This window comes from Solea solea, chromosome 10 (assembly GCF_958295425.1).
Source record: "Solea solea chromosome 10, fSolSol10.1, whole genome shotgun sequence".
In the NCBI taxonomy this organism is placed as follows: domain Eukaryota; kingdom Metazoa; phylum Chordata; class Actinopteri; order Pleuronectiformes; family Soleidae; genus Solea; species Solea solea.
Genome location: NC_081143.1, coordinates 28151200 through 28219496, shown reverse-complemented (window position 1 = coordinate 28219496; position 68297 = coordinate 28151200). Strand labels below are relative to the sequence as shown.

The 68297-nt window shown below is 43.0% G+C and overlaps 8 protein-coding genes across 8 annotated transcripts in view; 4 read left to right on the top strand and 4 right to left on the bottom strand.

Annotated features, from left to right (window-relative positions):
* The window catches only part of acaa1 (acetyl-CoA acyltransferase 1), a 5144-nt gene extending 4825 nt beyond the window's left edge, over positions 1–319 (bottom strand). Inside the window, exon 1 of the mRNA XM_058640804.1 lies at positions 1–319. This exon is cut by the window's left edge and continues 257 nt beyond it. The gene's annotated coding sequence lies outside the window, so the exon portion shown is untranslated.
* Positions 320–821: 502 nt separating this feature from the next.
* LOC131467076 (BTB/POZ domain-containing protein 3-like) lies at positions 822–5225 on the bottom strand. The gene is made up of 5 exons (XM_058640797.1): positions 5082–5225; positions 4022–4226; positions 3503–3593; positions 3069–3187; positions 822–2996 (listed from the first exon to the last, which is right to left on the bottom strand). Exons 2-5 carry the CDS (start codon positions 4189–4191, stop codon positions 1964–1966), a joined length of 1413 nt encoding a protein of 470 aa, XP_058496780.1. The 5' UTR covers positions 4192–4226; positions 5082–5225; the 3' UTR covers positions 822–1963.
* Positions 5226–5650: 425 nt separating this feature from the next.
* On the bottom strand, positions 5651–18625 carry strn (striatin, calmodulin binding protein). The gene is made up of 18 exons (XM_058640760.1): positions 18240–18625; positions 15259–15362; positions 15085–15158; positions 14219–14303; positions 12455–12619; positions 12225–12372; positions 11467–11617; positions 11284–11388; positions 11024–11167; positions 10810–10946; positions 10563–10738; positions 10436–10483; positions 9871–9992; positions 9611–9778; positions 9166–9306; positions 8930–9031; positions 8127–8213; positions 5651–8045 (listed from the first exon to the last, which is right to left on the bottom strand). The coding sequence occupies exons 1-18, from the start codon at positions 18444–18446 to the stop codon at positions 7876–7878; spliced, it is 2334 nt and encodes a 777-aa protein (XP_058496743.1). The 5' UTR covers positions 18447–18625; the 3' UTR covers positions 5651–7875.
* Positions 18626–19270: 645 nt separating this feature from the next.
* On the top strand, positions 19271–21214 carry map1lc3c (microtubule-associated protein 1 light chain 3 gamma). The gene is made up of 4 exons (XM_058640851.1): positions 19271–19458; positions 19534–19589; positions 20379–20485; positions 20911–21214. Exons 1-4 carry the CDS (start codon positions 19398–19400, stop codon positions 21071–21073), a joined length of 387 nt encoding a protein of 128 aa, XP_058496834.1. The 5' UTR covers positions 19271–19397; the 3' UTR covers positions 21074–21214.
* Positions 21215–27866: 6652 nt separating this feature from the next.
* Positions 27867–31656, top strand: irf2bp2b (interferon regulatory factor 2 binding protein 2b). Its single transcript, XM_058640781.1, has 2 exons — positions 27867–29898; positions 30572–31656. Exons 1-2 carry the CDS (start codon positions 28962–28964, stop codon positions 31324–31326), a joined length of 1692 nt encoding a protein of 563 aa, XP_058496764.1. The 5' UTR covers positions 27867–28961; the 3' UTR covers positions 31327–31656.
* A 13669-nt stretch (positions 31657–45325) lies between these two features.
* On the top strand, positions 45326–49460 carry tomm20b (translocase of outer mitochondrial membrane 20b). The gene is made up of 5 exons (XM_058640848.1): positions 45326–45561; positions 46328–46374; positions 46663–46744; positions 46851–46993; positions 49031–49460. Exons 1-5 carry the CDS (start codon positions 45438–45440, stop codon positions 49073–49075), a joined length of 441 nt encoding a protein of 146 aa, XP_058496831.1. The 5' UTR covers positions 45326–45437; the 3' UTR covers positions 49076–49460.
* Positions 49461–49759: 299 nt separating this feature from the next.
* rbm34 (RNA binding motif protein 34) lies at positions 49760–53363 on the bottom strand. Its single transcript, XM_058640799.1, has 11 exons — positions 53202–53363; positions 52321–52486; positions 52115–52227; positions 51806–52031; positions 51512–51571; positions 51376–51419; positions 51202–51285; positions 51053–51116; positions 50923–50965; positions 50700–50818; positions 49760–50387 (listed from the first exon to the last, which is right to left on the bottom strand). Exons 1-11 carry the CDS (start codon positions 53234–53236, stop codon positions 49938–49940), a joined length of 1404 nt encoding a protein of 467 aa, XP_058496782.1. The 5' UTR covers positions 53237–53363; the 3' UTR covers positions 49760–49937.
* Positions 53364–53528: 165 nt separating this feature from the next.
* On the top strand, positions 53529–59594 carry tbce (tubulin folding cofactor E). The gene is made up of 17 exons (XM_058640791.1): positions 53529–53646; positions 53738–53874; positions 55023–55107; positions 55239–55394; positions 55471–55556; positions 55657–55756; positions 55849–55951; positions 56163–56239; positions 56324–56416; positions 56505–56569; positions 56809–56873; positions 57651–57803; positions 57878–58016; positions 58207–58275; positions 58355–58414; positions 58508–58599; positions 59336–59594. The coding sequence occupies exons 2-17, from the start codon at positions 53760–53762 to the stop codon at positions 59429–59431; spliced, it is 1554 nt and encodes a 517-aa protein (XP_058496774.1). The 5' UTR covers positions 53529–53646; positions 53738–53759; the 3' UTR covers positions 59432–59594.
* Positions 59595–68297: the final 8703 nt, after the last annotated feature.

Below are 68297 nucleotides of genomic sequence, written 5' to 3'. Positions count from 1 at the left end.
GGACGACGGCGAGCGAAGAGGGACAATGAGAGCAGAGAGCAGAGGCTCCACCTCTGTTTTACTGCTGCTGTGACAGATTAACGGTCTCGAACCAAACTCCACCTAGAATCGTGATGATTTTAACTTGTTTTCACCGTCACAGTGAATTATTGACCGTTATCGGCACTAAACCCGTTGCGCAGCAGAAACTAACCGTCAGTGACCAATTCGGCTATAGTTGTTCTCCTCAATATAAACAAACAGGCGGGGAAAAAAACCCTAAATTAACGGGTCGTTTGTGACAACTATTTACTTCCGGTTTTCTGGAAAAGCGAGAACTTAATTTGTCACGTGATATTTAACGGTTTAAAAACACATGTATTCAAACCGAAGTGACGCAGAATTACAAGGAATTCATTAAACTCGTCTCAGTCCATTCGTAACCATGGAAACCAGTGCAACTTGTCTCTCCTGAGATTTGAAGGAAATTGCAATGAGGCTCCGTGCAGCTACTGCAGACCTGTGGGGCAACAGCGCCCACTGCTGGTGCACTCCTGCAGTCTGTCAACATTATACAAAATAATAGATACACACATATTATGGAGGACCGAAAGGTCCAAAATTAAATAAATACACCATTCAATAATTAAATAAAATTAAATAATTATTTAATGACATATTTAATTGTGTATTTAATTAATTAATGACACATTTAATTACACAATTATTAACAATAATTGTGTATTTATTTATTTAATTTTGGCCCTTTTGGTCCTCCATACATATATACACACAGTAAAATATAATTCTGCAATGATTTGTCTTTTAAACAAAGTTCAGACTGATTTTATAAATTCATTTAATTCATGTGTTCATAAGGCCACTGATTGACTCACTGCACATTCAACAGAAAATCAAAGAAAAAACAAAACAGTAACAGAACCATATTTACACAAACATTAGACATTAGACATTAAACAAAAAAAAAATTAGAAGGGAAACAGACGACTTTCTTTCAAAATAAAAGCACAGGAAGTGCTGGAGCAGTGTTAGTGAATTAGTGTTTATCCAAATAAAACATTTAACTAACGAAATTCGAGAGAAAGTGACTAAATCATCAGTTACCATGGCGATTAGAAAAGCCAGGATTTAAGCTGAAATTATCTGGATAACCAGGAACGTACTGTCCCTTTAAATCATGACGCCACAGGAAGTGGAGCAGAAAAAAACTCCATGCTGTGGCTGCTTCATTACTCATTATGCATTGGGAGTGTCTGTAAGGCAGAATGATCTGATCAACCACCAGGGGGCGATCATCCAGGTGAAGGAAGAAAACGCTGAGGTCGACGATAATTATTCTAAAATAACGCGCCGTCTTTCCAGGTCAAAATACTTCACGTTATTATTGCAATAATTGTAAAAATGTGCTTTAATCGTAAAGCACGACTTCGGTTTGTTAGCTGATGAAATAATTATTTACATAAACAAAAAATTAAATTTTTTCGTAAACGCTTCTTAAATCAGACTGTTATGATTAACGATGTCCTGGAGCGCCCCCTTGTGGCACTTCAAAATAAATCAGGTGGATTGTTTGTTAGCGTGCGAGACGTGAAATATTTGTCATTGTGAGTGATTATTATTGCTAAAAAAATCTCTTCATCCACGTTGCGACAGCACCACCGACTGGACTGGAGAGTGTTGTGCTTCATGGAGTTCGTACAGTCAGAATGTCGCAGTGATCGTGAACGTCTGCGTAGCTACGGTCGCTGAAGTGTATGAACGTTTGAACATTTACGTCATGTGATCTAACTTCTGCGATCTTGGACGTTGAAAATCCGGCCTAAGATTCTCTCTGCGAGATCTTGCGAGAATCTCCTCAACTGCAGCGAGTGTTGGTGATAACTCGGGAGCCCCGCCCCCTTCAGCAGTGTCCTGAAACTGGTCTTCATGTGGCAGTGAAGCTGGACTCTCGGTGGCGCTGTTGTCACGCGTAGAAGATGAGTTCTGGGATCTGACCTCCCTGCACGCCGGTGCCGTTGGTGCTGTCTGACGAGCACTGGAACTGGAAGGTCACTTTCCCACACTGCACCTCGGTCATGCCCTCCTGACCAAAGTAGCTCAGCTCGTTTCCGTCCAGCACCACGCTGGCGGTGTAGAATGTGTCCGGCTCGATCTGCACCGGGTGATCAAACCACACGGCGAAGGTGCTGCTGGAGCCGTCCGAGAAGTACTTGATGATCCGCTGCGCCATCGGCACACCCTGACGCTTCAGCTCGATTTTGGCGTTGTACTCGGCCGAGCCGCAGCTGGAGCCGTACAACCGGAAGCCGGCGATGAAAACGCGCTTGTCCACGGCGAACTGGATGCTGTCGCAGCGACCTCGGTATCGCCACTGGTTGCTCCTGTAGGCACAGGACTGGAATCGGTGGCAGCGCTGAGGTGCCAGGCCTTTGCGGGGTTTGGTGCAGAATAAGAGTTCAGGCTTGTTGGCGGCAGTGAACCACAGGAAGATGTCGTTTGTCTCGTTGAGTGTTAGCACGCCGGACTGCGCCGCACCGTTGGCGAAGTCCTCGAGCACCATGGTGGGGATGCGGATCAGGTAGATGGCCTTCCCCAGCACCAGCCGCTTGTTTTCGATGGTCGGGGGCAGCTCCTGACGCTGGCACTCGGCCTCCGCCCAGTTCAGCGCCGCCTCAAACACCACCATCTCTTTGGCGTTGAGCGTCTCCCGGCGCAGGATGCTCTCCAGCGTCTGGATGTCGATGTCGCAGAAGCCTTCGGAGCGCAGCGCGAGCTCAGCCTGAGCGTCGATCACCTCCCAGCAGCGCTGCGTCAGGTCGGGTTCCTCGAACAGGCAGCTCTGAGACAGCAGCACGCACGCGTTCTTAGCGCTCAGACTCGTCTCCAGGAAGTTGACGCAAGCTCGAGCCAGGTGAGGCACGATGTACTTTTTGGCGGCGTACAGCGTGGCGAGCACCGTGTCGGCACACAGGTCGATCTCGTCGCAGTAAATGTACCTGTGGAGGAAAAACAACGACGCGTCAGAGGTGAGTTTGGTGTAACGTGACGTAAATCAGAGGTCGACGTACTTCATCATGGCGAGGAAGGAGGGCGGCTCCACGTCAGGGATCCGGATCTCGTCCTGATCCTCAGCCAGTTCTCCGTAGAACATGGCGTGGAAGACGGAGCTTCCGACCGCCAGGACATACTGACAGAGACAAGATGGACGTCATGAGAGACGAGATTTAACGTCACAGACGAAACAAACTGTGCTGCGTTCACAAGCAACGTGATGCGAATGTTTTAGTGCGATGAGGTCACAAACAACGCCAGAAAAAGACAAGAAGAAGAAGAGTCAGTTGTTTGAAGTGCGTTACTTGTCCTGCAGGTGGCAGCGTAAACAGACGTAGGTGTAAGGTCGTCACAGTGATGGAGGAGCTGCAAACAGCCTCTTGTCTCCGCCCGCCCCTGCTCTGCTGCTGTATACAAACAAACGCTCCATAATGACATCATCACAGTTTACCTTGTGTCCTGGAAGTCGCTGCGTTCCGCCCGGTGGTCCGACCACGAAGTGCACGTCTGCCATCATCTCATTGTTGAACATGACAGAGTTTCTATGACGACAACGACGACACAGAGACAAACAACGTTACGTGTTTGACAGAACTGAAGGCGGTGAGTTTGTTTGTTAGCATGGTAGCATCTTCTGTCAGCCTGTTAGCCCTTTGTTTGTTAGCATGGTAGCATCTTCTGTCAGCCCTTTGTTTATTAGCATGGTAGCATCTTCTGTCAGCCAGTTAGCTTTATTGTTAGCATGGTAACTTTAGTTTGTTAGCATTCTTAATGTTTGTTGGCAGTAATGTTTTTATTGTGATTTATTGATTCAGCTGCTGATTGTTGACTTGACTAGCTAACATAAAATGCTACCATGCTAACAGCTCTATATGAACTTCATCAAGGTAGCATGAACGCAGCATCAGTAAAATGATGATTTGAGGCTTCACAGACCCTGCCAGCTGTTGTTTGACCTCTGACCTCTCACCTCTCTCTGATGCTCGGGTACAGACCCTGCCAGTTACAGCAGCTCTGTGCGCCGATGCTGTTGTTGTTGTTGGTCACGTTCTGCTGCTCTTCCTGCTGGACAGAAGTGGAACTGCAGCCGGAGGAAGGAGGAGTCGGCGGCTTGCTAACGGCGAACAGCTGAGCGGCCATTTTGTGATGACGTCAGACCGAGGAGAGCGACATGGCTGTGAGCGAGAGAGAGACAGAAACAGAGAGAGAGAGACAGAAACAGAGAGAGAGAGAGAGAGACAGAGAGAGAGAGACTGTGAGAGTTTTCCAGTTATAGTTGGAAGTGTGAAGTCGATATTTCTGCATTAACTCGTACGAACGAGAGGGAAATCGGAGCCACCTCAACCCTGACAACACGATCTAAGATGGCTGCCAATGTTTCTGCAAAAAAATACTGAAATAACGAACTCTAGTTCCAAATATATTCAGTCGGAATTTTGACATGAACTCTTACAAACACCGATGTTTTCACTATATATGATAAGAACTATCGTCCCAAAATAAAAAAAAAATTTAAATAGCAGCGCTCAATATGATCTGTACGTGCAGGTGCGTGTGTTGCAACATAACAGAAGGAGCTAATTAGCATTAGCCACTGTCAGATTTGTCATCTTGCCATGACAGACGAACATTGTTTTTGTATCGTTTGAAAAAGATTAAATGGAAATCACACTAAATATTTCAGAAGAAACAGAACACGAAATGACCACATGACGTCATATACGATGTCACATGTCGGCTAACGTGACTCCAGTTCCGACTTCCTGAGTAAATGGAACAGGATGTGACAGGGTTAGCTCTCGTTGGCTAACAGCTAACGGCACACAATTCTTGGCACCGAGGAAGCGCACCGACATGACGTCACCACTCCGCGAGGCGCAAGACACACGGAAACAATGGAAATATGACGCAAACGCCGAGACACCCGCTGCTAACTGTAGCATGTCATTCTAGCTAGCTTCTCAACTAAAGTGAGCGGTTTCAGAGCGGAAGTGTCCGCCATCTTTGTTGCGCTTGCGGTTAAAACTCACTCGTTTGACGTGAAGATGAATTTGAATCCGTTTCTTCTCATTACAGTCACGTGTTTTTATTGACGTTCTTCAACAAACCTCCAACAATTCGCTCTGTTTACTCCACTTTACTCTTTCTTCTTCTTCTACTGCTGCTTCTGCCGCTGGTGATCATTAAAGGCGTAGCACCGCCTCCTGGAGGACACAGTGGAGAACTACAGCTTTTATTCTTCTGACATTTGTGTTTAATGTTCATGTAACTTTTCCACGTTAAATTATATTTTACGGTATTTACACTTTCATTTAAAAATGATACATTTTTTTAGTTTTAGTTTAGTAAACAGTTTTAGTTTAGTAAACATACCTTCAGTAAGTATTCTGGGTGTTTTTAGGGTTTTAAATTAAAAAAATATAATTTAATGTCTGTTTGCTGCAGTTTGCTCAGAATCTTGAGGGATTTAAAAATAAAAAGATGTTAAGTGTAAATAAGGAAAAGACAGAAATACTTCTGAAAATATAATACAAGTACACGTTCAAAAATAATAACAATAATTAGAAACCTGAATTAATGTCTCTCAAAGGACTCACCATGATATACAACATATTCCTTTATTGTTATTGATAAATCTCCCATTTTCAAACTAAAAAGATAAAAATAAAAAAAAGATTCTTTATGTACAAATCAGCTTCTAAATTCTCTGAAACATTTCACTGTACAATAATAACAACAATAATAATCGTAATAATTTACAGTCAAACCTTGGCCTTCGGCGTCTGAAAACAAATATAAATATTAGTGAAACGCCGTCATGTCTGCACGCTGGTTTCCATGGTAACGGCTTTATGTTGTTCTAAATGAAGCAGTTTTGTCGAGTAGCGTCGGTCAAGATTAATTTAGTGTTCAATTAAAGTTTATTATTTTATAAAGAAAAGGTTTGAGCCAACGTTTTTTCACAGAAAAAATCGAAATGCGAAATCCGTAAACATGGACGCGTTTGTACAAAAAAACGTCGCCTCATCACCCTTTAATCCTTTTTTGTCAAATGAGTCCACGCAACACCCCAAAATGAGGGTTTTTACGACGTAACTTTAGTTGTACAGAGTTCAGAATCATTTCATTTTCTCTTACAATGAATTTGAATAAAACTCGTAATTTCCAACGTTTTAACTGGAGTGCCCACTGAAGGTGTTATTCCAAGCTGTCAAATTTCAAAATGGCTGCTGTACTGTCCCCTTCTGGTGTCTGTGCACAAATATAAATACATATATATATATATATATATATACATACACATAGATATATATATATACATACACATAGATATATATATAAAAAAATCAACTACACGATCAAAGCTAGATCTAGTGATGTGATTAGCCACTTTAGGGAAACTGGAACTCTCATAATTCGGGTTTGACGTCAGATTTTTTTCCCCTTTGTCTTTGTGTTACGTTAATGCTATCATGAGTTAGCTGCCATGGCCTAGCATAAACATTAGCATACCTCGTATCTCATTGTACACGAGTTTACGAGCTGAAGGCAGCAACAAAATCACAAACTTTCACGTCGCAGTTTTACACTTACACTCTCTTTACACCACATTAATAAATACCTGCATTAAAATCTAAAAACTGTACAAACTTTTTTTTCTTTACATTTTCGTGAGTGAACTTTTCCCCGATAGGAAACAGCTGCGCGAGATGATCGAACAGTAAAAACAAACAAAGAAAAATCGGATAAAGCAGAAAAGAGCGTTAACGTCTCACAACAGCAGCAGAAATGTTGCGTTTCAAGAAAAACTTACAAAATATCGTCACCAAACAAGTCTTTAAAAAGAAGTCATTAAAATACAACGCTAAATACGATGTGTTGGTGCAGGTGCGTGCCTGCAGGTGGCACGTGTTGCGACACAACAGAAGGAGCTAATTAGCATTAGCATCTGTCAGGTTTTGTCGGTCAAAAGTTTAGGCTTCAATTTGTTGTTTTTAAAAAGAAAATAATATCGCACTATATATTTAAGAAGAAATAACATAGATATCGGTTTGTTCAATTATCACGTGATGTCATATATGGTGTCACATGTCGGCTAACACTTTCACTTATATTTCAAACTGTGTTTGACATCAAATAATTATCGCAGAACGTTAACGCATGTTTTACGCATCAGAATTATTTTTTCTGATGTAAACACCAATCAAAGCTCAGTGGGCGTGGTCTCGCCTTCACCCACCTTAAGCCCCGCCCACATGTTTTCACTTCAGGAATAAACTCCGTCCACAAATGAAAACATGTCCCATGACGTGTCCGATGAAACACAACCCTGTAGTTTTCAAAATAAAAGTCTCAGTTTCTGTCTGTCCACACTAAAACACTACCCTGTAGTTTTCAAAATAAAAGCCGTGTTTCTGTCTGTCCAAACTAAAACACAACCCTGAATTTTTCAAAATAAAAGTCTCAGCTTTGCTTTGTCCAAACTAAAACACAACTCTGCAGTTTTCAAAATAAAAGTCTCAGTTTTGGTTTTCGACCAGCAGCCTTTTGGTAACCATGTTGTTACCATAGCAACCGTGATTAGTTTTGAAAAGGTCAATGTGGACAGAGCTGATTTCTAAATAAATGTCCTCATATGACCCTCAGGTCCTGACCTTTGACCTCCTGTAAAAGAATTTAAAGGCACATTTCAAAGCAATGTTTCTGCGTTAGTGATCGGGGTGTGTTCCTTTTTTTTGCTTGTCATTCGTTTTCAGGACCCAGACAATCCGGAGTCCAAGAGGTGGGCTGGGCCACTGTCACAAACTCCGCCTCCTTCTGTGGTCATACAAAGACCTTGGCGAGAGCGTCGGCCCCGGCGCTGCCGATGTAGCAGCGGCTCGGGTGGAACGCCACGTCGTGGATGGACTCGTCAAACTTCTTCCTGTGAGCGGTGAATTCCTGGATGCACGTTTTCGTCTCCATGTTCCAGAGACGGACAGAGCAGTCATGACCTGAGGACGGGGGCGGAGACAGCGATGAGAAGGCGTACATGAATGGGTGTGTCAGGGGGTGGTCTGTGGCCGAACACTTACTTCCTGACATGAGGTACAGTCCGTTTGGATCCACAGCAAGACTCGTCACAGCGTCCAGGTGAGCGACCATCGAGTGGATCCGTTTACCTGCACACAGTCAACAGTGAGGCTTTTATTTTGAAAGGTTGTTAGCTCATCAAACGTCAAATAATTATCCCAGAAGTTAACGGATGTTTTAAACATCTGACATTAAAAAAACGATCAAAGCTCAGTGGGCTCGGCCTCTCCTTCACTCACCGTAAGCCCCGCCCACATTTTCATTTCATTTCTTTGTCCACAAGAGAAAACAAGTCACATGACCTGACATGAAAAATCGCAATTTCTGTCTGTCTGCGATAAAACACAACCCTGCCCTGCAGTTTTCGAAATAAAAGTCTCAGTTTGTATCTGTCCACACTAAAACGTAACCCCATACTTTTCAAAATAAAAGTCTCAGTTTCTGTCTGTCCACACTAAAACGCAACCCTGTACTTTTTAAAATAAAAGTCTCAGTTTCTCTCTGTCCACACTAAAACGCAACCCGTACTTTTCAAAATAAAAGTCTCAGATTATGTCTGTCCACACTAAACTGAACCCTGTAGTTTTCAAAATAAAAGTCTCAGTTTTGGTTGACGACATCATTGCACCAAAGCTGAGCCGAAATAAGACGCTCATGTGTGCAAAGAATTTTCTGCGTAACTCTGCACACAACGTGCATTGCTAACTAATTAGCTACGTCATCACGCAGTGAATTGTGGGATACGCTGGTCCTAGAATGAACATGGGACATGTAGGCCACGCCTGCAAACAGTGACCTTAGCGACCTGTGTTGTTGTCGTAGAACTGGATGTGCCGATTCTCCTGAGCCGCGATGGTGATCGGCAGTGTGGGATGACTCAGCACTTTGTTGATCTTGCAGGGGGCATCTGTGTGGGCGGGGACAAGAGAGAGAGACACGTCGTCATGGCAACAAAGTAGCACACACATTCTTGAGATCTGGTAAACTGGATTTTTATCAGCAGCAGATTGATTGACAGACACTTATTGATTATTGATTTACCCGGCGGTCCGGCTGAGTCCAGCCTGAGGACGAGCTGCTGTGTCTCCATGTTGAAAAGACCGATGTCTCCGGTGGTGAAGGACGTCACCATGTGGACGGGTTCACTGCTCACCAGGTCCACAGAGGTGGGGACGCCAAGATCTGACGCCGAGGACAGAGACAAGATTATCACTTATTGATTTATCTGAATGTCCTCTGACTTTGTCTCCTGTGTCCTCTGACTTTGTCTCCTTTGTCCTTGCCTCCTCTGTCCTCTGACTTTATCTCCTGTGTCCTCTGACTTTGTCTCCTGTGTCCTCTGTCCTAGTCTCCTGTGTCCTCTGTCCTAGTCTCCTGTGTCCTCTGACTTTGTCTAGTTTTTTTATCACTTTTCATTCTTGACGTTAAAAACACAAACATCAGGTTTAAGTGAACACTTGTCTCCTCAGGATGTTTCCTTCCTCACCTCCTCGCTCGTTAAAAACAGCGAGACACGGCGACGTGTCGGCGGCGTTCCACAGTCGCACCGTTCCGTCCGCGGAGCAGGAAAGGAGGCGGTGATGAGCCGAGCTGTAGACCACGCCCCACACCGAGTCCGTGTGACCGCACAGCGCCCCCCGCAGGACGGAGGACTCTGCAACAACAGACACAGAAACACAGACTCTGTGTAAACGTTCAGACTCTTCTTCTCTGAAGTGTTCCATGTGACGTCAGACTGGAGCGTACCATATGAGTCGTAGGGGTCGATGTTGGGGTTGGGGGTGTTCCAGCTCTGAACGGTGCCGTCTGCTCCACCGCTGAAACACTGCTCACCGCTGGAGCTCATGGTGACGCAGAGCACAGCCCCGCTGCTCACGACACAAACACACTTTTAATTTAAGAACACGATCACGTCTTTGTCTCACTGTGAGACGTTAGTGAACCGCTCACTCTCCCACACCAAAGTCACTGATTTTAACATCACACACAAACAGGAGTTGTTCAAGTATAAATGTCTGATTTTCTTGTCTTCGGCGTTTGAAATCCTAGATTTGGATTTATTTCAGTGACACAGAGTGACTTCACGAGGCAGCAGAGGACCAGCAGCTCCTGTGTCCACACCAGATAAAATCACTGATTTTCTCTCTGGACTTTGGTGTGGGAGCGTGAGCGGTTCACAAACGTCTGTCTGTCTGTCTGTCTGTCTCACAGTGAGACAAAGACGTGATCATGTGATGTAGATTTTATGACACAAGTCTTCAGTTAACATCTGATTTTCCTGGTGTCTCCACAGACGGACGTGACTTCTCACCTGTGAGCTCTGAACGTGTAGATGGGCTCGACGTCTAGCGCAGCACACCTGCAGGGTCAAAGGTCACAGTCAGACATGTGACATTTCACTTTCTACACGAACACGTGAACGCGTCAGAGTCTCTCACTTCTTGGTCGGCGCCGTCTTCTGGAGGTTCCACAGTTTGAGGGTGTGGTCCTCGGAGGCCGTGACCAGGACCGGCTCCACGGGGTGGAAGACCAGACTCCGCACCGCGTCAAAGTGACTCCGCAGCGTGAATCTGGGGTTCCAGGTTTTCCTCAGGACGTCTTGGTTGCTGGCAATCTGAGGAAGGAGAAGGACGCGTGACGAAGGTGCGAGGAGGAGACACACGGACGCACGGACGCGTGACTCACGTCGTAGGCGGGGCTGTCGGCCTCGTTGGCGACCGTCAGTCCGGCCAGTTCTCCCAGTCCCAGCTCGTTGGACACAGCGTCGTCCACTCGGCCGATGATGAAGGATTTTCCAGGTGACGGCAGGAACGTCATTGTCTCTGCGAAGACAAGATCAGCCGAGTTAACGCCCACGCTGTCCTCTGACATCTGAGGAGGCGGAGGAGGAGGAGCTTACCTTCATCTGGGCGTCCCACTTCCTGCTCGCCAAGTCTGGGTACGCTGGGCCTAGTGGGCGGAGTCACGGGAGGCTGCAGGGAGGGGAGGTCCTCACCCTCACGCAGGTTAGCAAGCATGTCCTGAAGCTTCGAGCGGTTTGGTCCTGAGGAGGAGGAGGAGGAGGAGGAGGAGGAGGAGGAGGGGGAAAAAACATTAAAATATGAGAGAGGAACAGAGACTGAGGCAGGAGGAGGAAGCAGAGGAGGAGACAGATCTTACTCTTCACTCCCTTCTTGCCCTTGCGCTCCTTCCTGTACTCCTCCTTGAGCTGAGCGATCAGTCCCTGGTCCACGTCCCAGGACAGTTCAGGCTGCTGCTCCTTCTCTACAGACCAGCAGGGGGAGGTAGAGTCAACACCACCAGTTAAAACATGTGAACACAGGAAAGTCTTACCGCACTCACCGCTGTCCTCTCCACTCCTGGACTCAGCTGATCCGTCCACGTCCTCCGTCATGGTTAAGAAGTCAAAGACCTTTAGGGCCTCCTCTGTGTCGGGGTCATCGCTGAGGTCAGAGGTCGTGGAAGACGGCGTGGTTGACTGTTTCTTCTTCATCTGTTTTAAAAAATGACAAGATCAAACGTCTTTCACTGCGTCTCCTTTGTCTTTCACTGTGTCTCCTATGTCTTTCACTGCGTCTGTGTCTCCTACGTCTTTCACTGCATCTGCGTCACCTACATCTTTCACTGCGTCTCCTTTGTCTTTCACTGTCTCCTACGTCTTTCACTGCATCTCCTTCGTCTTTCACTGCGTCTCCTATGTCAACATTTGTCTATCACTGTGTCGCCTACGTCTTTTACTGTGTCCCCTACGTCAATAGACGTCTTTAGTTGAGGGTTAAGGTTAAATTTAGGACAAACGTCTTTCACTGCGTCTACTTTGTCTTTCACTGTGTCTCCTACGTCTTTCACTGCATCTGCGTCTCCTACGTCTTTCACTGCGTCTGCGTCTCCTTTGTCTTTCACTGTCTCCTACGTCTTTCACTGCGTCTCCTTTGTCTTTCACTGTCTCCTACGTCTTTCACTGCGTCTCCTTTGTCTATCACTGTGTCTCCTACGTCTTTCACTGCGTCTCCTACGTCAACAGAAGTCTTTAAATTGAGGGTAAAGGTTAAATTTAAGGGATTGGGGGACGGATTATGTCTGTGTGTGTGTTGTCGTACTGTGGACAGGTCCAGGACGGTTTTATCCCCCCCCTCACTGTCCTCATCCTCCTCGTCGTCCTCGTCTTCGTCGCTGAACTCTGTGGTTTCGTTCTCGATGAACTTAAACGCCTCCATCACGGTGGCAGAATCAGACATGTCGGGTTTACTGACAGGAAACAGGAAGTCAACAGGTAAGTAGAAGAAGAATGATCCTTCTGTCGTCATGTCAACAGAAGGTCACATGGTACCTGACCACGCCGCTATCCTTCAGGGACGACGGTTCAGTGCCGTTGACCATGGGTTCTGGTCCGGTCTCTGCTGGGTTCTGGTCTGTGGTCAGACCGAGCAGTGCTCTCACCCGCTGAGACTTCACATCCAGGATGGTGTCAGTGTAGCCCACTTCCTGCAGGTACCTAAGGGCGGAGACACACAGAGGAGGCGGGTCAGGGCGGAGCTTCTCTGAAGGTAAAGTTTTAGGCGTCTGAGAGAGTTCTGATATACGTGATATATGTGATATAAAGCTGCAAACAGGTCGTTTCTCTGGACTCATCAAAGGTTTGAGAGTGAAAATACACTGTAAATATACTGTAAATATAATGTAAATACACTGTAAATATACTCATAAATACATTGTAAATATACTCAAAAATATGTCAATATACTCACAAATATACTGTAAATATACTCATAATACACTGTAAAGATACTGTAAATATACTCACAAATACATTGTAAATATACTCATAAATTTAATGTAAATATACTCATAATACACTGTAAATATACTGTAAATATACTGTAAATATAATGTAAATATACTCACAAATACATTGTAAAAATACTCACAAATACATTGTAAATATACTCACAAATACATTGTAAAAATACTCACAAATACATTGTAAATATACTCACAAATATAATGTCAATATACTCACAAATATACTGAAAATATACTCACAAATATAATGTAAATATACTCATAATACATTGTAAATATACTCACAAATAAACTGTAAATATACTCACAAATACATTGTAAAAATACTCACAAATACATTGTAAATATACTCCATATACATTGTAAAAATACTCACAAATACATTGTGAATATACTCACAAATATAATGTCAATATACTCACAAATATACTGAAAATATACTCACAAATATAATGTAAATATACTCATAATACACTGTAAATATACTCACAAATAAACTGTAAATATAATGTAAATATACTCACAAATACATTGTAAAAATACTCACAAATACATTGTAAATATACTCACAAATATAATGTCAATATACTCACAAATATACTGTAAATATACTCACAAATAAACTGTAAATATAATGTAAATATACTCACAAATACACTGTAAAAATACTCACAAATATAATGTCAATATACTCACAAATATACTGTAAATATACTCATAATACACTGTAAATATAATGTAAATATACTCACAAATATAATGTAAATATACTGTACAACCCTGAACGTAGCGTTTCTAACGAGCTTTGATTTATCCTCCGAGAAACTAGTGAGTTTTCTGAAACACCATCGGATGTTTGTTAGAGAGAGAGAGAGAGAGAGAGAATCTGTACCAGGCTCTGTGATCGCAAGAAGCCTCAATGTCTCCACACAATCCACCATTCACTCTCGCACTCTCGCTCTCTCACACACTCACACACACACACACACACACACACACACACACACAGCATCATTATTTGTTTATAACGAGTTCTACGCTGTTGCCGTGGTGACGATGTTCTCTCTGCTCACAGCACCCTCTGCTGGACAACTTGTTCATTACTGTCTCTAACATCTGCTGCGTTTCCAGACTCAACTGTTTTTAACGTTAACATTTCAATTTTTCACGTATGACTCAACTGTCGAGTGACACCGTGTGGTCAAAGTGAATAAAACCACAACTCATTTTTAACATTTTAATAGTTACTGTGTGTGTGTGTGTGTGTGTGCGTGTGTGTGTGTGTACTCACTGTCTGAGCAGTTGTCGTCCTTGTGTCCAGCTGAGTTGTTGGCTGCTGTTTGAAGGACTGAGAGCTTCACTGTCATTCCCTTCATCTGAAACACACACACACACATACACACACGCGCACACGCACAGGTTAGAGACTTAGGCCCGTTCTCAGTAAGTAAACAGAGGTACGACTGGAGTACGGGAGTATGATTTTTCAATTGGAACAGCAGCTACTTCCTTGTTCTACTGTTTGAATGGTGGGTGGCGCCAAGTGCTTAAGCCTCATTAGCGCCACCTACAGTGTTGATAAATGAACATATAAAATACTTTTTAGAGATTTAGAGATTACAATGACGTCATATTGTCCTGTGTCGGACAGTTTTACCTTTAACTACCGTCAATGAAAAGTGACTAAAATCAGTGTGAACACACGACACATCACAAGGAAACGTGGGCGGGGTCTAATTTGTCAAACGTCTTCTCTGTTTTTTGGTGTAACGTTACAGCGCCACCTACAGACAGGTGGGAGACGTTCCGTCAACACACACAGTCAGGTGGGAGACGTTCCGTCCACACACACAGACAGGTGAGAGACGTTCCGTCCACACACACAGACAGGTGGGAGACGTTCCGTCCACACACACAGACAGGTGGGAGACGTTCCGTCCACACACACAGACAGGTGGGAGACGTTCCGTCCACACACACAGACTGGTGGGAGACGTTCCGTCCACACACACAGACAGGTGGGAGACGTTCCGTCCACACACACAGACAGGTGGGAGACGTTCCGTCCACACACACAGACAGGTGGGAGACGTTCCGTCCACACACACAGACAGGTGGGAGACGTTCCGTCCACACACACAGACAGGTGTGTCTCACCTGAGTCATAACTCGGTGCTTTGATCTCCCCCTGGTTCAGTTCTGTTCCATACTTCACTTTATGGTGTTTGGCCCTGAGGATGAAGACCCCCACACACACCCACACACACACAGTAAGTATATTCACATATATAACATGTGTGTGTGTGTGCGTGCGTGTGTGTGTGAACTCACCGCTCCTGTTTGAGTGCGTACTCCAGCATCTTGATGCGTCTCACCAGGTCTTTCTTCAGGTTCTCCTGACCTCGTCTCTCCCCCTGCAGGAAGGCGATCTGAGCCTGGAGGGAACACACACACACACACACACAGACGTTACTTTATCTCACTGTTAAACAGACTTTTCCAACAGGAAACTGAAGCTTGTAAACCACTCACTCTCCCACACCAAACCTCATAGAGAAAATCCGTGATTTTATCTGGCAGGCACACAGGAGCTGCTGGTCCTCTGCTGCCTCGCGTGGTCACTTTGTGTCACTGAGTTAAGTCTAAATTAAATATTTTAAAAGCCGAATTTTGCAAAACAACACATTTGAGGTTAGTGATGGAGGCAGCAGTGGATCAACAACTCCTGTGTGTGTGTGATGTTAAAATCACGGATTTTCTCTATGAGGTTTGGTGTGGGAGCGTAACATTCTTAATATATCGCTGTCTGTGAACGTATGTGTCTGAGCAGCAGGGGGCGCTCACAGACAGCACAGTCGGCTTAATCATCACATCAAAGTTGTTTTTGTCCACACATTAACTGACAGGTATGAGAACTATGGTCTGTCCAAGCATCAGCAGGCATCAGGACGCCAAAATGACCCAAAGCCTCCTGGGAACTGGGACAGGACTGGCGAGGGACGAGGGTCATGTGACCTCCGGTCCACACGTCCCCTCTGTCCCTACAGGATCACCAGGAGAACCCTTTGGCGCCATGAGAACAGACGTCATGTGACCAACCTGGTCAGACACGAGGTCAAAGGTCAAATACTGTGAGAGGACACGAGTGAGGGGTGTGTCTGTATGTGTGTGTGTGTGTGTGAGAGGGTGTGCGTTTGTCTGTGTATGCATGTGTGCGTAAGAGTGTGTCACTGTGTGTGTGTCTGTGTGAGAGAGTGTGTGTGTGTGTGTGTGTGTGTGTGTGTGTGTGTGTGTGTCTGAGCTGTCAGGGCTGCCGGCCTGTGTGAGGTCAAAGGTCATATGAAGCACACAGATGTGTGTTTTTACTCAGGTTCGTTGGTGTTTTGTGTTTTTTTTGATCATGTGACCTCATCTGTTATCAGTGGCGACGCCCGGGAGTCACCATGTTTTTTTTGGCAAACAGCTCACCAAAACAAAGTGGGCGTGGCTACAGGTGGCATTCGCCTCCACGAGCCAACACCTGTCTGAAAAACCAGCAGGTGTGCATACCTGTGTTTGTACGGCGGTGACACGCCGTCATGTTTCTGTAAATCACGCAGCAGGAGGTGCTCATTTGTTTTCCATGACTTCATAGCTCCTCCTCTGTTTGGGCGGAGTCATCATGGTTTTCTCCGCGACACAAACAAGTGACTTGTAAAGCAGTTGTTTTGGGTGGAAGTGAATCATTAGTTCAGATTTGTTAAAACAATGGTTCTTTGACGACGCTCTGACCAATCAGTGACCGGCGGTCTGATGATGTCACAGTTTAGTATAACAACAGCAGGTACACTTTGAAACACATGAACTATCCCTTTAACAAACGTGGTGTTTTCAAGGTGTTGTAGGTGTGGAGGAATGTGTCTCACACACACACACACACACACACGTTCACTTTATGAGTGACAGAAAACAATGTACGTGTCAATCATTTACTGTTGTCATAGAAACGGCGTCCTGCACTGTGTCTCTTACAGCAGACACTTTTCTGTTTTCATTGGTGCAGGATGAGTCACTGGTGTCTGTGTGTGTGTGTGTGTGTGTGTGTGTGTGTGTGTGTAAAAATGCTTTCTTTCAAATTGTGAATTTGAGTTAAAACATCAAGATTAATGCACTTGATTTTAAGGGTTTGAGAAAAAAATAAAACACATGACTGATGACACACACACACACACACACTGTACCAGTGATGTCATCATTATGTCACTGTGTTACAGTCCTCACACTCCTGTTAGCATATTTATAGCCAAGCTTCAAAAAGGAAAAGAAGCAAACATCCACCTCACACACACACACACACACACAGGAAATGCTGATGATTCCCGTCACAATATAATTATTCCTGAACAAAATAATTGCGATTCTTGATATTATCGTAAAAATAAACAAAATATAAAGTTGAGCCTTTTTTTCATAATCCACGTTCATTTAGTGAAACAGACAAAAGAAACGTTACAAATGTTAATGTCGCACAAATATTTGACTAACATTCTGGTAAAAACGCACCTCTTGTAATTTGGGGCGGAGCTTTGACCTGAGTTCTAACAGGAGGGGGCGGGGTTGCGTTACATATCCAACTTTTACATGATGTGAAAATGTCAGGTAAGGCTCCCTCTAGTGGTCATTCAAAATAAATCACGAAGACTGGATGTTAGGTTTGTCGTGATAAAGAAAGTTGATCGATATCGACGATTTTTATATCGGGCTAGCGAAATAACAGACATGCTAACCTCCACACGGAAACATCTGGACACACACACACACACACACACAGGTAACCTGGTTGAAACCAAAGCACCTTTCACAGAGTCATGAATTCTGTCTGAGTTTTGTTCTGCGCTCGCAGACAAACATCAGGAACATGATTTAACACATTCCCTGGACTCATATCGACTCGTCCTATAATTCGGCTCTGTTCACATCGAATCACCCGCGTCCTTCGTAAACTTTACATGACATAACAAATGTGCGTCATTCCGTGTCCACGCCAACCTGCCGCACAGAGCAGCAGAGAGCAGCGCGAACACTCCACAAAAGTAGAAATATTATGAAAACACGGGTTGTTTTCTGACTCACACTGACGCCGAATTAAGCAGCACACTTTGCACAATGTAAAAAAGTAAAGAGTGTGACTTCACTATGGATAATTATTCACTGGGAAGTGGCTGCGCTGTAAATTACCACATTCTTCAATGCGGTTTGGCTCAACGTTCCCCGCGTTGACAGCGAGACTGAGCTAGCGGACAGTGAGAAGCTCCGTGACGGCGGCGGCTCACCTGCACCTCGGCCCGCTCCACCTCCCACTGCGCCCGCTCCACCTCGAACCGGGCCCACTCATGCTGGAGGAAGTGTAAAATCCCCGGGACGCTGTACTGAGCTCTGACCGCCTCTGCGACGTCGCCAGACGGCGGAGCTTTAACGCCGCCGGACAGAGGTGCGCTGCTGCCGGGGAAGAAGACACCGGGACCCGCCTGCTCGTCCATGGCCGCACCGAGGCGACGATGTTCTGGTTCGGCCCGCTGCTCTCAGCCGCTTCGGTTAAGTGACCTCCGGAGACAAGTGAGGTCCATCCACGGTCCTCTGTCTGTGGCGGGGAAGCTGTCAAACCAGTAAACTGGGAAAGTGACGGAAACAACGACGACCTGGACTTCCGGTACGGACATTCAAAATACAAAAACAATGTGATGAATGAAGGGGATCGTTCAGGTTATTTTAACGTGACACATATGACAGTGTGACTGTGAGCGCCCCCTGCTGATGAAACACAGACACTGACTGTCATTGAAAACATGTCAGAGACACCAGGAAAAACTGGTTTTATCCACTTTAATAAAAATAGTTTGCAATAAAATCCACCTCAGTTTAAGTTACGATCTCTGCGTCACACGTTCACGTCTTTATCTCACAGTGAGACAGACTTTTCCAACAGGAACGTTTGTAAACCACTCACTCTGCCACACCAAAGTCCATAGAGAAAATCCTTGATTTTAGCAGGCGGGGACACAGGAGCTCCTGGTCCTCTGCTGCCTCATGTGGTCATTTTGTGTCACTGAGTTAAGGCGAATTTAAGACGAATTTTACAAAATAAGACAACTTGGTGATGGAGACAGATGGAGGCTTTGGTGTGGGAAAGTGAGAGTTTTACAAACTGACAGAACATATATCTCAAGTCTGTTTTTGTTGTTTTTTTAAATGTGGCCCTAATACTCTCCGTAATTTGTTTTATTTGTCTATTTAATTGAGTTTAGATTTTTTTTTTTTCCTGGAAGTCTCAGTTTTCACGATAATTACTTTTTTCTGAACACACACACACACACACACGCTGTGACTGCGCCTCGTGTTAATCAGCTGACGCGTCACAGCCGCAGTGTATTTAAACGCAGCTCCTCGCGCACACACACACACACACACACACTCTCTCTCTCTGGTCAGAGATGCCGCCGTTTGACAGAAACCAGCAGCTGAGCAAACCTTTCAAACAGAGGAAGAGCTTTGGTAAAAAAAAAACAACAACTATTAAATTAAAATAAAATTCAAACGTTTACAAATGTTTTTGTTCTTTCCCTGCAGCCACGAGGAGACAGGAAGTGGCGGGAATCAGGTCCAAGTTTCCCAACAAGATCCCGGTAAGAAGGATTTCACTCTTTAATAAATGTCTTCAGTGTGAGTTTAGGTTTTATTTACTCACAATTTAACTGTTTAATTTGTTTTAACACAAACTTCATAGATGCTTAAATCACTAAAGATTTGTGGAATATTTTAGAGTTTGTTTGTTTGTTTGTTTGTTTGTTTGTTTGTTTGTTTGTTTGTTTGTTTTGTTCTAGTTCTTTAAGGTAAACTGAACCTTGTAGGTTTTTTTTTATGATGTTTTGCATGTTTGCAGTTTGATTTAAATGTTTAAAGAATGACACTGTAGCACTTTCATCAGTTACTGTTTAATATTCAGTGTTCATTTCCTTTTTAAAGTAGAAACAGTTTCAGAATTTTGGACAAAAACAAATTTTCTATCAAATGAATTAAAACAAATTCTGGTTTCTCAAACTTTATAAACTTAAACAAGGTTAAACGACTGTATTCAGTCATAATCTCATGGTTTCATAATCCCATGAGATTTGCAGTTTCTTCGGAAATGTTTTTTATGTTTTACTTCAAATAACATGATGTTTAATCTGATGTGTAGGCCGGTCGCCCAGATATGTTCCCGTTAAATTGAGAATAATTTTCCCACTAACGTCACAAAACCCCATCAAGCTTTCCAGAAATCCCTCTTATTAAACATCATCTCTGTGTCAATCAGATCTAATCTGGATCAGCTCCAGATTATAGATTTGGTGTTTGTTTAAATCAGATCAGGATGAATTTTGGGAAAGTTCTTCTGGATCCAGTTCACTCACCTTCATCCTCCTCTTCCTCAGGTGATTATTGAACGTTATGAACGCGAGAAGTTTCTTCCTCCTCTGGATAAAACCAAGTTCCTGGTTCCTCACGAGCTCACCATGACTCAGTTTGTCACCATCATCAGGTAAAGTTTCTCCTCGTTGTCATGGTGATGAAGAAATGATTCAAACAATCAAAATTCCACTGAGCTTCAGATGGTTTGAAAAACAAAACGAGTCACATGATCACGTCTTTATCTCACTGTGAAACTCAAGTCTTCACATTTTGACAGACGTGAGTGGACGACCTGTGATTGACAGCTGCTGTCGGCCAACGGTAGCCTGGTTACAGGTGGAACACGAGTTTGTCGTAAACAGGATTTCTTATGTTTTAAAGTCACTCGTCTTCCTGCAGTGCATTGTGGGAGTTTTCTCCCAGAGGAACTACAATACAGTCGTTCATTCACTGAATGAAGGCAACACATAGTTGAGATGTTTAGGAGTTAGAAATGGAATGCGGCCTCAGTCTTATTGTTTAACGTGTCTGTCTGTTGCTCCGCCCCCTCCTCAGGAACAGGATGGCGTTGCTGCCCACGCAGGCGTTTTACCTGCTGGTGAACAGCAGCGGTCTGGCCAGCATGTCTCTGACCATGGCTCAGGTCTACAAAGAGCACCAGGACGAGGACGGCTTCCTCTACATGACCTACGCCTCGCAGGAGATGTTCGGACGCTGACGCACGCACACTCACGCTTTTATTCACTGTAAAAGGCTCCGCCCTCATTTCTGCTGTAAATATGAAAAGATCTTATTTATTGTAACATTTGTTTGTAGGTTTTAAATGAAATGTGGTCTAATAAATCTTATGTGAAAATGGGCTTTCTCTCAAATCTTTATTGGTGTTAAATTCACTGTGCTGTGAGCGCCCCCTGCTGCTGAGAACCAGCCTGTGCTTTAAAAACAAAGAACAGATTTTATCCACTTTAACACGACTGTGTAATATCTACATCACATGTTCACGTCTTTATCTCACTATTAGACTTTTATTAAACCACTCACTCTCCCAAACCAAACCTCATAGAGAAAATCAGTGGGACACAGCAGCTGCTGGTCCTCTGCTGCCTCGTGTGGTCACTTTGTCGCTGAGTTAAATCTAAATTAAATAGTTGATAATTAAGAACTTGTTGGAGGCAGCAGTGGATCAATAACTCTTGTGTGCTGTGATTAAATTCACTGATTTTTCTCTGGGGTTCGGTGTGAGCCGATCTGCTGGTCCACTACTACCTCGTGTGGTCACTTTATGTCACTGAGTTAAGACTGAACAAAGGATTTTACACACTGAAGTGACAAAATAACATCCTGGGTGCTTGTTCCATTATCAGTCCACCAGGTGGCAGCAGTGGTCCACAGACCTGACTGCTCATCACATTCAGAGACTCACTCACACACACACACACACACACACACACACACAGCTGTTTGTCAGTACTGTTCCTTTAATGTATCACAATATTTCGTAGGATTTAAAAAATAAGTCTTTGTTGCAGAACGATGAAAAGTTAACGATAAAACTTATTTCTGATAAATGAGTGAAGGTGACTGAGGGGCCACACGTGGCCCACGGGCCGCAGGTTTGACCCCTCTGTTCGTTCTGGGGTCATGACCTGCTCACAGAAGAAGTGTCGTCATGGTAACCTCGTGTGCTCGCAGGCTCCGCCCCCTGATACTGTTGATGTTTGTGTTTTTGTTGTTAGTTTCCTGCAGAAACGCGATCTCTCTGAGAGGAGGCGGGAAGTCGCTTCACATGGTGTCGGATGTCGGGAACGTCGACTGTGAATGGGAACGTCGGTGTCGCTTTACACTCGGGACAAAAGGGAGCGAGACAGACGCAGCATTGACGAGGTTCAGCCACAGCGCCACCTGCTGCCAGCAGGAAGTGCACCTCCATCAGTGCTGTTGTTTTCCTGTGATTGTGCTTCATTGTTTGGAGACAGAAGTGTGTGATTGGAGCAGCTGCTCAGGACAGGAAACATCACCTCACAGTGGTCAAACAAACATTCATGCATTCATCATTCAGCCAACAACAGTGAGGTCATCACCCACAGGAAAACACTCTCACACACTCACTCTCCCACACCAAACCTCATAGAGAAAATCAGTGATTTTAGCTGCCGGGGACACAGGAGCTGTCCCCGGGGTTTGGTGTGGGAGAGTGAGTGGTGAGATGTGATTATGTAACCTAGATATCGTAGGCTTGTTTTTGTGTAAACAAATCTTTTGTTGACTGGATCGTTGACAGATTGACCTCTGACCTCAGTGACGACATCAGAGCTGTAAACACTCTTATCAGCAGCAGCAGGGGGTTATGGGTAAATGTTTGACACGTTATTACGACAGAGACGCTGACGTTTAAACGACTGCAGTCAGTGTTGATGCCGATTTTAACGTAAAAACTGTCGTCCATAAACGCTCGCAGTACTGACTGTACAGTACCCAGCTCCAGTTTAGGGCCACGGGTTACGCCCTCTGCTGCTGATATTAGGTTCCTGCACGTTATAAACAAGACGGAGGAGATGGTGCATCCTGTAGGAATAAAGAGGGCTGATGTAAATCTGAGTTTGAGCCCTGCAAGTCCGCTGGTGATCATGTCTCGAATTGCCACTGGGATGTAGTCGTGGTCAAGCCCTTCTTAGATGAGGTCGTGTGGGATTGACCCGTAGGCGTTAGCAAGATCTAACCAGACAAGTGTCAGGTGGCCTTTCTTCTGCTTGGCCTCTCGGATCGTTGACTAATCATCGACGTGTGTTCCAGGCAGCGCCAAAAGCCTTGGATCCCGCCTTTCTGGATGGATGTGTTGATATAGTGGTTCTGTGTCTCTTTGCAAGCACAGAGAAAAAGATCTTGCACACATTTGTCTCGTCTCAGGAGAACGTGGTTCATGGACTGATCTGTGAGACCGGAGCCCCGCCCTGAGCATGTGTGTGTACCATGACCTGCACACAGGAAGTGTTCAGGTCACCTGATAAATCTGTCATGAGAGGATTTTTGTCCTCCACAGTTGATGTTCGCTGGATTTTGGAATCCGCTCTTTTCTCTCCACGTTGTTGAAATCAAATCCCCGTCAGGTTTTCCAGATGACCGACTCTCAGTTTCCGCTCTGAGCGACTGGACTTCAGCTCCTCTGGAGCAGGATTTGTTCTGCACAGCACTCGCATGTTGTTGGCGCTGCGCCCTCATTGTCGTGGAGACGAGGGGAGGTTTGTGTTGGCACAGCGAGAGAAGCCGCCGGACTCCTCCCACCTGAGCCGCTCCAAATCCTGGTCCTGAGCCCCACAGGGACAGGAAGTCAGTCCAGGTCCAAGGTCGTCCACAAGTCAGCAAGTCCTGCTGTTTACAAAGAGCTTTGATTCATAAAAACCAGACTGAAAAGTCAAGAATGTCTTTAGCTTTTACATCAAACAGCGATCTTCTCCATCTTCTTCATCACTGATGCAACCTGACAACGTTCAGCTGAGCCGATACTAACGTGTGACGTCATCAGACTGCAGCCGCTGTACACACTCAGTGTGTTATTGTTGTGTTATTGTTGTGTTATTGTTGTGTTATTGTTGTACAGCTGTGAAGTTATTGTATGTGTGTGATGAACTCTGATCTTCTCTGACAGGACGTCCTGATGATGGTGGACAGAAGACACTTCTGAGCAACAGGACAAGCGGTCAGTGACGTCCTCCTGTCTTTATGTTTGACTCGGAAACTCCGTCTCCATTCATGCACTCACGGGGTCATGAGGTCATGAGAGAGAGGGGGGGAGAGAGAGAGAGAGAGAGAGAGAGAGAGTCCCATGTTCTGTAAACACTAATCCTCTCGCTCACTTTAGCTTTTTATAACAGGATTTAACAGCCTGTTTTCCATCCAGAGCCAACGCTTTATTTCATCTTCAACTCTTTATTTCTTCTTTATTTCATCGTTAACTCTTTATTTCTTCTTTATTCCATCTTTAAGTCTTTATTTCTTCTTTATTTCTTCTTTAAGTCTTTATTTCTTCTTTATTTCTTCTTTAAGTCTTTATTTCTTCTTTATTTCTTCTTTAAGTCTTTATTTCTTCTTTATTTCTTCTTTAACTCTTTATTTCTTCTTTAACTCTTTATTTCTTCTTTATTTCACACAGACAAACATTAAACACGTTGTCAGTGGGAAATATTTTTACAGTCAAAGAAGTAACAACTGCTACAGAAGTTGTTTTTCACTGTTTTATGTCTAAAATTATACATGATATGATATATAATGCTAATGATGTCTGATCACCAGTCTGATCACCAGCTAACTTAGCTAATTTAGCTTGTAACAATACCTTAGCTAGCATAGCTGTAATCATAATAGCTCTGTCTTAGCTGCCTTGGCTAACTTAGCCTCAGCTTATCTTAGCTTATCTTATATAGCAGAAAAATGTGTCTTTAGTTTTTGATAAATGCAAACAAATCACTTTGATTTGCATAGCAACAATTAAATCACGCTAAAGCGGAGACCTTACACTGTTATGTAGCTAACTTTAGTCTGTGAAGCTACTGTCATTAACGTTAGCACCCTGTGACTTGGCTACTTGGTAACGTTAGCTATGTTAGCGTCCGTTGGCGGTATCATGATTTCACAGTGGAGGGAAAATGTACGTACTGTAGCTTTAGTTTATATTTGATTCATTTATTAGTTCAGGGCTGTGAGTGGGAGGAGCTTATCTAAGCGTACGTGAGGAGTTTTACTTTGGTTTAGAGTTCAGCCGTTCATTCATCCACCCACACACACACACACACACACACACACACACACACACACACAAACACACACACACTGAGTCATGGGGTTGCACAATAACTGAGCTGTGTAATCACATTACACCAGCTTATCTGTCTCGCCAAGGGCACCCAGTGCACTCTGACCTACTGTGTGTGTGTGTGTGTGTGTGTGTGTGTGTGTGTGTGTGTGTGTGTGTGTGTGTCCACAGATAAGCAGTCTGAGTGCACATCCATTAGAGGAAGTGAGATGGAGGAAAACTGGGCTGCAGGTAAATGATCAAATCGAATCACGACAGCAGCACACACACACTCAGGTTTTACATACATGACATTGACTCACATGCTTTCACAGATTATATCATATATATATATATATGTATCATATATATATATAAAAAATACCAATATTTATGATTTATTCATGTTCTTACAAGGTTTGTATGTTGTCTTCTTTTATGTCCTGACATATTTGCCTCTTTTCCATCACACAGTTATAATTCTACTCACGTTGTTTAAACACATTTGTTCACAGAATCAGTGCAGTGACGTAAAATCAGGACAATGAATGAGAACATGATCACGTCTTTATCTCACTGTTAGACAGAAGTTTGTAAAGCACTCACTTTCCCACACCAAAGAGAAAATGAGAAAATCAGTGATTTTAACATCTCACACACACAGGAGGTGTTGATCCACTGCTGCCTCCATCACTAAGTTCAAATGTCTGATTTTATAACTTCGGCATTGATCATGTTCTTAAAAACTGTCTTTTTGTCCTTCCAGAAAACAACGGTAGAGACAGTGAAGTGTCTCCTGAACCAAAGTCCAGAGAGAAAATCAATGATTTTACGTCACTGCACTGATTCTGTGAACAAATGTCTTTAAACAACGTGAGTAGAATGTGCGAGTGTGTGCGTGTGTGTGTCTGTGTGTGTGTGTGTGAGTGTCTGCACTGTAGGAAACAGTGAAGAGTGGAGGAAGGAAAGCGTGGAAACTTCAGAGTGAATGTTTTTACAGATCATCTGTTTTTTTTGTCTCCTGCCACTAAAATGTTCTGGAAACACTTTCATCATCATCATCATCATCATCATCATCATCATGATTCCCAGGAATGGAACTTCTTTATTTCCTCCAACATCGTCCTTTTTCCTTTATTCCGAGGAAATTCCGATCGTTTTCCCTGAGACGCTCCTTGTCCTCGTCGTCAGACATCACGGCGGCTTTGAAGCGTGTTTGTCCACAGTAGCGCCCCCTGCTGCTGAGAGACAGTAACAGGCTAACGGTGCATTGTTGTTGCTGTCAGGAGTTGGAATTTTCCACTGCAACGATTTTCTCTCTGGACTTTGGTGTGGGAGAGTGAGTGGTTTAGTCTTCAGTTTACACAAGGAAGAGTCCGACTAACAGTGAGATAAAGACGTGGACGTGGGAGGCGTTTGTTAAGGAGCTGAAATCAGTGTTTTCTTGTCAAAAACTGAAGTTTGTAAACCACTCACTCTCCCACGCCAAAGTCCAGAGAGAAAATCAGTGATTTTAACACCACAGCACACAGGAGCTGTTGATCCACTGCTGCCTCCATCACTAAGTTCAAATGTCTGATTTTGTCAAATCAACATTAAAAACACTTTGTTCAGATTTACGTCAGTGACACAAAGTGACCACACGAGGCAGCAGAGGACCAGCAGCTCCTGTGTCCCCGCAGCTACAATCACTGATTTTCTCTATGTGGTTTGGTGTGCGAGAGGTGTGACACATCTGCCTGTAGGGGGAGTAATTATATTCTTGGCTCACGCTGAACTTTTGCTCCACCCCCTCCTCTCTCCTCTGTCTTTCTCTCTCTGCTGCCATGGCAACTGACGAGTGTTTGGCAGGAAGCCCTCGACCTGGAGTAAATGCAGAGAGAGAGGTGGGCGTGGCTTCTCTCTGAATGGAGGCTTCAGGCAGAACAAATCTGTGTGCAGCACCAGCACCGTCACCGTCGCTCCTGCTTGGCAGACGCAACATTTTCCCAGCAGCCTTTGCCATTGGCAGCTCACCGACCTTTCTCCCTGCAAAGAGGATTAGGAGGGTGGTGGTGGGGGGGGGGGGGGGGGGGTGAACGAGTCCAGGCAAAGGGGAAAAATAGAGAGAGATGTCTCTGTACTCAGTGACATCAGAGACGGCCTCAGGTTTGACTTTTCTGAACGTCGCCGCCATCTTTGAAGATCTGCACCACACACACACACACACACACAGGTCTGCTCGTCACAGAGTCCACGGCAGAAGACGACTGGCTCCATCTTTGCTGGCGTGGCGATGGCGTCAGTTGGTTCGGCCTCAAATGTCTGTGTGGACACTTGTCGTTTCCGTCCACGTCAAAATAACACACTGACATGTTGAAAACATGGTCGCCGTCTTACTTTAGCATTCTAGTTTATAAAACATCGCTGAAATAATCTCCCACACCAAACATCAGTGATTTTAGCTTGTGTGGACACAGGAGCTGCTGGTCCTCTGCTGCCTCGTGTGGTCACTTTGTGTCACTGAGTTAAGTCTAAATGAAATATTTTAAAAGCTGAATTTTACAAAATAAGACATTTGAACATAGTGATGGAGGCAGCAGTGGAGCAACCACTCCCGTGTCCCCACCAGTTAAAATCACTTTTCTCTATGGGCTTTGGTGTGGGAGAGTGAGTGAGATAAAGACATCATGTGACGCAGATCAGAGACTTTTATTAGTTACGTTTCTCTGCTGGCAGCCATTTTGTTTTACCTCTGTGTCTCAGTGTTTTTAGTTTTATTCCAAACAAACTTCAACCAAACTGAAAAACATCACTTTTAAGTTTTGTTGCATTTTATTTTGAAAGCAAACCTAAAGGAGACTTCCGTGCAGGAGCAGGCGTCTCCGCTGATATCGTCACGTGACTCACAGAGGCATGAAAACGGTCCCATGTGGACTTTGGGGGAATTCTCCCGGGTTTCTCCTTCACACTTCACCTGGCAACAGCAGCTCATTTCTGTGATTGGCTGCTGGCAGTGTGACGTCACGCATGTGGAATGCAGCAGAAGCACGAGCAGCTTCAGCTTCACTTGTTGCTGTGAGTGTTTGACACTAGCTGCAGCTTCCGGTTCCGAGATTGTGGTTCTGGTTCTGAGGACAGACACGAACACAAAGATGTGGCTGATGTTCCTAAAACAAACCGCTGGAGGCAGCACTTGTTGAACTCAGTGGAATGTGTGTAGAGACGAGCAGAGGAAAACAGGATGTCTCACTCCGACACACATTCATCACATGTTTGTCCATATTATTTGTACTAGACTATAATATGTACATATAGTAATATGTAGTAATACTGAATGTTATTTTGTACTGTTTGTCATAGTAAGCCTTTTTACTGTATTATATTGATATTCTTTGTGTATATTGTGAGACTATTTATTCTACTTGCCCGATCTAAAATCGTTTGAATGTATAGTAATATTTTATAGCTTTTTAATGTGTAAATGTAGGTTTTCTTTTATTCTTGTGTCTATATCTGACGTGTTTAATAAATAACATTCTAATTCAAAGCAACTTAGAAAAGTTGACTAAATACGTTTATTTTTTGTTTACATATTGCGTTTATCCTCTCTTTTCCTGACAGTTGTTTGTGTTGAACAGCAACGGAGTGATCCCTCTGATCTGTCGTCACGCATATACGATCTTCGCAGAGCCTGAGCCCTCGAGCCCGTCGTAGACTCCAGCCCGGAGCACGCGCCGCTGACGTCACGGCTCCTACGCTGAGAGCCGAGCTGAGTTGTAGCACGAGCTCAGACGGAGGCGCGCGGCGGCTGCAGACGGAACGATGAAGTCCCGCAATGAGCGCGAGACTGACGCTTTTTGACGGAAAAAAAGCACACAAACAAAACAACAACAAACAACAACAGGCCGCGCTTTTCTTCCCGTCGCGCTCGTTTCTTCGCGGCAGCGACGTCAGCAGCCGGCGGACATTTTGGAGAGCGGTGTTTTCTCTGAGGGGAAACAACAACATGTCGTCCACGGCGGTCGCTGCCTCCAGGCGTCAGTCCTGCTACCTGTGCGATTTACCGCGCATGCCGTGGGCGATGATCTGGGATTTTACCGAGCCCGTGTGTCGCGGCTGCGTCAACTACGAGGGTGCAGACCGGATCGAGTTTGTCATCGAGACCGCGCGGCAGCTGAAGAGGGCGCACGGTTTCCAAGACGGCCGCTCTCCGGGGCCGGGAAAGCCCCAGCAGCACACCGGGAAGGATATGAACCACTCGACCGGAGATCCGGGCTCCCGCCCCCCGCAGCCTCTGGACCGCTACCCGCTGTCTGAGCGGCCGCCACGGCTGGGACCGGAGTACCAGGCGGGCAGGCAGGCTAACGGCCTCCCCGTGCCCAACGGATTTCCTAAATCCGACGAGCCCCCGGAGCTGAACCGCCAAAGCCCAAACCCCCGCAGGACTAGCGCGGTTCCTCCAAACCTGGTGCCTCTGGTGAACGGCGGCATTCCCACCGTGCACCCGCTGAACGGCCGCCCGCTTCAGATGGGTCTGCCGGGGGCACCGGGCCCCGGGGATCACGGCAAGCGAGCGGAGGAGCTGAAAGACAAACACAGGCCGGACAGTCTGACGGACATGACGGACAGCCACAAGGACTGGATCGGTAAAGGCAAGACGGTGCGCGACCTGATGGCGCTGCACACGTTCGACGGAAGGTTCAAGAAGGAGCACGCGGCCATGCAGAGGGTGATGGGATACGAACCGAGTGGAGCCACGTCCTCCAAGACAGGTACGCCCCGCCCCCTTTCCGTCTGTCCGCAAGTGTCTGTGCACGACTGTTTGACCAGAACAAGGTTTTTTATTCGGAAGTAATTTAGAAAAGCGATATTGGATAATGTGACATAATTATGAAAACATCGTAATCTTACGTCACAATTGTATCGCACATTTCAATATAAAATATTCATCGTAATTTGATTCTTGTGATATTTATTATTGCGTTAATCACGAATGTAGAAAATTGCTTAGTGGTTGCTCACCAACATACAGTCAGAGTGATTTATTTTGAAGTGCCACAAGGGGGAGGAGCTACATCTGTGCAGTCTTTCCGGAACCTTCCTTTATTTTTCTTCTCCGTTTTTAACATTTGTAACGCAATTTTATAAAAGATTCTTGTTTTTGAAGTAATATTTCCTACCATAACATTTAGTTTAATGTGTTTACTTAAAAAAATACATACTTGCGATGTTTTCTACTTGTTTTTTTAAGTTGTTTGTAATAGCCTGAAAATACCAGTAAAGTCGGAAACGACTGAATTTCACACAGTCTTAACTGTAAATTCCGCACATTTATATTGCGGAATCTGGAAAAGAACCCTTGTTTTGGATCATGTCAGTTTATGTCGAGTCATGCTTGCAGTTCTGTGGTGTTAACCCCTCCTCTTCCTGTTCCTCGCCCCACAGACAGGGGGAAGCACCCACGCAGCATGAAGAGGAAGGCTTCGCCGGAGCCGGACGGAGAAGGTAGCGGTGCTAAGATGAACGGCGGCGAGGGTCCGCCGTGGCTGCCGTCGCCCTCCGAGGTTCTGAAGATGCCGCCCAACGCTCTCCCGGGTTTCTCGTCCGCCCCGCCCTCCACCATCTCTCCTCACTCCCGCACCACACCCCCTGAGGCCGCCACGCCACAGAACAGTCAGTCCCCCATGGCGGCGCTCATCCTCGCCACAGACAACGCCGGTGGCACGGGTTCGCCCAAAGACGCAAACCAGGTCCACTCCACCACGACGGGCGCTCGGCGGAACAGCGGCAGCCCTCTGTCGCCATCCTCGTCCTCTCAGAGGAGGCTGGCCCAGAGGGAGGGGCCTGCTATTGCCAACCCTTCCGCGCCGAGCGGTGGTTTGGACCCGCATGCGCAGCAGCAGCAGAGCATTCCGGACTCTTCGGTGCCCCCTGGCAGCGTGCCGCTGTGCTGCACCCTGTGCCACGAGCGACTGGAGGACACGCACTTCGTCCAGTGTCCGTCGGTGCCGTCGCACAAGTTCTGCTTCCCGTGCTCGAGGGAGAGCATCAAGCAGCAGGGCGCCACAGGCGAGGTGTACTGCCCCAGTGGTGAGCGCTGCCCCCTGGTGGGCTCCAACGTGCCGTGGGCGTTCATGCAGGGCGAGATCGCGACGATCCTGGCTGGAGACATAAAAGTGAAAAAGGAGAGAGACCCTTAAAGACCTTTTTATTATCGGAGAACAGCGCCTCCTGCTGGCCCTGCCGCCTGAGAGCCTGTGGGACATGTAAATAGTGGACAAAGGGAAGTGGACACTTCATAAAACATGGCTGTATCATTTTTCTTCTTCTTTTCCATACGTTGTGTTTCTATATTTTGGAAGATAAACGTTTGTCCTCGTCCTCGCGTGTTGTCTTCAATGTCTCCGTCGTCTTCATCGTCCTCAGTCTCGCTGTGTTTTTACGTCCGGAGACAAATCCACGTAGAATGTGACTAATCTGAGCACTTGGCTAAAACATTAATAAACAAGAAAAGATTCAAAACTAAAAAACTGCTTCTAGTTTCTACATGAATACATGAATGTTTCACAAATGAATTCAGTTTCACTTGCTGTCTCTGTCCTTTGATGATTGAGACGTACGTGTGTGTGTGTGTGTGTGCGTGTGTGAAAAATATTATAAACATGTTAAAACTGTTGTTTTACAAAAAGAAGATTCTGTAAAGTGTAACATTTAAAACAATTTGTAAAACTGGAGAAATTCATGTTGCTAACATGAGTTCATGTGTTCATAACATGATGTAAGTGGGCGGAGCTTACAGTTACTCAAAAAACAACAGCGTTACGTTAACGTGTAACAATGCGATGTTTGTGAAGTTCAGGTTTTAAATTGGCTGATACAATGCAGCGCCCCCTGGTGGCACTTCAGACTGTGTAAAACTATATTTGTTATTATATTTGGAATATTTTATTACAAATTACACATTTCTTTGTTTTTTAGTTTTTAATCACCTGTTTAATAAATATTTAGTTTATCATTTTTATTTATAAATATTGATTTGCTAACACACACTCACACACATAGGCCTGTGTGTGTGTGTTTTTGTTGTGAAGACTTTGCTTCCTGCGAAAGTCTCTGCCCACTTCCTGGCACAGTCTCCACCCACTTCCTGAGTGTAAACACTGAAGGTGTGCTGATGTCATCAGAGACTGCTTTGTCCTTGCGGTCCTCGCTCTGTCACAGCCTCAGGTGAACAGTGAGGTCACTCCAGGCTCCGCCCTCTTCAGCTGCCACAGGGAACGGACACAGGACTTCCTGTTCCACCTCAAAATGGCTCCTGTCAGAGAACCAGGACCAGAGGATATATGACGATGTCATATGGAAGCCTGTGATTGGCTCTCATGTGGATTTTGACTTTTTTTTTCCTCCGTCAGAAGAAAAACAACATGCAGCAGTTCAGATAGGCTCCTCCCCCTGGAGGCAGAGAGGGTAAAAAAAGGCCTCAGTCAGGGTCACATGATCCTCAGTGGAATTCCTGAGTCACAGTCAACCCCTGCCCCCCCCCTCCCTGTGACTCCACCCCCTCTGCTGCAATAACACGCCCTCCTCCACTGTTCAAGGTTGATCCACAGCAGAGGATGAATGAGTGAGTGTGTGTGTGCTGTTAACCCTTCACTGTCACTGAAGGTCGAGGTTGTTTTTTCCTGGAGTCATTGAAGGCAACGCAGTTTTTTCTCAGGGAAATTTATAAAAACAAACTCAGGGAACACATACAGTGTGTGTGTGTGTGTGTGTGTGTGTGCGGACTCAGCAGCTGCACTCTCCCCCTCTGTCTCTCTGTGTCTCTCTCTCTCGCTCCCCCTCTCCCTCTCTCTGTCTCTCTCGCTCCCCCTCTCTCTCCCTCTCTCCCCCTCTGTCTCTCTCTCTCGCTCTCTCTCAGTTTTACCATGAAAGGAACGCCGCCGTCGTCTTTATCTGGGAAAGCGTTTTACAGAGCGAGACCAAATATAGCAGCACGAGCTGCTGCTGCTGGAGGTAAACATGAGGCTGGAGCTGCCACGTCAGTCAGCTGGCAGGAAGTCAAGGGAGGAGGGGGAGGATTCCTCTCGTCCACACTGAAACATTCTAACCTGAGAGCAGTGAGTTTACTGTGGAGTCCACAACAACACGCTGTCCCTCTGTCCCTCTGAAGGTATACACATCTGTGCTCACCGTCAAGAGACAACACGTGTCCTGCAGACAAAACAGAGACAGACAGGAGACAAAACAAGAGACAGAGGAAGACTAAACAGACAGACAGGAGACAAAACAGAGACAGACGAGAGACAAAATAGAGACAGACGGGAGACAAAACAGAGACAGTCGAAGACAAAACAAGAGACAGACAAAGACAAAACAGAGACTAATTGTATTGTCCCTGGTTTGTCTGTTTTGTCTCTTGTTTGTCTCATTTGTCTCTGTCTCTATTTTGTCTCTCAAGACACCGATGTTTCATCTGCAGCCAAATAAAAGCATGTGGACACAGAAGAGAAGTGGATCTAGGATGGAGCCTTGAGGAACTCCTCACTTTTCTTAATTATCATGATGTCATCACTGTTTTTTAATTGTTCCTTTATTTGTCTAAAACTCCTAAAAATCTAAAAATGTTTTTCTTTATGTGACGTCAGAGTGGAAGACTGTGGCTCCTCCCCCTGCTGCTCCTCGTGCTCCTCCTCCTCCTCCTCCCCCTGCTCCTCCTCCTCGTTTCATCTGTTATTTTCAGAAACACAGAACGGGGGATTCCTCCTCTGTTTAGCTTCAGTTTAAACACAGTGTGGTCTGTGCTGCTCAGGGCGGAACTGGGCTGACAGCCATGTTGATATGTGTGTGTGTGTGTGTGGGGGGGGGGCATCTGTCTCAGATCTGCTGTGTAATTAAATACCCCCCCCCCCCCCCCCCCCCACACACACACACACACACACACACACACGCTCAGAAGCTGCCAATACTTTTTCAACCACACACTCAATATTTGGCTTCTCTCCTGAATCAAAGACTGTGTGTGTGTGTGTGTGTTGATGTCAGCCCTCTCTCTCACACACACACACACACACACACACACACACACACAGTCTTTGATCAGATTGTGTTGTTTAGTTTCAGTTTTCTTTAATCTCAGATTACGGATTAACAGTCATTTAATCTGAATGAGTTGAGAATGATTCAACAGTAAAACAAGATTATTTTTGGCCTAAAAGAAAAATAATCTATTTTTAAGAAAAAGGACACGCCCACTGTCAGGACACACCCACGTGTGAGTGATCTGAGAGGCCGCTGCTCGTGTCACGCTGCTTTTTTAAATAAAGAGTTTCTATCTGTTGTCACAGTGATGTTATGTGGTCACGTGGGCGGGGCCAGGATTCCGACAGTGTCACAGCCTGTGGAAGGCAGCGATGCACTGATGTCGATGTTAGCGGTGAACATCTGGTTCATGATTCATAAAGAGCACAGCCCCTCCCCCTCCTCCCTCCTCCCTCCTCCCTCCGGGTTGTGGTCGTGGACTGAGGATAAGGTTTTTGTGGTCGTGGACAAAAGTCTCTGGTGTCACAGTCTCATGGAAAGTTCTCCCTCAGGCCAGAAGCTGGATATGTTTAGATGATGGTGGCCGCGGTGGTTGGGCGGGTGGAGGGGTTTGATACTGGGCACTCTGCCAAGAAAACAGAGGAGCGAGTGACACAGGAGGAGAAGGAGGAGGAGGAGGAGGAGAGAAAACAAAAAATAAATAACAAAAAAAATCACTGAATTTCTCTCTGGGCTTTGGTGTGTGAGAGTGAGTGGTTTACAAACATCTGTCTAACAGTGAGATAAAGACGTGATCATGTGACGTAGATATCGCAGACTTATACTGATGCAGATTTGATTCTGTTATTAAAAATCTGCAATTAGAATTTTCAGCACGTGTCAGCACGTCCTCCACGTACCACACTGCAGAAAAGCCTGAACCATTTAAAGAGCCCAGAATAAGCAGCACGTCTGTGCGCTCACTATTAAAAGCTGCAGCTGTGGTCCAAAGGTCAAAGGTGAGGACAGCACACACAGCAGGAAGCTGCTGACGTCACAGCAACGTGTCCTCATCCACGAAGAGAGTGAGACACGTTCAACACACAGAGTGAGACATGTTCCATCCAAAGAGTGAGACATGTTCCATCCAAAGAGTGAGACACACGTTCCAGAAAAGAGTGAGACAAAGAGTGAAACACGTTCAAGACACAGATTGAGACATGTTCCATCCAAAGAGTGAGACATGTTCCATCCAAAGAGTGAGACACACATTCCAGAAAAAAGATTGAGACGAAGAGTGAGACACGTTCCATCCAAAGAGTGAGACACACGTTCCAGAAAAGAGTGAGACAAAGAGTGAAACACGTTCAAGACACAGATTGAGACATGTTCCATCCAAAGAGTGAGACACACATTCCAGAAAAAAGATTGAGGCGAAGAGTGAGACACGTTCCATCCAAAGAGTGAGACACACGTTCCAGAAAAGAGTGAGATGAAGAGTGAGACACGTTCAAGACACAGATTGAGACATGTTCCATCCAAAAAGTGAGACACACGTTCCAGAAAAGAGTGAGATGAAGAGTGAGACACGTTCAAGACACCGAGTGAGACATGTTCCATCCAAAGAGTGAGACACATGCTCCAGAAAAGATTGAGACATGTTCGAGACAAAGGGTGAGACATGTTCTAGCCAAAGAGTGAGACACAAATTCCAGAAAAAAGAGTGAGACACGTTCGAGAAAAAGAGTGAGACATATACCAGAAAAAAGAGTAAGACACGTTCCAGCTAAAGAGTGAGACAGTAAATCAGCTGTTGAGTAAACAAATAATCAATTCAACAAGATAAGAACATAAAATATGAGGTGCTTTTATTTTGCTAAAAGCTAGAAATTAGTGTGTGTGTGTGTGTGTGTGTGTGTGTGTGTGTGTTAAGGTCACTGGGGTTTAGGTTTCACTGGTTTGGCATCAGATGTTTGTTTTAATTATAACTTTATGTTTCCAGAAAAAGCTGCTCTCTCTCTCTCTCTCTCTCTCACACGCACACACACACACACACACATACACACACACACACACACACAGACAGAGTCAGGTATCACTGATGTTATTTATACTGTCTCACCTCCTTTGGTGAAGTTCAGCCTCTGACAGTTTAATGACGATGTTCTAATCCTCGAGAAAACAGATAAAAACTGGTTTTAAATCATTTTAACTAAAGACTTACGTCATAAAATGTACGTCACTTTAAGTTTCTACGATATCTATGTCACATGATCACGTCTTTATCTCACGGTTAAACAGACTTTTCCAACAGGAAACTGAAGTTTGTAAACCACTCACTCTCCCACACCAAAGCCCATAGACAAAATCAGACATTTAAACTTAGTGATGGAGGCAGCAGTGGATCAACAGCTCCTGTGTGTGTGTGATGTTAAAATCTCTATGGGGTTTGGTGTGGGAGAGTGACTTTGGCTAAGTGGCTAAAATCTGTTTTCACTGAGCCTGAACCTCTATGTGTGAGACTGGTTCTCAGCAGCAGGGGGCGCTCTCAGCACAGTCATGTATGGACATTGTTTGTGTTGTTGTGTTTACACACACACACACACACACACACACACACACACACAGCAGTGTGTAAAGCTTGGATCATGAAACCGGATCTTCACGTGTGTCCATGTCGGGGTCATCAGAGACGCTTTCAAGTGAACCAGCTGTGACCCACTTATATTTAGACCTGTGGGGGCGGGGCCAGCACCGCCATGACCCTCTCTCAGCTCCGCCTTCTGTTACGAGTTGCTCAGTTTAGCTCGGGTGATGTTGGAGGACCAGGACCAGGACGGAGGTCACTGTGAGGTCACTCTGAGGTCACTGTGAGGTCATCATGAGATCATCGTGCGGTCACTGTGAGGTCATCATGAGGTCAGAGTGTGATCGCAGGTGTTTTAACGATCAATGTTGTCATCTGTAAAACTGTTTTCAAAATAAAAGTCTTTTGAAGTGAGTTTGTATCCGTCCACTCCAAAACACATCCTTGTAGTTTTCAAAATAAAAGTCCACATTAAAACATTTCAACATTTCAGAGTAAAACTGTGTGTGGACACCAGGCGTAACTACGGTGACAATGAGTGAGTCATGAGTGGGCGGAGCCTCAACATAATGTTAATTTGTGTGTGCTGACATCGTTCTCTTACTCACAGGACGTGAGAATCACTTTGGTGTCTCTGGCTGTTTCTCAATATCCATACTTCCTATCTGTACTCCCGTACTTGACAAGTATGTACTCCAGGCGTACTTCTCAAGTACGCAAGTACATCCTTTCATACTTGAGTATTGAGAAAGGACCTCTGTGTTTTCCCGCCCTTTGACACTTCCTGCATGTGCGTGCATGTGTTATTATTTTTATAAAATCTTTATTGAATCTTTATGATAGAAAACAGTAACAACATGCAAATAGAGTCATTAATACATATAGACACATTGGTTAAGATCAGAGCCAGGGGGAGTTTCAAATAAACACAAGCATAATTGAATAGTTTTAGCAGCTTTTACTGTACTGTTCAGTTTCCTTACAAAAGCAATAAAAGAAGGTTTAGAGTTACTAAATGTGGCTTTGTGAATATGATATTTCCCTAAAATGATCCTTTGTCCTTCAATTTACCAACAAAACTTTAAAACAGTGTGGTTGTGCTGCCCCCTACTGCTGAGAACCAGCCTCACACACAGAGGCTCAGGTTCAGTGAAAACAGATTTTAGCTACTGAACTAAAGTCACTCTCTCGCACCAAACCCCATAGAGAAAATCTGTGATTTTAACATCACACACACAGGAGTTATTGTTCAAATGTGTTTGAAATCATGAGTTCAGATTGACTTCAGTGGCACATAGTGACCACACAAGGCAGCAGAGGACCAGCGTGTCCTGTGTCCTGTGTGCTGGTGAACTGTTTCTATGTTTTCTAAACAAATGACGTCACATTTAAATCATGGTGAAGACAAAATGCCCGCCCATGTGTCCGCTTATCAACAGTGAAAGCTGATATTTGGAGCAGGACAGACAGACAGACAGACAGACGGGTGCTGCTGTTGGTGGTGAGTGGAGTTTGTGGCGTCCTCTGTCCTCCGTCCGTCCTCTGTCCTGCTGTTCATCAAACTGAAACAAGCTCATAAATCTGAGTGTAGTGGTGTCGCTGCAGCTCTGCGGCGTTGGGGAGCGACGGAGAGTTTAACGGTGATGTCGGCGCTGAGGGAGCTTTACGAGCTCCGGCTGCTGCAGCTTCTGTCCCCTGTCCTCTGTCCCCTGTCCTCTGTCTTCTGTCATCTGTCATCTGTCATCTGTCTTCTGTCCTCTGTCATCTGTCTTCTGTCCTCTGTCCCCTGTCCTCTGTCCTCTGTCCTCTGTCCTCGGTCATCTATTTTCTGTCCTTTGTCTTCTGTTTTCTGTCCTCTGTCCTCGGTCATCTATCTTCTGTCCTTTGTCTTCTGTCTTCTGTGATCTGTCTTCTGTCTTCTGTCTTCTGTCATCTGTCTTCTGTCCAGAAAACAGAGAAATGCTGAGCTAACTATTCTTCTGGAGCAAAAGCTAAGCTAAATATTCTCCTTGAAAAAATACTAAGATAATTACTACCCTGGAGTTAATGCTAAGCTACCTATTGTCCCCGTGGAAAATGCTAATTGAACAGGTCTCGTGGAACAAATGCTAATGCTTAACTGCTTTACTGGAGCTTAATGCTAAGCAAAATACTCTACGAGGAAAATGCTATAATGCCCGCTACTCTTATGGAGATAATGCCAAGCTAACTATCATCCTGGGGAAAATGCTAAGCTAAATTCTCTCCTGGATCAACTGCTAAGATAACTATGTTTAAATTGCTTTAATAAACATTAATTTCATCTTCATTTGCTTCGGTTTTGGCAGCGATGCTAACTCCTGTGTCACAACACTAGCAGCTAAGATAGGGCCATGTTTTTTTAACCAGGTTACCAAAGGTTACTTACCCAGGCTTTAGTTACCTGCTTTACATTAAAGGTCCAGAATGTAACAATTGGTGACACCTCATGGTGAGACAGCAGATTGCAACAGATTCTCAGCAGTAGGGGGCGCTCACAGATCACTTCACGGCTCAGTCACCCCCGAGTGAACTTTGGTTAGGGGGCGGTGCAGGTCAAAGGTCAGTGTGTGAGGAGGTGGCGCCCGTCTTATCTCCTGACCTCTGAATGAGAGCAGCGTCTCCGCTTGTGATTCGTCCTCCTCACCTCTCAGACGGCACCTCCCACTCACCCTCACCCCCCTTACCCCCACCCCCTCTTCAGGCGCCACATCCGTCTCATGATTGGGTGTGATCCAAGTTAGTTACTATGGCGACAGTTGCTGGAGCGAGCAGAGGAACTCATACGTGAGGACTGTTGAAGGACGGGGGGTGTCCTCAGCCAGCTGTGTCCTCAGAGTCGGGACACAGGTGTGTGTCTGTGTGTGTGCGTGTGTGTAAAACAGTGAATCAGTCTCTGCATCGACGTCTCATCACTAACCATAACCCTAACCAGTTAATGACTAAAACTAATGTTAACCATAACCACAATTCCAATGTTAGTAAACTAAACTAAACCAGTTCCCCAGAAATTAGGTTCTGCCTCATTAGGACCAGGTTTTGGTCTCCATGATGACAACTGGTCAGAAAACACACACACACACACACACAGTTTTGTATTTCCTGTTTTTCTTGTGATGTCATTCTCACACTTCCTGTTTCTCCTCACCTGCTAATTTCCTGCCCCTGCATTTGTGGCTGGTGAACCCTGTTCATCATCATCATCATCATCATCACCGTCACTGGAGAAGGACACCAGCAGCAGAGTAAGCTAATGCTAACACACAGCACCTTTAGCTTCCTGCATCTTTTTCATGCTACGCTAGCATGCTAACACCAGACTACAACATCTAGGCCACATGATCACGTCTTTAAACTGCAGTTTGTAAAGCGCTCACTCTCCCACACCAAACCTCACTGCTGGTCCTCTGCTGCCTCGTGTGGTCACGTTGTGTCACTAATTACACTGAAGTGACAAACGAAGACATTTAAACCTGAATTATCCATCACTCACCACAAATGTTACCAAGTGTTGGGAAGATAACTTCAATGTAAAGTCAATGTTCTTTTAAGTTTAACAACATTATGAGTCTAACCTTTTCAAAATCTCACTAAACTAATAAAGATTGCACCACAAGGTGGCGCTGCAAGGTCATATTTGGAAAATCTATGTCATGTTTGAGACTAATGGTTAGGCTACATCTGACTTCATTGTACACACTTGTAAACTAAAGCTTTGTCATCATCATTTAACCTGCGAGGCATGAAAAGACTTCCCCATGTTATTGTATGTGAGTGCTTGCAGTTACAGCTCTAGGCTAATAGGCTAATAAGCTACGTAGCTTTAGATGTGTCCATAGGTTCCACGTCGACACCTTCACTGCCGGCACAAATGTTTGTTATCTTCTGTCTGTGTGAAGTGTTTTTTTTATCTGACATCGTTGCTGCTGACTGTCGTACAGTTAACAAGTCGACTGAGTGTAGCAGCAGAATGTCACATGACCAGAGAGAGCCAATCACAAGTGTCGGCTTTAGGAGGATGTTGATAGGAAAAAATTTGCTGTGATTTTTAAAATGTAACTCAAATTGTCATGGAAATTTCCAAAAGCAAAACTGTAACGTAGCAGATTACAATTACGTACATTCTGTAATAAATGACGTAACGTCGTTACTCCCCAACACTGGTGTTACCTACAGCAGCTTTAACTGTTGTCCTCCACAGATCAGGAGTGGGTTTTTGTGTTTCCTGTGATTTCATGTGTGTTGGTGGGAGGATGAAATGAAAGGGTTCAACACCTGGATCAGAGAGTGGAGATAAAAACAGCTGAGGTCACAGAGGGAGGGGGAGGATACATGTCTCCTCCTGCTGCTGCTCCTCCTCCTCCTCCTCCTCCTCCTGTGGTTCACATGTGAACGTAGTGAACGAGGACGTCACCGACTCTTGTTTTGTTTTGAAAGACTCGTCTGACTCTGTCAACAGGAAGTCGTGGATCAGAGTCAGATGTGTGGAACGTTCAGTACACGATGGATAAGATTCCCCTTATCCAAGTCCCGGTATGGTCCTTGAAGTCCTGGTCCGGTCCTGGGTCCTTCCCGCAGTTTCCCTTTGACTTTGTTTGCAGTATCATGTAAAGAAGTCACGTGGTGAGGGTTGTAAATGTGAAGTGAGTCGTGGTTCCGCTCACACCCACTAGACTGCTGTCTGGACCTGGTCCTAGGACTTCCTGTCTGCAGCCAGCGCTCCATGCAGAAATCAGACTCCCGTATTTTTCTGCTTCTCATTCTTTCATAAACCTCCACAGACCAAAACCTGGTCCAAGAATTACACTTGGCACACGTGGAGCTGGAGAGTCTGGGGTCAGTCTGAAAGAACCATCAGACCTCCGCTCCTCCCCCACGTCTCATCCCTGTGTGTGTGTGTGTGTGTGTGAGCAGCTTCATCTTTTCCACTCTCAGCACAAACAGAAAAAGCAGCAGTGCTGAAGTCCACTACAGTCTGGAATCTGGTCTCCTCATAAAAACCACACTGGAATCTGGTTTCTGTTCAAATCTGTTACATATGTGAAGCAAACTTTGAAAGAATACACTCAAACAGACATGAGCAGTAGGTGGCGCTAAAGTCACCTACTGAAGACAAGTGAGAAGGAGCAGTTTATAATCATCAGTTCACACATTCATCCTCTCATTTTTCACCGCAGTGTCGTTCTAATCTGATCTAATCTGATTTTGTAAGAAAGAAAACAGCATGAATGAAAAGTCTGAAAACAGTTTTCTTAGAATTCCAACTTTAATTTCAGAATTCTGACTTTTTTCTCAGAATTCTTATTTTTTTTCCAAAGATTTCAACTTTTTCTCAGAATTGCAATTTTTCATTCAGAATTCCGACTTTTTCTCTGAATTCCGACTTTTCTCTCAGAATTTTGAAATGTCAGAATTCTGACTTTAATCTCAGAATTCCAACTTTTCTCTCAGAATTCCAACTTTTTTCTCAGAATTCCAACTTTTTTCTCAGAATTTCAACTTTTCTCTCAGAATACCAACTTTTTTTCTCAGAATTTCAACTTTTCCCTCAGAATTCTGACTTTGACAACAATTTTAAATAAATAAATAAATATTTCTTTATATACTCGTTTGCATTTAACTAAATATTTGTTAAATTCATTTTTAAACCAAACTATTGAGGGTCATGAATGTTTGTGATATTTAGTTTCTTTGTGAAAATCCTCAGGTATTTATATCGCTGGGAAATTGTAGCTTTCTTACACTTCCTGTTCCTGGGAAGGTTTGTCGCTTCTACTTCCTGTCTCACACAGACCTGGAACAACATCACCATCAATTTCCCAGGAAAAGAAAAGCTCAGCATTTTCCTTAAACTCCCTCCGTGACTGGAGTCTTCTTCCACATGACCCAGTGACCTCTGACCCTTTAAGCTGCTTGAGACAGATCAGCTTTAAATCAGCTTTAACTCGTCAGGTCTGAGTGATCATTGAAGCTGATCGACTCTCAGGTCTGATTCAGTCTGATCAATCAGTCACTTATGCTTTATGTTGCTGTTTCTTATCTAAGAAACAATATGTCACGTAATTCATTTATTTTTCAATATTTCTCAGCTTCTTATTCCTCGTCTTAAAGGGACAGTCCAGGATTTAAAAGTGTGTTTTTATCGGCTACTGTCGAGAGAACTCAGTGAAAACAGGCTGGAAATCACCTTTGATTGTCTTGATCTCACTGTTAGACTTTTGTAAATCACTCACTGTCTCACACCAAACCTCATAGAGAAAATCAGTGATTTTAGCTGGCGGGGACACAGGCGCCGCTGGTCTACTGCTGCCTCGTGTGGTCAGTTTGTGTCACTGAAGTTAAAGTGAATGTAGGCTTTCAAAAGCCGAATTGGAAAGATAAGATATTTGAACTTAGTGATGGAGGCAGCAGTGGATCAACAACTCCTGTGTGTGTGATGCTAAAATCACTGGTTTTCTCTGTGAGGTTTGGTGTGGGAGTGGTTTACAAACTTCAGTTTCCTGTTGGAAAAGTCTGTCTAACAGTGAGATAAAGACGTGATCATGAGACTTAAACTGACGTTGAGTTTATTACACAAGTCTTTTGTTAAAGTGGATAAAATCAAGATTTTCTTGGTGTCTCCTCTAACGGCCATGTTTCCTGCTCACTGTGAATCAAACCATTCAGTGTGTGTGTGTGTGTGTGTGTGTGTGTGTGTGTGTGTGAGCACATTCCAGTGTTGCGTGGTGTTCATTCATATTGTCATATGAGCTGCTGACTGTTTGAATGTGAACACCATCAGGCTTCTGAATATCAAGTTATCACAGTCAGACAGGATGCAGACGCTTTGTGTGTGTGTGTGTGTGTGTGTGTGTGTGCATATTGCTGTGCTGGATCAACAGCTACCCCTGCTGGCACACTGGAGTCACTGTCTTTAGCCAGCTGTACCCATAATGCCTCAGGACACAGTGTTTGTTTGTGTGATGATGATAAATAAAGACATTTATTAAAGACTTAGATCAACAAAAACACTCAAACTGTTCCATCAGCACGTAAAATGACACAGGAAGTGGACGCTCGGCTTCACTGACCTCCCGTCTCTTCTGGATCATTCAGCCTCCGTCCTCCTCTTCTTCTTCTTCTTCTTCTTTATCATATCTGCACTTGTTTATATAATACTTTGTTATTATAATCAGGTTATTAATCAATAATTGATACTTTTTTTTTAGGAGCACACCAACTTGAATATTTTAAAATGACAAGAAATCAATGTTTATTGAGGACAGCAAATCATATAGAGATTTCCATACAGTTTGAACTGTTTCACGATCATAAAATAAATGCTTTGTCGTTTCTATATTTGTTTTACGTAAGTAACAGTTTTTCACCTGCAGATTAAATCTCTTTCTAATGAAGTCGTTGGAAGGATAAATGTCATTTAGAGTTTTGAAGTGGACTTCCTCATATTTTGGGGGAATGGAAAACTTCAAAAATGTTATTCTGATAACTGAAATTTCAGATTTATGCCGTCTTTGAGAATAAATGAGCTTCTTGCAATATAAGGGTACATGGTATTACATAAGTATTGTCTCAGGAACTTATTGTTACACTTTTTGTCTAATAGGTCCACACTATCTAATCCCGTGTCATCTTAGTGTTGAAATATTAACTAAATTATTTTTTATTGATTGGATGAGGGCATTTTGTATTGTATTTTTCACTTTATTATAAATCTTTGCAGAACACTCAAGATCATCCTTTATCGTCAGAAGATCAAACTCATGAGCCTTGCGACACCATGGTCTGCTCCATCTCACAGAACATCTCCAGAGGTTCTTCAGGCTCCATGCTCACGTCCTGTCCTCCAGGTTCTCCACAGGAAGGATCAGCTGACGTCTTCTCACACTTGAGAATTTCTCCTGGTTTCCGGATCTCGTAGCTCTGAGCTTCAGTCGAGCTTCATGCATGAACTGAGAGACCTTCACGTTCTCATGTTTGGTGTTATGCTGCCCTCTGCTGGTCACAGCAGACAAACAACCCTCAGAGACTGTGATTTGACCTCTTGTATTTGTGTCCTTCATGGACACAAATTCTTATAAACTCTCTCTACGGTTAGTTATTTACAGTTAAACTCAAAATACAGTAAATTCCACTTATTTACTGCTTTATTTTCTTGTAATCATTTCCGGCAGGCTGCACACTCAGAGGTGGAATGCTGCCCTCTACAGTTCAAAGTCATATTTTTCTGTCGGTCTTTTTTGTTTTTTCTTATTCGCCTGAATTGTTGTGAAAACTGTATCAGACTCCTGTGAATCCTTTTATGTGATCGTGTTTAAATATTTCATCACGATATTTAATCAGCGTTTGTTTAGGGAAAAAAATAATATTCGTAAGAGTTTTTTTTACGGAGTTTGATGTAAAAGCTCAATAAAACAATTAATTGATTTTTCCGGCACTACAGAGGTTTAAGAGTCGTTATTATTGTTATTTTCATGGCTTAAAAACCGTCACAAATATTTTTATTCGTCATATTTTTTCAGTCAGGCGTTGAATAAACAGCTATGGGGTAACGGCTGTCAAACGACGGGGTCCTCGCGGGTCCTTCCTGTCTTGAGCCGCTCCGCCTGCTCCCTGACGGTAAAATAACCACCGGAGAAAAAACACAGAAAAACCGTAAATCCTCCGCACACCGAGCGGGCACCGGCAGTGATGATGGGCGGGAGGACGAGCGCGATAGCTGCGGGAGTGTGCGGGGCGCTGTTCGTGGGTTACTGCATTTATTTCGACAGGAAACGAAGGAGTGACCCGAACTTCAAGAACAGACTGCGAGAGCGTGAGTGTTTGACCTCCTCCTCTTCACCTTCACCAGGGCTAGCAGTTCCGATACTATACGATACGATACGAAACCAAACGACTCGGTTCGGTTCGGTTTCGGTCTCGGTCTGTTCTTCTTATGAACCTCTTCACAGTCTGTAGTTCCGGTTCAATCCGCCATGGTTAATTAAAGCCCTGAGGCCGAACCACATTCAGAAAACCTACATTTACAAGTTGTTTAACGAAACATTCAATGAATGCACATCATAGAGCAATGTGTATTATTTAACACGTGACCACAGTGTCTTCGGGACAATTCGGCTTGTACATGATAAAAGTGTAAGGTGTCTGTCACCGTTTTGGTAGCAGGAGCAAAACCAAGGACCAAACACATCGAGTATTTGCTTGATTAATCGAGTTTATCTTTGGTCCGTTAAAGAGCAAATGTCGAAAACCATTCATATTTCTTGTGATTGTCTTGAATACTCATGATTTATTATTTATTATTAGTTTAGTTTCATGATTTTTTCATTTTAACATTGTTTTTGTTGCAGCGTTTCTTTCCAAAACTAGTTAACTTTCTTGATAATATTGCTGATGTTTCTTTGTACATTCGTCTGACTTTATAAAACCTGGAATTGTCCTTTTAAATCAAAGTTATTTTATTTTTAGACCTCATCAGTGTGATTTTATTGTTTGAAACCTTCCAACATCAATGACATGTCACTCTTGTTGTTTGAGCTAGTTTTTCAGGTTCTGGTCTAAAGTGGACTCTTGTGTTTCAGGACGGAATAAACAAAAGGCAGCGAACAAGAGCGCAGGACTGGCAAAGGTGAGCGGACTCAGATTTCCTCACTTAGAGATATCATAAAGTTTAGCAGCTTATTGATTGATACACGAGCTTGTTGTTGTTGTTGTTTACAGTGAGGTTCTGGTTTTGTTGTCATGACATCAGTTCACTCCGTCATGTTTTGGAGCTTAAAGAACTGACTCAGACTTCACTGTCAAACACACTTTCCGCTCTCAGAAACCTGCCTGGGACCAGGTTTTGTGTCTGGTGGTAACAGAATGAACTTTGAAAGATGTTAGTGTTTGAGGACAAATGTTGATTCTTCCACAGCTTCCAGACCTGAAGGACGCTGAGGCGGTGCAGAAGTTCTTCCTGGAGGAGATCCAGCTGGGGGAGGAGCTTCTGGCTCAAGGTAACGCCTCCATGTGGCCACACCCAGTTTCTGTTTTTGCAGCTAACTTCATTTGGTTTATTGATTTGTTGCTGGTACAAATCAAAACTCTCTACATCCTCTGCAGGAGACTATGAGAAAGGTGTGGATCACCTGACCAATGCCATCGCCGTGTGTGGTCAACCTCAGCAGCTGCTGCAGGTGCTCCAGCAGACGCTGCCTCCTCCCGTCTTCCAGATGCTGCTCACCAAACTGCCCAGCATCAGCCAGGTAGGTCTCTCTCTCAGGCTTCAGAGCCACAAACATCTCCACAACTGATCTAGAACCTCTACAGTACCATCACAACTGATCCAGAACATCTGCAGTACCTTCATAACTGATCCAGAACATCTGCAGTACCTTCATAACAGATCTAGAATCTCTGCAGTACCTTCATAACAGATCTAGAATCTCTGCAGTACCTTCATAACAGATCTAGAACCTCTGCAGTACCTTCATAACTGATCCATAACATCTGCAGTACCTTCATAACTGATCCAGAACATCTGCAGTACCTTCATAACAGATCTAGAACCTCTGCAGTACCTTCATAACAGATCTTCAGCTTTATTTTCTCCTGGTCACTCCAGACTCACAGTGTCCCCCGCCTGTGGAAGGACTCAATTATTGTCCCCGTGCCCAAAAATAAATGCACAAAGACACTGAATGACTTTAGACCCGTTGCTCTTACCTCCTTGGTAATGAAGTCTTTTGAGAGGATTGTGAAAGACGAGCTCATGAACACTGTGCAGGCAAACTTGGACCCTCTCCAGTTTGCGTACCGGGCAGGGAGGGGGGTCGATGATGCAATAATCACTCTTATTAATATGATTGTGGCGCATTTAGAAGAGGCCAAAAGCTTTGTTTGTCTGCTTTTTATTGATTTTACATCTGCCTTTAACTGTATCCAGCCCCATATTTTAGCCGAGCGTCTCTTAAATTATAATATCGACAGGAGTCTTATTTACTGGCTGATGGATTTTTTAACTGTCAGATCACAACGGGTCAGGGCCAATGGCGTTCTGTCTGATGTTCTCTTCTCCTCCACCGGCTCTCCTCAGGGATGCGTCCTCTCCCCTCTCTTATTCGTCCTATACACGAATGCATGCCGAAGCTCACACGAGAAACGCCACATTGTAAAGTTCGCTGATGATTCAGTGATCGTGTCCCTCCTCAGCCATGATGACCCGGTGCCCGGCCCTGTAGTGGAGGATTTTATCCAGTGGTGTAAATCGTCTTTTCTCACCATCAATGTGTCAAAAACGAAGGAAATGACCATTGATTTTAGGAAGTCCCGCCCAGCCACTGTCCCCCTGTCGATCAACGACCAAGCTGTAGAATCTGTCCAGCAGTATAAATATTTGGGGACAGTAATTGATGACAGGCTGTCCTTTGAGCATCAGATTGATGCAGTGTGTAAAAAGGCCAACCAGCGCATGTACTTTCTCCGCAAGCTCAGGAACATAAACATGGACTCTAAATTCATGGAAATGTTTTATTCTTGTTTTATTGAATCTGTCCTGACTTTTGCTTTTATTTGCTGGTTTGGGTCAATTAACCTGAAGAACCGCAACAGACTTCAGGGCATAGTCAGAGTGTGCAGTAAAATTGTTGGTGCTCCACTGAAAGACATTTCCTTGCTGTACAAAACTAGGGCCCTGAATAAAGCCAGACTCGTCCTGACCGACCCTAGCCATCCCTTGGCACCTGAATTTAAACTGCTCCCATCCAGACGCAGATTTCATGTGCCAAGATGCAGGACCAACAGATTTAAAAATACCTGGGTTCCAGTGGCCATTGGCCTTCTTAACAATTGACAGCACTGTGGTCACTTTAAATCCTGTTTCTTCCAGGATGGCATGGTTGCACTTTATTGGTTGTTTTATCTATTTTAATAACTATTGTTAATTGTTGTCCTGTGTATGTATTTTATTGCTATTTCTATTATTAGCGTATGTTGTGTCACTGTTGTACTTGGTTTTTACTGTTGTCTTATGCTGCTGGCTGCACTACAAATTGCCCTCCGGGGACAATAAAGATCTCTTGACTCTTGACTTGACTTGAACCTCTGCAGTACCTTCATAACTGATCCATAACATCTGCAGTACCTTCATAACTGATCTAGAACCTCTACAGTACCTTCATAAATGATCCAGAACCTTTACAGTACGTTCATAACTGAGCACCTTTGCTAGTGTTTGCAGCAGAAGAAGCCCCGCCTCCTCGCTCAGATCCAGATCTTCTGAACCTTTGTTCGTCTGTTTTCAGCGTATCGTTAGCGCACAGAGTCTTAGCGAGGACGATATAGAATAAGACGAATGCTGAGAGACGTCCTCGTCTTCTGGACCGCCGTGGACCTGCCAACACCTCGGCCTCTGTCTCTGGCCGACGCCCATCACTTCCTGTGAAACGTCCTGAGGGGAAGTCATGTTTTTTTTTTTCTCAGTCGTGTTTTAGATTTTTTTGTTTGTTTGTTTTTAAACGTACCCGTTTTTTTGGGTATTAACGTTTCGTCACAGAGTTTGGAAGAATCCGAACTTTATCTACTGACAAACTGGACTTTTGTTGCAGGTCTTAACCAGTGTACTTCGTCATGGCTACCATCAGTAACTCAGTATTTATTCTCGTTCTGTCATCTTTTTATTTTCATTCGACTGAAAACACTTTTTTTAAAAGTGATGAAATGTTTTTGTTTGTGTTAAAAATAAAAAAAAAAAACAGAACAAACTTTGTTTTTGTTACGATCTTTTCTACGTGATCGCTGTTTGATTTACAAACATGAAAAAATATTGTTGTCTTTGTGATTTTTATTATTTTAAATCTACAAACTCTTCAAAAGCTTCTTTCATTTTTCATAAAATGTGAATATTTTCTGGTTTCTTTGCTCCACAAAACAAAGAAATCATTTCCAGGTTTGACAAACACTGATCAATGTTTTATAAACTAATACATGAATCAAGTGTGTGTGTGTGAATAGACAAATAATCAACATATTGATTAAAAATAATCGTGAGTGAGGTATCAAGAAACTTCATTTATGTTGAAAATTCATTCAGAATTTACAGAAAACGACAAAATCAAATGTTTTTCTTTGACTTTTTCCACATTGTACAAACGCGACAAACAAGAAGTGAACGATCACCGGGTCCTGGTTCTGTTGTCATGACGACAGGGGTCAGATATGAACGGCCTTGTTTGGCTTTGGTTTCCTCTTCACTCTCTCTTTCTTTTTCATCTTTTTGTTTGGATCCACCATCTGTCCTCTGAAGGAGGCGGAGCCATTGGCCGACACCTGGTTCCTGCCCAATTTCTGTGGAGACTTGAAGCCTCGGCCTCGGCCGGGTGGAGCCGTCACTCCTCTGCCCCGCCCCGTCCCCCTCATGGGGCCATGGGCAGAGCCTCTGCCGGGCGTAGCCATCGCTCCTCTGCCCCGCCCTGCCCCCCTCATGGGGCCATGGGCGGAGCCTCTACCCCGCCCCGCCCCCCTCATGGGGCCGTGGGCGGAGCCTCGCTCACTGTTAGTTTTCTTCTGCTTCTCTTTCTTCACTGAACGTTTGACGCGGATCGAGCGTCCGTCCATCGCCGAGCCGTCCAGCTCCAGTGCCAACATGACCGAGTCAGCGTTCTGCCACAAACACAACACAATCATTTACGTATATGTGGAGATAGATAGATATATATATATAGATATATCTATATATATATATATCTAGATATAGATATATATATACACACATAGATAGATATATATATATATATACACACACATACATATATAGTTGAATAATGACATTATTTATAGATCATATTTATATATAGATCTGTCGTAGACTTTTTAAACTGTCTTTAAAAAGTCTTCTGTTAAGAGGCTAAAACCTGGTTTTGCTTGCGTCTCTGCAGGCAGCCGTTATTTTATTGTGAAAAACTAACGTCGTACCTCAAACAGGACGTAGCCAAATCCCTTCCCTAGTCCAGAGTTCTTGTCTCGGACCAGTCGGACCGCTTCCACTGACCCACACGGCTCAAAATGTCGCCGGAACACGACCTCACTTATCTCTGAAAAACAACAAGAGCTCAGTGTGAAGAACGTGAGGTTTCCCCTGGAACCTGAACGCAGCGTGGAGTTTCCTGTGGAACCTGAACGCAGCATGGACACTCACCAAACGACAGGTTCCCCACGAACACGGAGCGCTTGTGGTCGTGCTGGAAGGAAAAGAACGCGAGAGAAAAACTTCGTCAGGCGCACGTCGTGCTTTGGTTTCATCGTCACGGCAACGACTGGAGACTTACCGACGAGCTGTCCGTCACTCTGTCCACTCTGATGACAAAGTCTTTCTCGATCTCCACACCATTCCTGTCGCAAAGAAACAACACCACGCGGTTTAGGAATGTTTGTAAACATCATCTTCGTCATCCATCGCATCGTCGTGGTGACGCACCTCTCCAGCGCATTGGCGACGCCCCCCTCGTCTTTAAACACCACGTAGGCGTTGACGCTCGGCTTCTTTGGATGAATCTGACGTCTGACGATAGAAACAAACATGAGTTCACGAGAGATTAACGAGATTATTATTATTATTATTATTATTATAAGAAGAAAAATGCTCACGCACTTGATCGCTGCGACTTTTCGGGACATGGACGGATCCTCTCTGACCTGCAGGAGACAGCGCGTGTGTGAGTGTGTGTATGAGTGAGTGTGAGTGTGTGTATGAGTGTGTGTGTGTGTATGAGTGTGTGTGTGTTTACCACAGAGCGAAAGCGTATAGACTCGATGTTTCCTTTGTCTCTGAACAAACTCCTCAGCGTCTAAACGACACAAACAGTGATTTACAAGATTTTCAGAGTTTATAAAAGTGATGAATTTACCTTTGACTCCACACACACACACACACACACACACACACACACACACACACACACACACACACACACACACACACACACACACACACACACACACACACACACACACACACACACACACACACACACACACACACACACACACACACACACACACACACACACACACACACACACCTTCTTGGTGCAGCTGGTGGGCAGATTCCCCACAAACACAGTCCTCTTGGTCTTGGCAGCCTCTTCCTCTTTGCAGGATTTTGTCCTCTGTCTCTTCTTCACCCAGTGCTCGGTGTCGTTGTGGACGCCCGACTCTGAGGCCGTCCTCTTTGTCCTCACCGTCGCCGTCTTCTTCTTCGTGGACGTGTCCTGCTCATCTTCGTCAGCGTTCTGCAGAGCGTTCTCCCTGAGGACGGACGAAGACAGTGAGGACGAGAGACGACGGAGACGAACGACAACTCAGACAAAAGAGACGACAAACACACACACCTGTTGTCCAGCTTCTGCTCGGCCTCTGACCTCTTCTCCCTCTGCTGCTTCTTCTTGGGCTGACCTTTGACCTCTGGAGTTTCATCCTGCTGCTCTTTCAGCTCTGACTTTGTCTGAACAGAGACGACACGATGACTCATCACTCACTCACTCACTCACTCACTCACTCGTGTGTGTGTGTGTGTGTGTGTGTGTGTGTGTGTTACCTCAGGTACAGGCTGAAAGAGAAGAGCGGCCGCCGGAGCAGCGGAGCCGAACAGATTGGACAGCGATCCTGAGGCTGAGGACGTTTTCTGGAACAAACTCCCCGACACTTGACCGACCACGTAATCCGCTGACTGTTGACCTGAGGACGCCGCCGCCGCCGCCTCACTGAGGACAGACACAAACACACGTCAACACACCACAGGTGGCTTAAACAATTGGTTACTCGTTTTAATCATGAAAAAAGCTTCAAACCGATTAATCGATTGTCAAAATAGTTGTCGATTTAGTAATTGATTAATTGTTTCAGCTCTAAAAATGAGTGACTTTCACATCACAGCACACAGGAGTTGTTGATCCACTGCTGCCTCATCACTAAGTTTAAATGTCTGATTCTAATGAATTCTGCATTTGAAATATTTCATTTAGACTTAACTCAGTGACACAAAGTGGCCACACGAGATGAGCCTCAGGCTCCAGTAATGAGAATAATAATATAATATTAATTAACATTACTTTATTAGTCCAACAACAGGGAAATGTACAATGTTACAACAGCAAAGAGTCGAAAGTAAAGGTTATACAGAGTGTGCAGTTGTTTGGTTCAGAAAATGTTGATTCAACTCTGGAAATAATGATGTCCTCGAATGTCTTGTTTTTGTCCACAAACAATAAATGATTGAGTTTGAATGATTTCTTTGTTTTTATGGAGCAAAACACCCTAGAAATATTCACATTTAAGAAGCTGAAAATGTGATTTGATTATTTAGAAAAACAAACCAACACTAAAGTCACTGAATCGGTGACTATTAGCTGAGCGATGGCTAAAGAATCGCTGAATCGTTGCAGTTATCGCGGTGCACAGAACACGGTGTAAACAAACCTGAGTGGAAGTTTCTTCTTCTTCGTCGTCGTCATTTCTTCCGATTTTCTTCAAATGATTATTATTTTCACGTTTTCACCACTTCATCTTCTATGACTCAGTGAATCTTCAACACGTTCTCCATACACACAAACAGCGGCGCAGCTGCCTTAACACTCCGGCGGGGAGCACAGTCCCAGTGACACGACAGTTCCTATGATCTTTTAACGTAAATTCTTTCGTACACAGCTAAAGTGTCCGACTTTAAAGTGTGTGATTTAAAATAAATGTTTTTTTTGTTTAGTTTTATTGTTTATTGTTTTTCGTAACTTAGTGGGTTTGAAAACGTAACCCCGGAAACGAGTCCGGCGATGAAAGCAGTCACTTCCGGTGACGTAAACTCGGGTGTAACGTTTCTCAGCGGCTGAAAAACGCGTACTTTCTCTTCTTGCTTGAAACCACACAGGTGAGTGTCAGGTGTATGAACTGAGCTGACGTCATTAAACAGGAAACGTACTTTTGAATGACGTCAGCACCTGTGTCGCTCTGTCTTTCAGGCTCACTCTGTCTCTCTCCGCGATGGGAGTGGACCTCACGGAGCCGGAGGTTCCCGCAGACGCGGTGGGCCGGCGTGTGTTGTGCGGTGTGGACCGGGCGACGGTGCGGTACGTGGGCCCGGTGCCACCGACACCAGGTCAGTACCGGTGATGTCACTGTGCTGTGAGCGCCCCCTGCTGCTGAGAACCAGCCGGAGACACCGAGACCTTAGTGAACTCCTGTGTGCTGTGATGTAAACTCACGAATATTCTCTATGGACTTTGGTGTGAGAGACACTTTTTATCCAAACAATAAAAGCTACGTCAGTTTCTATGATATCTACGTCACATGTTTCACGTGACAAGTCTGTTCAACGTCTCACTGTTAAACAGACATTTCCAACAGGTGATTTTAGCTGGTGGGGACACAGGAGCTGCTGGTCTACTGCTGCCTCGTGTGGTCACTTTGTGTCACTGAGATCAATCCGAACAAAGGATTTTTAAATGCCGAATTGACAAAATAAGACATTTGAACATAGTGATGGAGGCAGCAGTGGATCAACAACTCCTGTGTGCTGTGATGGTAAAATCACTGATTTTCTCTATGGGCTTTGGTGTGGGAGAGTGAGTGGTTTACAAACTTCAACTCTGTTGGAAAAGTCTAACAGTGAGACAAAGACGTTGTAGGAGCCACACATTGCTTGCGGGGGATTATTTGGGCTTTGATTTGCTTGGTATGGTTGCCACGGTGATATGTGGGGTTTGGGCTCACGTGGGCACCGTAGCAGGTTATAATTAGGGGCTGAATCACCTGCACTGGGAGGAGAGAGGAGAGTCAGGTAGCCGTCATTTTTGTTGACCGCTTTATGTTCAGTTATGATACACATACGCAAACAGTGCACGTGCTACATCTTACCTGGGTGTGCATTTCCAAATAACCGCTGTAGTAGCTGTTGTGTTTATCATTAAACATCCTGAAACTTGCTTCTCTGTACCGGCAGCGCGTCATACAAACAAACAGGACCTATCTCCTCTCAAGCGACGTTAAACGGCTGTTAAGTCGCAACAGACGTGATCATGTGACAGAAATATAGCAGAAACTTAAACTGTCTATCAGCAAGAAATGACAAGCACTTTAAAAAGCTGAACTGTCCCTTTTTAAATCATTAAATATCTGACAGGTTTGTTTGATTCATGAGACGAAGAAAAAAAAACAAGCTTTTATAAAATAATTTTTTATTTTTTTGACATGATGAGGAAATGTTAATTATGACAAATAAAATTAATTGAATTTGTGTGTGTTTAGGTCTGTGGCTCGGTGTAGAGTGGGACGACCCCAGCAGAGGCAAACATGACGGCAGCCATGGCGGCGTGCACTACTTTACATGCAGGTAATCGTCTTCACACGCATGATGAATACTTGGATGAGGGGGTGGAGCTGCAGGAGGCAGGCCACGCCCACTTGCTTGCTTCAATCTCAGGAGTGAAGCGTAGGTTAAAAAACCCCTTGTTTCTCTCGCAGACACTCTACAGGCGCCTCCTTCGTGCGCCCGGCGAAGGTCAACTTCGGTGTGGATTACCTCACCGCTGTGCGACAAATTTACCATGACAACACAGAGAATGAGCCGAGTGAGGACACGCCCATCCCGGTGATGTGGACGCACGTCAAGGAGCAAAGGTACGAGGTTTCTCCTGTCCGAGCAGCAGCTGACTGTGAACGTTGGGTCACTTCCTGTTTGTGCGTGCGTTTGCAGTTTACAGAATCGTACGTCAGTGTTGCTTCATAAAACCGGAGTGAACGGCGCCGGCGCTGAAGGAGAAATCCGCAAAGCGACGCCCAGTATCCTTGAAAAAGTGAAACTCGTCATGATGTCATTCTTCTGGGCTGTTGCCACGGCGACTGTTGTTATGTGTAGTGACGCTTTAACACACGTGATCAGACGTCAAGTGGTTGGACCTGAGTCGCAGTTTGATTTCCCGCTGGAGCGACGTGATCGACATCTGTGAACAACTGGAGCGACTGGAAAAGCTGGTGCTCAGGTGTGTGTCTCTGTCTCTGTGTGTGTGTGTGTCTGTGTGCGTGTGTGTTGTCACCAAACATCTCCTCATGTTTGTTTATTTGAATTCTTTAGTTTCAACAGGCTACGTTTGACCTCTGACCCCTCGCTGCACTGCCAAGCGTTCTGTCGACTCACAGTTTTGACGCTGCATGACTGTGACCTCACCTGGCCTCAGGTGCACACACACACACACACACACACACACAGTTATATAGTGTATACATAATTACAGACCACACAATTATCACCACACTTCATTCATTCAGTCACCACACATCATTCATTCAGTCACCACACTTTATTCATTCAGTCACCACACTGACCTCTAGGGGCAGAGCAGGGAAATGTGCACAATGATGATGATGAAAAATATCTTCTCTGCTCAGATCCTGGAGTGTGCCCCCATGTGGCCACAGCTGGAGGAGCTGTCTGTGCTGGAGAACAACATCACAGAGCTGCAGAGGTGACGCTGTTGTCCACTGTGTCCTCGATGTTGTTGTTGTTGATGATGATGACAATGATGTTGTGTCTTCTTGTTTACTCTCAGACCAGTCGACGTCCTCCAGAACATCCGCAGGCTCAATATTTCGTCAAATCCTCTGCAGCAGGAAACTGTCCTGTGTCTCTCTGCTCTGCCCAGGTACAGCTCACTACTGCCCTCTGCTGATCAGTGAATGAATGAGTGAATGTTTGTTGACACTTTTCTTCTTCACATGTTTGATTTACAGACTCGAGCTGTTGAACTTGTCCAACACTGGACTGTCCATCATCAGGTTTGAGGACGCTGCTCCTGGTAAACACACACACACACATACACACACAGACACTCGCGCGCGCACACACACACACACACACACACACACACACACACTGACACTCGCACACACACACTGACACACACACACACACACTGACACTGACACACACATACACACACACACACACACACATACACTCGCACACACACACTGACACTGGAACACACACATAGTTTGTATAAAGTGTATTAAAGTTGATGTTAAATATTTCCAGGTTGTCAGACTGCAATGTTTCCAAATCTGAAAGAACTCTACGTCAACGACAACAACATCTCTGAGGTCAGTGTGTGTGTGTGTGTGTGTGTGTGTGTGTGTGTGTGTGTGTTATTTAAAGAGGAACTAAACCCCTGGTCTGAACCTGACTCCGCCCAATGCCTGATTTTGAAAATCTACAAAAGTGGGCAGGGAGTTATCAGTGAGTGGGGGTAAGGGGGTGAGTGAGCACCGCTGATAAAAGTCACTGCACATGAATGAATAATCTATGAATTGATGATGTGAAGGCAGATGTCTCTGATGACGTAGTGACCAAAGCGTCCAGTGCTGTAAACTGCTTCAGGGGCCCTGAGGCTACATCCCTGCTATCAACAAGTCTGTCTCGCGCCATTACAGGCCCCTTTTTGGGCGGCCAGGACCAGGTCCTGGACTGAAGTTTCGAGTCCTTTAACTGTCAGTACCGCCTCCCACTCCGCTAGAATCTCCCTATACGAGCCAACCACTTCTACACAGCCCTTCGGTTGTTGGGGAGAGATGCTGGATCTTCCTTCCAAGGGTACCTCTGTAGGTACCCTTGGTACCTCGAGTTCCTTCTCGTCAGCCAGAGACACCTCCTTTCCTCCTGGTGGGCACTTTCCACAGTCAGTTCTCCCAGCTTAAAAACTGCTCCTGACGCTGTGATGTATCCACGTGGTCCACTTTAGAATGTTTGATATTGTGAATTTCTCTGTGAGATGAATAAAGTATATATTTGTCTGTCTATCTATCTATCGATGTTTTAATATTTCAAAATAAAAGTATGAAGCAGTGAAACTATTCTCTCTCTGTCTCTCTCTCTCTCAGTGGTGTGTGGTGGACGAGTTGGCCAAACTTCGTGGTCTGGTGAAGTTGTCGTGTCGTCACAATCGTCTGACGACCAGTGACAGAAATCGTAAAACAGCTGATCAGATTCTGATCGCGAAACTGGGACGACTGAGTGTTTTAAACAACTGTCAGGTGTGTGTGTGTGTGTGTACGTGTGTGTGTACATGTGTGGGGGTCATCTGACCTGTTACACAATTTTCCACCAGATTCATGCAGAGGAGCGGAGGGGGGCGGAGCTTGACTATCTCAAGATGTTTGGAGAGGAGTGGCTAAAGGCGGGGGGGCCTGTTCAGAGCAACACCGAGTTCGCTTGTCAACATCCTCGCTACCAGAGCCTCATCGACAGTAAGTCCCGCCCCTGTCACATGATCAGCTCACAGTTCAGGTGACTGACTCTGTGGTGACATCTAGAGGCAGCTACAGGTTTTCACCTGTAACCCGTGTTCAATCCTGGATTAATAAATTCATCATCCTGGGTTTAATACCGGGTTTAATCCTGAGTTTAATCCTGGGTTTAATCTGGTCTTGTTTTCAGAGTACGGAGCTCCAGAAGAAGGAGAACTGAAGAAGCCTCAGCCGATGACTCTGAAGAATCAGCTGTTAAGTGAGTTGTCTGCTCTCTGCGCTCTGATTGGTTCATGAAGTCTCTGATCGTCACTGATCTTCTCTCTTTTCCTCGTCAGAAATCACGTTTGTGTTTCCTGACGATGCCGAGCGATCGCAGATCGAGAAGAAACTTCCAGGTCAATGTTAAAATACTTAACTGGAACACTTAGTTTGAGCTTTGATTCAGAGACAAGAGTTTGTCACTAATGTGTTTGTTGTCCAATCTCCAGCCTCCATGATCGTTCAGAAGATGAAAGGTTTCCTCCACAGACTTCTGAAGATTCCAGCCACAGATCTGAGGCTCAGCTACAGCAGCCCCATGGTAACACACGCTAACATGCTACAGCAGCCCCATGGTAACACACGCTAACATGCTACGGCAGCCCCATGGTAATGCATGCTAACATGCTACAGCAGCCCCATGGTAAAACACGCTAACATGCTACAGCAGCCCCAAGGTAATGCATGCTAACATGCTACAGCAGCCCCATGGTAACACATGCTAACATGCTACAGCAGCCCCATGGTAGAGTTCTCAATGGGTCGGGCCGGCCTGACAAACCCGACCGGACCCGCGGGTTCGGTCCAAAAAAATCTGCAAATGAGGCGGGTCGGGTCGGATCTCGGTTTAATTTTTCCACTCATAAAACACATGTCTTGCTGTTTGTAAATGATATATTCTTTGTTGTGAATCATCGCTGTTCATGTGTGGTGAAGAGTAAATCTGGCTCCCTGCATGATGGAGAGGGGCAGACCTGACGCCGTTGCGTGCGTAACCTTCGACACTTTGGGCATGTTAGTGTCATTTTTTTTGAGCCCTTTTATGATGCTCAGTGTGAACATGTCAGCGTGTGTTACCATCTACCCCATGGTAACACATGCTAACACACTAACATGCTACAGCCTTATGGTAACACACACTAACATGCTGAAGCAGCCCCATGGTAACACATGCTAACGCGCTACAGCAGCCCCCATGGTAACACATGCTAACATGCAACACAACATGCTAACACATGATACTATGCTATGTTGATGTTTGTTGTTGTTTTTTACAGAAGGCAGAGACAGAGTTTGAAATAGACAACGACCTGAAGACTCTTTTTTTTTACTCCATAGAGGACGGAGACCAAGTCCTGGTGCGCTGGTCCTGACCCGGACCAGAACCAGGACCTGTACTCAGTCCTGTCATGTTGGTCCTTCAAAACCATGTTAAAACAATAATGTGATCAGTTGCAGTTATTATTACAAAATGTAAGAAAATGTAATATTACAGTGCTTTATTAAAGCTGCCAGCAGGTGGCGTTATGCCCTCAACTCAGTTTTCATGTGCTTATTTTTCTGAGGTCACTTTAGTTTTTGTTTACTCAGTTGTGCAAAAATAAATGTATTTTGTTAAAAACAACAGCCAAAGTTTAATATGTCGTCCAAATATTGACAAAAAAGTGATAGTTTAGTATGTCGTCCAAAAATTGACAAAAATGTCATAGTTTAGTATGTCGTCCAAAATGAGACAACAACGTCATAGTTTAGTATGTTGTGCAAAATGAGACAAAAAAGTCATAGTTTACCAGTTCTTAGAAAGAAGACATTTTAAATTCAACATCCAAAATGAAGATTGAAAGGAGACAAAAGTCTCTCACCCGTCAGGAATTGTTGGCGTGGTGCGTTTGTTTACAATCGTAAACTTGTGGTGTCCTCTAGGTGGCAGCATCATTTCCACAGCTGTGGGATTGTGTACAGACCAACAGGAAGACACTACAAAAGGAGAAAGAGTGTTTTTTTAAATCTCGTGCTACACTTGTGGAAACAACTGTCGGATGGTGAACTGTGCAGTTGTGGACTTGAACCGACTACCTTGCAGACTGCACAGTCTTACAGTCATGAACAAAGCCACCACACCACACAGGTTCCTGGTGACAGCAGGACTTTTCGATCTTCACTTTGGATGTTGAACTTTCAGTTGTGTTGTTCTTTATAAGAAACAAACCCATGACATTAGAACTTAAAAGCAGTGTTCTTGTCCACTGAGCCACCTGCTCCTACACTTCTTCTCTTGGATCCTTTGACTGTTTTCATTCAATCTTAAACTAAAAAAGTGCACTTCATCATAGGATTTGAACTCACAATTTCAGGGATACAAGTCTTAACAGCAGAAGCTATTTTGACTGCGTGGCATAAAAACCCTTTCTTGATGATTTTAAGTTCTGTCTTTAGTCTAGAGTTTTAAAAGTGTGTGAACTTCAGTTCAATGTAAAACTAGAACTTATAACCTCAGAGATACAAGTCATCTTCTGGTGGACTGAAATACTTGTCTTCGTGCTCTTACTCTGAATCTCTTGGTTTCTCACCTTGGCCAAAGTTTTTCAAAAATTGAACTGTTAAATTACGAGAATAAACTGTTTGATCATTCATCAGTTCACTTATTTCATGTGATGCTCTGTCACTTTCGGGAGACTCACCAGTGCTGAAGATGGTCCAGTGGACAAGGACGTTGCGTCACGATTCAAGACATCATGGGTTCAAATCCCACTGGAGGTATGTGTCTATGAATATATGTGTGTTTCTCTGGGTGTTACAAAAACAACTAAACCAAACTAAAAACCTTCAAAAGCAAACCAAATAACTTGCGAAACGTTGCGTTGCGTTGCGTCGCGTGCGTCATTTCAATTTCAACGAGGATTTCAACTTCTTCATCATCCTCATCAACGACTGCAATAATGGGAGGAAAGAGCAAGACTTGAAAAGGCTTGAAAAAGCCTCGAAGGTGCTAGCTGACACTTTCTGTTGACTAATGTCTGCAAAGACAGTATGTATGTAGTTTAGTATGCCGTGCAAAAATTGACAAAAAAGTCATTGTTTAGTATGTCGTCCAAAATGTTATAAAAAGTCATAGTTTAGTATGTCGTCCAAAATGTGACAAAAAAGTCATAGTTTAGTATGTCGTCCAAAAATTTACAAAAAAAGTCATAGTTTAGTATGTCGTCCAAAAATTTACAAAAAAAGTCATAGTTTAGTATGTCGTCCAAAAATTTACAAAAAAAGTCATAGTTTAGTATGTCGTCCAAAAATTGACATAAAAAGTCATAGTTTAGTATGTCGTCCAAAATGAGACAAAAAAGTCATAGTTTAGTATGTCGTCCAAAATGAGACAAAAAAGTCATAGTTTAGTATGTCGTACAAAATGTGAAAAAAAGTCATAGTTTAGTATGTCGTCCAAAAATTGACAAAAAGGTCATAGTTTAGAATGTCGTCCAAAACGTTATAAAAAAGTCATAGTTTAGTATGTCGTCCAAAAATTTACAAAAAATGTCATAGTTTAGTATGTCGTCCAAATTGAGACAAAAAAGTCATAGTATAGTATGTCGTCCAAAATGAGACAAAAAAGTCATAGTTTAGTATGCCGTCCAAAAATTGACAAAAAAGTCATAGTTTATTACGTCGTCCAAAACGTTATAAAAAAGTCATAGTTTAGTATGTCGTCCAAAAATGGACAAAAAAGTCATAGTTTAGTATGTCGTCCAAAAATGGACAAAAAAGTCATAGTTTAGTATGTCGTCCAAAAATGGACAAAAAAGTCATAGTTAAGTATGTCGTCCAAAATTAGACAAAAAAAGTCATAGTTTAGTATGTCGTCCAAAATGAGACAAAAAAGTCATAGTTTAGTATGTCGTCCAAAAATTGACATAAAAAGTCATAGTTTAGTATGTCGTCCAAAATTAGACAAAAAAAGTCATAGTTTAGTATGTCGTCCAAAATGAGACAAAAAAGTCATAGTTTAGTATGTCGTCCAAAATGTGAAAAAAAGTCATAGTTTAGTATGTCGTCCAAAAATTGACAAAAAGGTCATAGTTTAGTATGTCGTCCAAAACGTTATAAAAAAGTCATAGTTTAGTATGTCGTCCAAAAATTTACAAAAAATGTCATAGTTTAGTATGTCGTCCAAATTGAGACAAAAAGTCATAGTATAGTATGTCGTCCAAAATGAGACAAAAAGGTCATAGTTTAGTATGTCGTCCAAAACGTTATAAAAAAGTCATAGTTTAGTATGTCGTCCAAAAATTTACAAAAAAGTCATAGTTTAGTATGTCGTCCAAATTGAGACAAAAAAGTCATAGTATAGTATGTCGTCCAAAATGAGACAAAAAAGTCATAGTTTAGTATGCCGTCCAAAAATTGACAAAAAAGTCATAGTTTAGTATGTCGTCCAAAACGTTATAAAAAAGTCATAGTTTAGTATGTCGTCCAAAACGTTATAAAAAAGTCATAGTTTAGTATGTCGTCCAAAAATGGACAAAAAAGTCATAGTTTAGTATGTCGTCCAAAAATGGACAAAAAAGTCATAGTTTAGTATGTCGTCCAAAAATGGACAAAAGTCATAGTTAAGTATGTCGTCCAAAATTAGACAAAAAAAGTCATAGTATAGTATGTCATCCAAAATGAGACAAAAAAGTCATAGTTTAGTATGTCGTCCAAAATGAGACAAAAAAGTCATAGTTTAGTATGTCGTCCAAAAATTTACAAAAAAAGTCATAGTTTAGTATGTCGTCCAAAAATTTACAAAAAAAGTCATAGTTTAGTATGTCGTCCAAAAATTTACAAAAAAAGTCATAGTTTAGTATGTCGTCCAAAAATTGACATAAAAAGTCATAGTTTAGTATGTCGTCCAAAATGAGACAAAAAAGTCATAGTTTAGTATGTCGTCCAAAATGAGACAAAAAAGTCATAGTTTAGTATGTCGTACAAAATGTGAAAAAAAGTCATAGTTTAGTATGTCGTCCAAAAATTGACAAAAAGGTCATAGTTTAGAATGTCGTCCAAAACGTTATAAAAAAGTCATAGTTTAGTATGTCGTCCAAAAATTTACAAAAAATGTCATAGTTTAGTATGTCGTCCAAATTGAGACAAAAAAGTCATAGTATAGTATGTCGTCCAAAATGAGACAAAAAAGTCATAGTTTAGTATGCCGTCCAAAAATTGACAAAAAAGTCATAGTTTAGTATGTCGTCCAAAACGTTATAAAAAAGTCATAGTTTAGTATGTCGTCCAAAACGTTATAAAAAAGTCATAGATTAGTATGTCGTCCAAAAATGGACAAAAAAGTCATAGTTTAGTATGTCGTCCAAAAATGGACAAAAAAGTCATAGTTAAGTATGTCGTCCAAAATTAGACAAAAAAAGTCATAGTATAGTATGTCATCCAAAATTAGACAAAAAAGTCATAGTTTAGTATGTCGTCCAAAAATTGACAAAAAAGTCATAGTTTATTACGTCGTCCAAAATGAGACAAAAAAGTCATAGTATAGTATGTCGTCCAAAATGAGACAAAAAAGTCATAGTTTAGTATGTCGTCCAAAAATTGACAAAAAAGTCATAGTTTAGTACTTCGTCCAAAATGAGACAAAAAAGTCATAGCTTAGTATGCCGTCCAAAAATTTACAAAAAAGTCATAGTTTAGTATGTCGTCCAAAACGTTATAAAAAAGTCATAGTTTAGTATGTCGTCCAAAACGTTATAAAAAAGTCATAGATTAGTATGTCGTCCAAAAATGGACAAAAAAGTCATAGTTTAGTATGTCGTCCAAAAATGGACAAAAAAGTCATAGTTAAGTATGTCGTCCAAAATTAGACAAAAAAAGTCATAGTATAGTATGTCATCCAAAATGAGACAAAAAAGTCATAGTTTAGTATGTCGTCCAAATTGAGACAAAAAAGTCATAGTTTAGTATGTCGTCCAAAACGTTATAAAAAAGTCATAGTTTAGTATGTAGTCCATAAATGGACAAAAAAGTCATAGTTTAGTATGTCGTCCAAAAATGGACAAAAAAGTCATAGTTTAGTATGTCGTCCAAAAATGGACAAAAAAGTCATAGTTAAGTATGTCGTCCAAAATTAGACAAAAAAAGTCATAGTATAGTATGTCATCCAAAATTAGACAAAAAAGTCATAGTTTAGTATGTCGTCCAAAATGAGACAAAAAAGTCATCGTTTAGTATGTCGTCCAAAAATTGACAAAAAAGTCATAGTTTAGTATGTTGTCCAAAAATTGACAAAAAAAGTCATAGTTTAGTACGTCGTCCAAAAATTGACAAAAATGTCATAGTTTAGTATGTCGTCCAAAATGAGACAAAAAAGTCATAGTTTAGTATGTCGTCCAAATTGAGACAAAAAAGTCATAGTATAGTATGTCGTCCAAAAAAAGTCATAGTTTAGTATGTCGTCCAAAAATTGACATAAAAAGTCATAGTTTAGTATGTCGTCCAAAAATTTACAAAAAATGTCATAGTTAAGTATGTCGTCCAAATTGAGACAAAAAAGTCATAGTATAGTATGTCGTCCAAAATGAGACAAAAAGTCATAGTTTAGTATGTCGTCCAAAAATTGACAAAAAAGTCATAGTTTAGTATGTCGTCCAAAATGAGACAAAAAAGTCATAGTATAGTATGTCGTCCAAAATGAGACAAAAAGTCATAGTTTAGTATGTCGTCCAAAAATTGACAAAAAAGTCATAGTTTAGTACGTCGTCCAAAACGTTATAAAAAAGTCATAGTTTAGTATGTCGTCCAAAACGTTATAAAAAAGTCATAGTTTAGTATGTCGTCCAAAAATGGACAAAAAAGTCATAGTTAAGTATGTCGTCCAAAATTAGACAAAAAAAGTCATAGTAAAGTATGTCATCCAAAATTAGACAAAAAAGTCATAGTTTAGTATGTCGTCCAAAAATTGACATAAAAAGTCATAGTTTAGTATGTCGTCCAAAAATTTACAAAAAATGTCATAGTTAAGTATGTCGTCCAAAGTGAGACAAAAAAGTCATAGTATAGTATGTCGTCCAAAATGAGACAAAAAGTCATAGTTTAGTATGTCGTCCAAAAATTGACAAAAAAGTCATAGTTTAGTACGTCGTCCAAAATGAGACAAAAAAGTCATAGTATAGTATGTCGTCCAAAATGAGACAAAAAGTCATAGTTTAGTATGTCGTCCAAAAATTGACAAAAAAGTCATAGTTTAGTACGTCGTCCAAAACGTTATAAAAAAGTCATAGTTTAGTATGTCGTCCAAAACGTTATAAAAAAGTCATAGTTTAGTATGTCGTCCAAAAATGGACAAAAAAGTCATAGTTAAGTATGTCGTCCAAAATTAGACAAAAAAAGTCATAGTAAAGTATGTCATCCAAAATTAGACAAAAAAGTCATAGTTTAGTATGTCATCCAAAATGAGACAAAAAAGTCATCGTTTAGTATGTCGTCCAAAAATTGACAAAAAAAGTCATAGTTTAGTACGTCGTCCAAAAATTGACAAAAAAGTCATAGTTTATTATGTCGTCCAAAACGTTATAAAAAAGTCATAGTTTAGTATGTCGTCCAAAAATTGACAAAAAATGTCATAGTTTAGTATGCCATCCAAATTGAGACAAAAAAAGTCATAGTTTAGTATGTCGTCCAAAACGTTAAAAAAAAAGTCATAGTTTAGTATGTCGTCCAAAAATTGTCTAAAAAAGTCATAGATTAGTATTTCGTCCAAAATGAGACAAAAACGTCATAGTTTAGTATTTCGTCCAAAATGAGACAAAAACGTCATAGTTTAGTATTTCGTCCAAAATGAGACAAAAAAGTCATAGTTTAGTACGCCGTCCAAAAATTTACAAAAAAGTCATACTTTAGTATGTCGTCCAAAACGTTATAAAAAAGTCATAGTTTAGTATGTCGTCCAAAACGTTATAAAAAAGTCATAGTTTAGTATGTCGTCCACAATTAGACAAAAAAAGTCATAGTATAGTATGTCATCCAAAATTAGACAAAAAAGTCATAGTTTAGTATGTCGTCCAAAAATTGACAAAAAAGTCATAGTTTAGTATGTCGTCCAAAATGAGACAAAAAAGTCATAGTTTAGTATATCGTCCAAAAATGGACAAAAAAGTCATAGTTAAGTATGTCGTCCAAAATTAGACAAAAAAAGTCATAGCATAGTATGTCATCCAAAATTAGACAAAAAGTCATAGTTTAGTATGTCGTCCAAAATGAGACAAAAAATTCATCGTTTAGTATGTCGTCCAAAAATTGACAAAAAAGTCATAGTTTATTATGTCGTCCAAAACGTTATAAAAAAGTCATAGTTTAGTATGTCGTCCAAAAATTGACAAAAAATGTCATAGTTTAGTATGTCGTCCAAAATGAGACAAAAAAGTCATAGTTTAGTATGTCGTCCAAATTGAGACAAAAAAGTCATAGTATAGTATGTCGTCCAAAAAAAGTCATAGTTTAGTATGTTGTCCAAAAATTGACATAAAAAGTCATAGTTTAGTATGTCGTCCAAAAATTTACAAAAAATGTCATAGTTAAGTATGTCGTCCAAATTGAGACAAAAAAGTCAAAGTATAGTATGTCGTCCAAAATGAGACAAAAAAGTCATATCTTAGTATGTCGTCCAAAATGAGACAAAAAAGTCATAGTTTAGTATGTCGTCCAAAAATTGACAAAAAAGTCATAGTTTATTACGTCGTCCAAAATGAGACAAAAAAGTCATAGTATAGTATGTCGTCCAAAATGAGACAAAAAAGTCATAGTTTAGTATGTCGTCCAAAAATTGACAAAAAAGTCATAGTTTAGTACGTCGTCTAAAATGAGACAAAAAAGTCATAGTTTAGTATGCCGTCCAAAAATTGACAAAAAAGTCATAGTTTAGTATGTCGTCCAAAACGTTATAAAAAAGTCATAGATTAGTATGTCGTCCAAAAATTTACAAAAAATGTCATAGTTAAGTATGTCGTCCAAATTGAGACAAAAAAGTCATAGTATAGTATGTCGTCCAAAAAAAGTCATAGTTTAGTATGTTGTCCAAAAATTGACATAAAAAGTCATAGTTTAGTATGTCGTCCAAAAATTTACAAAAAATGTCATAGTTAAGTATGTCGTCCAAATTGAGACAAAAAAGTCATAGTATAGTATGTCGTCCAAAAAAAGTCATAGTTTAGTATGTTGTCCAAAAATTGACATAAAAAGTCATAGTTTAGTATGTCGTCCAAAACGTTATAAAAAAGTCATAGTTTAGTATGTCGTCCAAAACGTTATAAAAAAGTCATAGTTTAGTATGTCGTCCATAAATGGACAAAAAAGTCATAGATTAGTATGTCGTCCAAAAATGGACAAAAAAGTCATAGTTTAGTATGTCGTCCAAAATGAGACAAAAAGTCATAGTTTAGTATGTCGTCCAAAAATTGACAAAAAAGTCATAGTTTAGTACGTCGTCCAAAACGTTATAAAAAAGTCATAGTTTAGTATGTCGTCCAAAACGTTATAAAAAAGTCATAGTTTAGTATGTCGTCCAAAAATGGACAAAAAAGTCATAGTTAAGTATGTCGTCCAAAATTAGACAAAAAAAGTCATAGTAAAGTATGTCATCCAAAATTAGACAAAAAAGTCATAGTTTAGTATGTCGTCCAAAAATTGACATAAAAAGTCATAGTTTAGTATGTCGTCCAAAAATTTACAAAAAATGTCATAGTTAAGTATGTCGTCCAAAGTGAGACAAAAAAGTCATAGTATAGTATGTCGTCCAAAATGAGACAAAAAGTCATAGTTTAGTATGTCGTCCAAAAATTGACAAAAAAGTCATAGTTTAGTACGTCGTCCAAAATGAGACAAAAAAGTCATAGTATAGTATGTCGTCCAAAATGAGACAAAAAGTCATAGTTTAGTATGTCGTCCAAAAATTGACAAAAAAGTCATAGTTTAGTACGTCGTCCAAAACGTTATAAAAAAGTCATAGTTTAGTATGTCGTCCAAAACGTTATAAAAAAGTCATAGTTTAGTATGTCGTCCAAAAATGGACAAAAAAGTCATAGTTAAGTATGTCGTCCAAAATTAGACAAAAAAAGTCATAGTAAAGTATGTCATCCAAAATTAGACAAAAAAGTCATAGTTTAGTATGTCATCCAAAATGAGACAAAAAAGTCATCGTTTAGTATGTCGTCCAAAAATTGACAAAAAAGTCATAGTTTAGTATGTTGTCCAAAAATTGAC

What these genes read in the sequence shown, in the direction of transcription:
- LOC131467076 (XM_058640797.1), bottom strand. Translation starts at nt 4,191, where the DNA reads ATGGCCGCTCAGCTGTTCGCCGTTAGCAAGCCGCCGACTCCTCCTTCC. An exon ending in AGCGACTTCCAGGACACAAG is followed by an intron (nt 3,188 to 3,502) that starts GTAAACTGTGAT and finishes TGTCTCTGTCAG; the next exon opens with TATGTCCTGGCGGTCGGAAG. An exon ending in TCCTTCCTCGCCATGATGAA is followed by an intron (nt 2,997 to 3,068) that starts GTACGTCGACCT and finishes TTTCCTCCACAG; the next exon opens with GTACATTTACTGCGACGAGA.
- strn (XM_058640760.1), bottom strand. Translation starts at nt 18,446, where the DNA reads ATGGACGAGCAGGCGGGTCCCGGTGTCTTCTTCCCCGGCAGCAGCGCA. An exon ending in GGACGACAACTGCTCAGACA is followed by an intron (nt 12,620 to 14,218) that starts GTGAGTACACAC and finishes CTCCGCCCTTAG; the next exon opens with GTACCTGCAGGAAGTGGGCT. An exon ending in TGTTTTTAACGAGCGAGGAG is followed by an intron (nt 9,307 to 9,610) that starts GTGAGGAAGGAA and finishes CCTCGGCGTCAG; the next exon opens with ATCTTGGCGTCCCCACCTCT.
- map1lc3c (XM_058640851.1), top strand. Translation starts at nt 19,398, where the DNA reads ATGCCGCCGTTTGACAGAAACCAGCAGCTGAGCAAACCTTTCAAACAG. An exon ending in CAAACAGAGGAAGAGCTTTG is followed by an intron (nt 19,459 to 19,533) that starts GTAAAAAAAAAA and finishes CTTTCCCTGCAG; the next exon opens with CCACGAGGAGACAGGAAGTG. An exon ending in CAGTTTGTCACCATCATCAG is followed by an intron (nt 20,486 to 20,910) that starts GTAAAGTTTCTC and finishes CCCCCTCCTCAG; the next exon opens with GAACAGGATGGCGTTGCTGC.
- irf2bp2b (XM_058640781.1), top strand. Translation starts at nt 28,962, where the DNA reads ATGAGCGCGAGACTGACGCTTTTTGACGGAAAAAAAGCACACAAACAA. An exon ending in AGCCACGTCCTCCAAGACAG is followed by an intron (nt 29,899 to 30,571) that starts GTACGCCCCGCC and finishes CTCGCCCCACAG; the next exon opens with ACAGGGGGAAGCACCCACGC.
- tomm20b (XM_058640848.1), top strand. Translation starts at nt 45,438, where the DNA reads ATGATGGGCGGGAGGACGAGCGCGATAGCTGCGGGAGTGTGCGGGGCG. An exon ending in AGAGCGCAGGACTGGCAAAG is followed by an intron (nt 46,375 to 46,662) that starts GTGAGCGGACTC and finishes ATTCTTCCACAG; the next exon opens with CTTCCAGACCTGAAGGACGC. An exon ending in AACTGCCCAGCATCAGCCAG is followed by an intron (nt 46,994 to 49,030) that starts GTAGGTCTCTCT and finishes GTCTGTTTTCAG; the next exon opens with CGTATCGTTAGCGCACAGAG.
- rbm34 (XM_058640799.1), bottom strand. Translation starts at nt 53,236, where the DNA reads ATGACGACGACGAAGAAGAAGAAACTTCCACTCAG. An exon ending in CTATACGCTTTCGCTCTGTG is followed by an intron (nt 51,420 to 51,511) that starts GTAAACACACAC and finishes TGTCTCCTGCAG; the next exon opens with GTCAGAGAGGATCCGTCCAT. An exon ending in CGTGGGGAACCTGTCGTTTG is followed by an intron (nt 50,819 to 50,922) that starts GTGAGTGTCCAT and finishes GTTGTTTTTCAG; the next exon opens with AGATAAGTGAGGTCGTGTTC.
- tbce (XM_058640791.1), top strand. Translation starts at nt 53,760, where the DNA reads ATGGGAGTGGACCTCACGGAGCCGGAGGTTCCCGCAGACGCGGTGGGC. An exon ending in GTGACCTCACCTGGCCTCAG is followed by an intron (nt 55,952 to 56,162) that starts GTGCACACACAC and finishes TTCTCTGCTCAG; the next exon opens with ATCCTGGAGTGTGCCCCCAT. An exon ending in GTTTGAGGACGCTGCTCCTG is followed by an intron (nt 56,570 to 56,808) that starts GTAAACACACAC and finishes AAATATTTCCAG; the next exon opens with GTTGTCAGACTGCAATGTTT.